Source organism: Onychomys torridus, chromosome 23 (genome assembly GCF_903995425.1).
Source record: "Onychomys torridus chromosome 23, mOncTor1.1, whole genome shotgun sequence".
NCBI classification, from domain to species: Eukaryota; Metazoa; Chordata; class Mammalia; order Rodentia; family Cricetidae; genus Onychomys; species Onychomys torridus.
The window spans coordinates 56914707-56984999 of NC_050465.1; the positions used below are offsets into that span (position 1 = coordinate 56914707).

A 70293-nucleotide genomic window follows, 5' to 3' on the forward strand; every position below is an offset into this window, starting at 1 on the left:
TGACCCAGACTGAGGGGGGGGAAGCTCAATGATGAAATATTTGCCTAGTATGTGTGCAAGGCCCAGGGTCCTATCCCCAACGCCAAAAACCAAAGCCCCTTCTGCTGCAAATCAGAATGGCAATTTGAAGAAAGGAGCTGACCCTGAAATCAGCCTTGAGAATGAGCTTTACTGGGAGAGCCTGGTGACCATGGGGCGGGGGCTTGACTTCTGCTTAAATCGAGAAAGCAATCAGAACATTTACAGCATCATTTCTGAGAGAGCCTTGGTGGGGAGAAGAGGTCTGCCTTTCCTTGAAAATCTTTGAAGAACTGCATTAGGAGAGATGGTTACCACAGTACAGCGTGATAGGGTGGGGGTGGGGGTGGGGGTGAAAGTGAAACTGTTACATCTCTGGAATTGAGGGGACTTCTGACTTCTCTAAGTTTCCAGAGGGTGATAGGAAGTTCCACAACATGTGGTTTAGCTTGGCCTAGCCTACCAAGGAGCCAGGCATTAGGTAGGACCGAAAACTTGCAGTTGCAAGGAGGAGCCCCCCCCCCCCCCAAGCCACAACATGCCTTCTTACCAGCTTTTTGTCCCAGATGGCTACAGGGGAGCCATGGCCTGATTTCAGGGGTTGGGGTGGACGGGCAGGGGATGGAGAGAGGGAAGAACAGAGAGAAAGGGAGGGAGGGAAGGAGAGAGAGAGAGAGAGAGAGGATGAGCTAGGTATGGGACCTAGTACCTTCTAGCTCTAAAATGCAAGGTATATATTTATTTATCTATGAATCATCTGTTTATCAGTGGCTATTTATTTGATACTTAACTCAGTCCTGAAATAATGTTAATAGGGAAGTGGGCTGCTCTTAATGAAATATAGGACATGGAGCTATCCTTGAATTTCAAATGGCTAGTAACTCTTTTCAGTTCAGGTATGCCCCATGCGGTGTGTGGGACAGACGCTTGGAAGAGTTGCTAAATCTGGCATTTAAACCTATTCACAATCAATCCTGCAAATTCTGTAGCCATATGACAGAAAGACAGAATAGACTTAATATCTCTCTGGATTTCCTTACAATAATGTCTGCTTCATTTGGGAAGTTTATAGACTGAATATTGCATTTTTGTGACACTTAAATTTATTTAGTGTGTGTATGTGGAGTTCAGAGGACAGCTTGAGGGACTCCATTCTCTACCTCCAGTATGTGGGTCCTGGGAATCAAACTCAAGTATTTATTTAGTCTTGGCAGAAAATACCTTTACCCACTGAGCCATCTCACAGGCCACATTGCATTTTGTTTGTTTGTTTGTTTGTTTTTGTTTTTCTAGACAAGGTTTCTCTGTTGCTTTGGAGCCTGTCCTGGACTAGCTCTGTAGACCAGGCTGGCCTCAAACTCACAGAGATCCACCTGCCTCTGCCTTCTGAGTGCTGAGATTACAGGCGTGCACCACCACCGCCCAGCAGATTTTTTTTAAAGAGATAACAACCTTTTATTTTTAATCACTGTGATTTTATAGCCAAGCATTTTACTAATGAAAAGCCAGTTAAATGTAAAAAAGCACAAAATAAATTACAATAATTTACTCATTCTATTTAATTGTTGTCTGGGTCAGGGTCTCAGATAGCCCAAGCTGACTTTGAACTGCCATGTAGCTGAGAATGACCTTGAACTCTTAGTCCTCCGGCCCTTATGTCCCAAGTGCTAGGATTATAAACATGAGCTCCCTCATCCTGCTGGATTCTGTACTTAATAATCTAGTTTCAAAAATTATTTTTTGCCGGATGGTGGTGGCACATGCCTTTGATCCCAGCATTTGGGAGGCAAAAGCAGGTGGATCTCTGAGTTCCGGGACAGCCAGAGCTACACAGAAAAACCCTATCTCGAAAAGCAAAAAAATAAAAAATAAATAAATAAAATAAAAATCTTCATTTTTGGCCTCCAGGTTTGTAAGAGAACCAGGTAGTGTTTCAAACCAGTTTGGGACTGTTGGAACCTCAGTTGAATCGTTTGCACGGTTTCCTAACTTTTTGCATTAGTTGCTGGGAGCTCAGTGTTAAACTGGAACTCAGCTGCCACAATTGTGCTCTTTCCTGCTTCCCTCCAGCCTTTTAACCTTTTTTGTTTGTTTGTTTGTTTGTTTGTTTGTTTTTTTGAGACAGGGTTTCCCTGTGTAGCTTTGCACCTTTCCTGGAACTCACTTGGTAGCCCAGGCTGGCCTCGAACTCGTGATCCTCCTGCCTCCACCTCCTTCAGCAAATCCTACCGGCGTGCACCATCACAACTGGCCCCTTTAACAATTTTAAGTAATAGATTTTCACCGTTACCTTGAGAACTTCAAAAGTATATAAGTGTTTTTCAAAAGTGGGCATGTTGGTGCACACCTGGAATCCCAGCACTTGGGGGGCTGAGATAAGAAGTTTGTGTTGAGTTTGAGGCCAGGCAGACCTGTGTAGCAAGACAGCATTTCAACACCTCCCCTCTCCCTGAAAAAAGGGTGACTATAGCAGGACCTCAATAGAGTGTGTTGTTGACAGAGCCAGTGGTAAGGAATAGTGATTGAGATCTGATTAGTTTGCTTTTTGACGACGTTTCATTCTAAACAACTATTTCAACATTAGGATGTTGGAGCTCGGAAGGAGAGCTCATTTGTAGTCCAATTCTGGATTTCTACACTGGGATTTCTAGGAGCAAGATCTATGGATTTATAGGAATCCTGGGTTCCATGATTAGGCTCCATGGATCCATATGTTCTCTGACTTGTATCAAAGGACAGTATATTGTTGTATTGTGGGTCAGCTGGGCCAGGAGAGTGAAGTGACTGTCATGTGGATTCACGACAGGCATGATAAAGGCACAGCCTTGGTCTTAACACATGAACTTACTCCAGTGGGGACAGGAAGGGCATGACAGGTGTTGGCTAGTTAGCAAGCTATTCATACTGGTAGCAGGAAATGGAGGCTGAGTATGGGGAAACCAAAGATCTAAGATTTGCCTTGAGGGTTGGGGATTTAGCTCGGTGGTAGAGCGCTCGTCTAGCAAGTGCAAGGCCCTGGGTTCGATCCTCAGCTTAAAAAAAAAAAAAAAAAGAAAGAAAGAAAGAAAGAAAAAAGAAAAAAAAATATTTGCCTCGAACACTGGCAACATTCCTCTTCCAGCTGTTGTAGAATTTCACACTTCACTGAGCATGTCACCCATTATTGTTTCAACTCTCACCATGAAGAGATATAACGAGGTGATATTGTCTTTGTCAAAGTCCTTTGTCTTTACAGATAAAAACAAAGGCACAGACACACAGAGGGAAAATCATATGAGGAAATAGGAAATTAAAAACAAATGAAAAATGGAGACACGATGGCTGTGTTTACTAAACAGGCCCCCCAGACCTTAGCACAACGGATGCCATGTTAGAGATACCATTCTCACCTCAAAACCTAGAATGCAGCCGGGGGGTGGTGGCATACGCCTGTAATCCCAGCACTCAGGAGGCAGAGGCAGGCGGATCTCTGTGAGTTTGAGGCCAGCCTGGTCTACAGAGCTAGTCCAGGACAGGCTCCAAAGCTACAGAGAAACCCTGTCTCAAAAAAAACAAAAACAAAAACAAAAACAAAAACAAAAACAAAAAAAAACCCCACCACCAACAACAAAAGAAAACCTAGGATGCAGGCTCCACACTTGCCAAAATGAGAACAAAGACCTAATCCATCAAGAACTGGTCCACAGTTCCAGGATCTAGGAAAGCCTCTAAATGTACTAACCTTGTTTTTTGGCTTCTGTAGTTCTGCTTCTGGCTTACTGCTCTTGCTAACCAAAGTGTGCCAACTGGGATGAGGTTTGTGCATAAAGGTAAAGAGCTATGGAGGATCCAGGCTGCATGATCTAGGCAAGTTCCCCATATAGCTGCCAGCCTGTGATAAAGACTTCTTTCCTTCCTTCCTTCCTTCCTTCCTTCCTTCCTTCCTTCCTTCCTTTTTTTTTTTTTTTTAAAGATTTATTTATTTACTAAGTATTGTTCTGTCTGCATGTATGCCTGCCAGAAGAGGGCACCAGATCTCATTATAGATGGTTGTGAGCCACCATGTGGTTGCTGGGAATTGAACTCAGGACCCCTGCAAGCACAGCCAGTGCTCTTAACCTCTGAGCCATCTCTTTTTTCAGTTTTTAGAGCATTCTCTGATGGACATACCTCAAAATATTCGCAGTAGATTCGAATATTTTCTCTATTAAGCCTTACTTAAATCATCAGCCTCTGTTATTAACAAAATAAGGTTTCAAGTGGCACAAAATATATGATTATTGTAAGAAAATTAAAACACATGCACAGAAATGTGGCTTCGAATGTTGAAATATGTATCCTACCCTACCTAACTTGTCGGTGGCTTGGTGGGACTTTTGGATTTCCCTGTACAGGAATTTCTTTTCTTCTCCCTCCCACATCATCTTCTTTCCCTATCAAAGAACCCACCCACCACTGTGTCTTCTTTTCCTTAAATATCAGGCTGTTTTCCCCGACTAACTGCATCCAGAGATCTACCTCTTTGTAATGAGCTATGTTTGAAAACAGAATCATAACAGCCTTCACACATACATTTTATGATAGAAGATTATATTCAATCATTGTAGGGGAAAAAGTGCTGGTGCTCAGAAATGGGGACGACTATGAAAGTATCTGACAGATGCAAGGGTTTTAGAGTCAGAATAACAAACTAGCTGAATGTAACCTTGAGAAAATTGTGGACCAGTTCTGGTTTAGTTTTCTTATCTATAAAATGAGGATAGCAGAGTTGGGTGCAATGGTGCACACCTTTAATCTCAATACTCCAGAGAAGGTTCTGTTAGTTCTAGGCCAGTCAGGGATACAGGATGAGATCCTGTCTTGAAAGAAAAAAGAAAGAAAGAAAGAAAGAAAGAAAGAAAGAAAGAAAGAAAGAAAGAAAGAAAGAAAGAAAGAAAGAAAGAAAGAAGGAAAGGAAGGAAGGAAGGAAGGAAGGAGGGAAGGAAAGAAAGAAAGAAAGAGGGAGGAGGGGACAAGCCGCCGGGCAGTGGTGGCAGGTGCCTTTAATCCCAGCAGAGCCTGGAGGATCTCTGTGAGTTCAAGGCCAACCTGGTCTACAGAGTGAGATCCAGGACAGGCACCAAAAGCTACAACAGAGAAACCCCGTCTTTAAAAAAAAAGAAAGAAAAAAAAAAAAGTAATAATAATCTTAAGATGGTGCAGGTCTGTAGAAATTTCCAGACAAGGCTGGGATGCAAGAGATCCTGTCTGTGCTTCATAGGTTGTAGTAAGGATTAATCGAGGTTCATCTTAATGATCATCACACTGACTGATGAAGGCTCTATCAACTCCTGTTTGGTCCACTCGGGCAGCGGCTGGGCCTAAAGTTACAAGGACAACGCTATTAGAAAGGGGTGTATCGGGAAAATGTTAATCAGTCTAGCTGTCCGAGATGTCCACCGGAGACACCACTGACACTAAATGCTCAGCATCACTGGCTGCCTTACGCCTGACTAAACATTTAAAGAGACCGGGACCTACAACTCCCAGGGTGCACCTTACTTTGCCCCGCCCATAACGTCACGCCTTCTCCAGTTCACCAACCCACCCCCTATGGGCAGGTTTTCGGACTCAAACTACAAACCCCAGAAGGCCCTACACCAAATGTGTTATCACTCCCCAGTTTATGACCGGGATCTGCGGCGGTATTGGCTGCTGGGAAGTGTAGTTCGACGGTGGCCGAGCCACTCGCGGGCCAAGATGGTCCGCCCTAAGATGGGTGAACTCCCGCCGCCTAAGTTTTAGTTCCTCTAACAGTCCGGCTAGAAGTGTAAACTGCCTAGGCAAAGCTTTGGAGACGCTCCTGGGCGAGGGCTCTTCTGCGAAGGTGCCTGGCTTTACGGGCCTCGCTAGGTAAGAAAGTGGGTTGGGAAGGAGGCAGCAGCGTTGGCGGCGGTCGAGACCAAATTGCGACTAGAGGTGGGAGCGGCGGGGAAGGAAAGAGCCAAGTGGAAACGCTATTGAGTCCAAGTAGGGCGGGGCGTCCCCTCTCATCAGGGGCCCCGGAGGTGTCCCAGAAAGGAAGTGAAGCCCAGGCTCCAGCAAAGAGGGACGTCTATGGGGTGGGGTGCATCTGTGGCTTGTGGCTTTATTAGTGGGACCTCTCATCCCCTGGGCTCACCTCCCCGACTAGGGTGGTCAATCAGCCTACCAGGCCTTGGCAGTTTGGTAGATCACCCTGCTTGAGCACCAGACTGAAGAGTTTTACCTGCTGCTGGCTGGCTGGAGTGTAACATCCCTGAGAGGAGATGTTTCGGGGTGTTGTGTTTAAAGGGAGTATCAGCAGGGAAGAAAATCTTAAACCCTCTAAAGTTTAGAGTCTAGACCCTTCCTTTGACGACCGACAGTGCTACTGGAGTATTTCCTGTGTTATAAATATTATAAATAAGGCATGCCAATTATATAAGGCCTAGACAGAACCCGGCCAGAGAATCTGGTGTTCTGGCCCCTGCTTCTAGAGTATTGTAAAAACTGTTCCAACCTATAGGAAAATGGCTAGGGTAAATTAAATCACAGTACAAAATAAAATGTATAGGATGGCCCTACTTTGTAATGACTATCTGTGTTTTCCAAGTATGTGGCAAGAAAACTTTAGAACTCTGCTCTGAATTAACATGGTAATGTGTGGCAGTTCAACTCGACCTTTTACATCTTTGTATCCAGATTTGGTACAGTGATCATTGCCCCCTTCTCCTCTTTATTTTTCCAAGAGTCTTGGTGTTACACTTTGGAAATCAGGCTCTCAGGCCACCTGCAGATTGATCAACAGAAATGCAGTGAGGATTGAATTAAATACAAGGGAGAATTTAGTGTTTAGTCTCTGTGAGGCTAATGCTCTTCTTCCTTCTTCCAGGTCGGAAACAGGCCATTTTAGCAAGTGTCACGCCATGGTATGTAGCTGGTTGGTCTATTTCTGTCTCATCCATTATCCTTTCTAGTGTAAAATGTAGTAGTCTTTATCCTTTCTAATGAAAGTTACATTTCACTGTAAAACTTTCTTGGGATCTGCTAACTCACTTTGACCAGGGAATGGGAAGGAGAAAAATACACCAGCTGAAATACATGAAATGCAATCAGTTTTGGATTTAGTTTGCTTTTTCATCAGGGTCCTTATTTTAGCATATGCTCTGTGTGTGTGTGTGTGTGTGTGTGTGTGTGTGTGTGTGTGTGTGTGCTTTCATTTTAATTATAAAAGAAAACTCAGTTTGTCCTTTGGCTTTAGCTTTTTCTTGTAGACAGGTATTTCCTGTCCGACCACCTGGTCATAAATACACAGAGGTTTATATGAATTATAAATGCTCAGCCAATAGCTCAGGCTTATTACTAACTAGCTCTTACATTTTAAGTTAACCCATATTCCTTATTTATGATCTGCCACATGGCAGTACCTTTATTGGCATGGCATATTCATCTCCTGTTCCCGCCTCCTGACTCCTCCCTTCTCCTTCCCATCATCCTTAGTTTGGTCGCCCTGCCTATACTTCCTGCCTGGCTACTGGCCAATCAGCATTTTGTTAAACCAATTCTAGTGACAAATCTTTATGGTGTTCAAGAGGATTGTTCCACAGCATTTTCTAATACATTTCCTGGGACAAAAGCTTGTTAAATCAAAATGGGAACATAGTGAACATAATTTTTATTTCAGTCTTTTTACCTTTCACAGCTTTTGCCAGCTTCCCAGTTAAAAGACGACATTCCTGCATAAGCCTATCGGTGTTAAAATGTCCTTGCCACTCACAGAGGAGCAGAAGAAAAAGATCGAAGAGAATCGACAAAAGGCTCTGGCCCGTCGAGCTGGGAAATTATCAGTACAGCCTCAGAGCACAGCTGCAGGCCCCACTGTTTCTGGCTCTTCCCAATCCCAGCAGGGTCCTTTCTTGAATCTTCCAGCAGGGCTTTCTAAGCCAGTGGGCCATGGTGTCCTTTTCAAGCAACAGAATCTCAACAATTCACTTCCTACTGATCAGAGACCTCATAGTTCCAACCATTTTCAGCCCAGCACACCAGAGCCGGCAAAGGGGATATGGAAGATCCAAGAAGAGAGGTCCACAGCGTGCTCAAACCCCGCCCCAAGTTCTCCAAACACCTGTAACCAACAGCTTTTGGGTTATAAGTCAGATCAGGGTCATCCCCAGGCTTCTTATCAGATCAAGTCGACACCCATTGCTACCACACCCCAGGAGCCTTTGGCTAAAGCACAGAGTGCCCAGGACACAGCAGCTTTCTCCTCTGGACCATTTCCCAGAGATCTTGAGTTAGAGGCCAAGACAGTGAAGCCCTCCACCTCTGGGCAGGGTGGTTCGGACACCTATTATTATGCCTTAGGGGGAAAAACACCTAGAACAGAAGGCAGACCCCCAAAGAAACTGCAAACCTCATCCCAAAAAATAAGCGGTCTGAAGGGAACGTGCATAAGGATGGGCGATCGTTTCCGGGTAAAGATCGGCTACAATGAAGAGCTCATTGCCCTGTTTAAGTCTCTGCCCAGCAGACGCTATGGTAATGAGGCTTTTTCTTTTTTCTATTTTTGGACTCTCTTCTAACAGTCTCTCATAAATATTAAGAGGGCACGTTGGCACATTATGTTTTTCTATTTTAGCTCACGTTTCCCTTTGTAATAAACATTGTCTCAAGCAGATGTCAAACTTAGCTAGTGTGTGGTCATAGTGAGAACTTGCTTTGCTGAGGAGCCAGCTCCTCTGCCAGGTGTGACGTATGTATGGTAACATTGAAGCCTAAAAAACGGTAGTTTGAAATCTGGAGATTTTTTTTTCCCCTTTCAGTTTTGAAAGTAATGAACTAGCTCAGTGATGTTGAGTAATGTGCTTGGGTTAGTTGACCTGATGGGAGAGCTGAGGGGTGGCTAGCTCTGCTGTTCCTCAGAGCCACTGCCCAAATCGTGGCCCAAGTACACGGCAATTCAGAGGAGTTGAGTTCTTGTCCTCACTGCCTCTCAGCACACTCAGTTAAATGCCTTCCCTGGGCCTGAGCTACTGTCTATATGAAACAGAGTTATTTGTTTGCTATTTGTCTCATGTAGAGATTTCTTTAAGTCTGTGAGAGCCTGCCAGTCAACAACTTTTAATTTGGCCTCCATCTGTTCAGGAAATCAACTCTCACAGTGTGTCAGGGAATCAATGAAGACGCAAAGTGATGAGCCTTCTGTTTATTTCAGATCCTGTTACAAAGACGTGGGACTTCAGCATGAGCGACTACAGAGCCCTGAGTGAGTGTGAAGTTGGCAGGGGCTGGCACCCAAGGGTTCTGTGCGAAGTTAGCAGGGGCTGGCACCCAAGGGTTCTGTGCGAAGTTAGCAGGGGCTGGCACCCAAGGGTTCTGTGCGAAGTTAGCAGGGGCTGGCACCCAAGGGTTCTGTGTGAAGTTAGCAGGGGCTGGCACCTAAGGGTTCTGTGGGAAGTTAGCAGGGGCTGGCACCTAAGGGTTCTGTGGGAAGTTAGCAGGGGCTGGCACCCAAGGGTTCTGTGCGAAGTTAGCAGGGGCTAGCACCTAAGGATTCTGTGCGAAGTTAGCAGGGGCTAGTACCTAAGGGTTCTGTGCACTGGGTCTTCTCAGTCCTACATGATCTCTGTTATCTCTCATAACAACCACTTTACAAATGGGGAAATGAAGTCTCTAATGAGTAACTAATGCAGAGAGACACACAGCTAATTAGTTATTCAACTGGAATTCAAACCAGGGTGCCTGTTCCCCCAGGGCTGTGCCAGCACCAGCAGTGACCGGCGACTGTGTCAGGCCTTGCTCCTGGGGAGATTGTTTAGCCTCTGACACTGGTTAGTGAACCCCAACATTCAGGAGCTCAGGCGGGTCCATCCTGATGGGTCCAGTCACCGTCAGCCCTGGGTGCACCACTGTCTTCTGAGCCTCTTACACCAATGTTTCTGTCCTGTTGTGGACTATTTGTTTAACTGGGCAAAGATGTGTTCCGTTTGTTTGTGTTGCAGGGTATTTCTTTAATTATGTGAAGGTGTGTGACATTTGTGTCTGCTGCCTTTGTTAACAATGTAAAGATGTGTTACATTTGTTTGTGCTGCATTTGTTTAACTATGTAAAGATGTGTTGCTGTTTCCCCTTGCCTGCCTAAGGCACCTGAACAGCCAATAGCTGGGCAGAAGAGGGATGGGTGGGGCTGGCGGGCAGAAACAAGTAGAGAATGAGGGAGAAGAGAGGCAGAACAAGGGAGAAAGAGACAGACTCCCAGTGTCAGAAGCCAGGCAGCCACCAGCCAGCCAGACATGGAGGAAGCAGAAAAGTAAGATATACAGAAGGAAAGAAAGGTAAAAAGCCCTGGGATAAATCATAGATAAAGAGAAACAGATTAAAACAAGAGCTAAGGTAAGGCCGGGCCTTCATAATAATAAGTCTCCGTGCCATGATTTGGGAGCTGGTTGGTGGCCCCAAAGAAAGCCTGATACACTGTCCCCTTGTCCTGATGCCTCTGTCAAAGAAATTGCTGGAACTCTTCTTGTTTCCCACTCTCTCCTCATTCTCAGCACCCATTCTCCTCTGCCCATTTCAGAAGCTGAGGATACATGCTCGGATCACTTCTCTGAGGATCTGGCATATGAGGTAGAATTCTTGGTGTTCACCAGGACATTTTCTGCAGAGTGATGGGCCAATTTCTGCAGACTTTTCTCTTTGTTTCCTTGGTCTTGTCTTTGTAAAACAGGTGACTAGGTGGTATCCTGCTCCTTGGTAGAGCTGCTGTGGACTGGACCTTAAAGAACAAAAATGTGTTTGCTCAGTTCTGAAGGGAAGGAATCTGAGGTCCGGGTGTGGGCAGGCCTGGTCCCTCCCGAGGCCTTTCTCCTGAATTTTTTGCGTGGTATGATTACTCTTTTGTACTGTTCCACCTTTTTTTTTTTTAAAGACTTATTTATTGTGTATACATTGTACTGCCTGCAGGCCAGAAGAGGGCGCCAGATCTCATTACAGATGGTTGTGAGCCACCATGTGGTTGCTGGGAATTGAACTCAGGACCTTTGGAAGAGCAGCCAGTGCTCTTAACCTCTAAGCCATCTCTCCAGCCCTGCGCCCCCCCCCCCTTTTTTTTAAATAAGAGTATTAGGCACAGAAGTCTCCATGTGGCTTTTTAGATGAAGTTGACTGGAGTATGTGCACCTTCTGGATGTCCTGACATCCCCTGCAGCAGCTTTGGATTTATAAATTGTGTTTCCGTTTTTTAAGTTTCACATAGGTTTATTATTTTTGTGTCTTTTTATAATTTTTCAGATTATACTTTTTTTTTTTTTTTTTTTTTTTTTTTTTTTTTTGGTTTTTCAAGACAGGGTTTCTCTGTGTAGCCCTGGCTGTCCTGGAACTCACTCTGTAGACCAGGCTGGCTTCAAACTTGGAGATCCACCTGCCTCTGCCTCCTGAGTGCTGGGGTTCAAGGTGTATACCACCCTCCTCCCCCAGCTTCTATTTTCTTTCTTTCTTTCTTTCTTTTCTTTTTTTTTTTTTTTTTTTAAGATTTATTTACTTATTATGTACAGAAGTGGGCACCAGATCTCATTACAGATGGTTGTGAGCCACCATGTGGGTGCTGGGAATTGAACTCAGGACTTCTGGAAGAGCAGTCAGTGCCCTTAACCTCTGAGCCATCTCTCCAGCCTTTCTATTTTCTTTTTTAAGTACTGAGGATTAAACTCAAAGCCTTAAACTAGTACGCAACCACTCTACCACTGACGTGCATCCTTGGCCCAGTTATTCTTGTTAGCATTCTCACATATCAATAAATATTGTCCCCAACAGTTACCGGTTTAAATGTGTCTATGGATTCTGCACACACACCCCTTTTTTTACCCCCCTATAATGCTGAGGATTGAACCCAGGACCTCAGATGAGCTAGGTCAGCACTTCAGTACTGAGCTATATTCCTAACCTGGATTTTGCTCTTTTAACCCTGCCCACACTCACCACACAAACACAGAGCCTATCAATGCCCAAAGAAGGAGAATTCACTAGGCCCACAGTCTCTGGCCCCCGCCACTATGGGCACTTGGATTCTGTTCATTCCCCACTTTTTTCTTTTGTTAAGTGAAACAGTGTTATACCTTTGTATGTAACTTGTACCCTGCCTTTCTCATAAACATTTTCATTTTAATGAAAGCTGGCAGTTCTGAGTGATGAATATATGGGTGTCATCATTATAATGGACCACTGTGAACCTCAAAATACTTTGTATTATTGAACATAGTAAATTTTGTACTTTGTCTTTTCCAAAACCTCTTACTGACAGAAAAAGTTAATGACTGCATAACGTTTTGTCGTGTGAATATGGCAGCACTGCCCAAGTCATTTTCTTGCTGTTTAATTTGCTCCCTGTATCCTGGTTTTGCATCCGTAAGGAAGCCCTGTGTGCACAAGTTTCTGTCTGTATTTCAGTCCCCAGAAGTAGAGTCACGATGATCACTTTTTTTTTTTTTTTTTTTTTTTTTGCCGGAGCTGAGGACCGAACCCAGGGCCTTGCAATTGCGAGGCAAGCGCTCTACCACTGAGCTAAATCCCCAACCCCTGATGATCACCTCTTAAAACTCATACTGTCTCACCAATTTTCCCAAAGCGTTTTTTTCTCACTAGTAATGTAAATGTCTTCCTGTGGTTTTTGTTGTTTTGCCTTGCATCGTTGATAAGTAAAACATGGTTTTCCATTCCTCTGTTATTTGTAAAGTTGAACATTCTGTTTTCTAGTCACTTTATCTCCTGCTTTCTAATTGGCTGCACCTCCAAGCTTTCATCTTGTGCTCTTCTTCTTGTAAGTTTTTGTAATGTCTTAGCAGTTTTGCCTTTCAAATAAGCATCAGTTTTTGGTTTTGTTTTGGACAGACCGCAAAGCGCATCAGTGATAGGTGATACAGTAATGTGGGAAGCCATGTCCTTGTGGCCTCAGTCCTGTGTCTCATCTCCTTGGTGTCTAAGCAGTTGGTAGAGTAGTTCTGCTTAGGGTCCCATGGGTGCTTTGTGGTATGTTAACCCCAGACATTCTCAGGCACAACTGAGATTACTTACAACAAGCTACGCCCTTCTGTTAATTTCTTATATCTATTTTTTTGTTTTTTGTTTTTAAGTTCCCAGTTTTAGGGAACAGAAGAATTGCTGCCCTGCCCTGCTCCCTGTCTTGCCTTTCCGAGTGCCATGGGTCAGGGGAAAGTCATCCAGTGTTATCCACCTAATTACTTCCATCCTCTGCTCCTCTTCACAGTGCAAGCAGCCGAGCGACTCTCCACAGTCTCCCTACAGCCTTTGGAAGAGGTTGAGGGCAGTGTCAGGGGACAGAGCAGCCTTCCCTCAGCTCCGTCCCTGGCCTTTGTCACAGGGAGGTGCATGCTCATCTCCCGGGCCCGCTTCGAGGTTGACATCGGCTATTCGGAGGAGGTGATCGCACTGTTTAAACAGATGGATTCCAGGAATTACGGCAAGTGGTTGATCTCAGAGAGATCTGTGATGGCGCCGTTTGTCTCCGTCTTTGATTGTCAAACTGACTTGGCTGATAGAGGTATAACTGTATCTAGAGGACAGGGATACCTCACTTGTCGCAGAGAGTCAACACGTAACGGCAGCTGCTTTATCGCTGAGCTTCCCAAAGAGAACATTCTCTTGTTTTCTTAATTGCCTGGCCAGGGTTGTCTTGACAAATGCAGGTGCTTTGCTGCCTGGACTTTAAAACTCATTTGTTGGGGCTAGAGAGATGGCTCAGTGCTTAAGAGTACTGCTGCTCTTCCAGAGGACCCAGGTTCAGTTCCCAGCACCCACATGGCAGATCACAACTGTAACTCCAGTTCCAGGGGACCTGACCCTCATACAGACATAGGTGAAGGCAAAACACCAATGCACATAAAATAAAAATAATTAAAACATTTTTAAAAGCCCATTTGTTTCTATTTTAGCCTTAGAAGAACAGAAAAACAGTAGTTGCCCTACAGCTGTAGCCCTAAGACAGTGGGGTCAGACTTGGGCATGCGCAGGAAACACCAGTTGCTAACACTGGGATCTCAGGTGGTGGTGGGTGTCTTTCTTTCTTTCTTTGTTTCGTGGTGTTTTTTTTTTTTGGTTTTTTTTGAGACAGGGTTTCTCTGTATAGCTTTGTTCCTTTCCTGGATCTCGTGCTGTAGCCCAGGCTGGCCTCAAACTCACAAAGATCCACCTCTCTGTGCCTCCTGAGTGCTTGGATTAAGGGCGTGAGCCACCACTGCCCAGCGGATGTCTTTCTAAGAAGTTCCCTGGTGGTGGCTGTGGTACCAACCTATAGGACCACTGGAGGTTCATGAAGTTGGAAAGCGAATGAGTGAGTGTGTGCCTCTTTCTCTCTCTTCTTTGCAGATGCCAAGACCAGGAAGTGGAGCTTTCTTCTGGAGGAGCACAATAAGCTGAGTGAGAAAGCCACCTCTCTGCTGTTTATCACGCTGTTAGCCGTTAGTCGTGGCCTTAGCTTTAAAATGGCTCTGAAGAGGTTTCTCCTCCCCACTGCCATAATCGGGGCACCTCCATGTGCTTGCGGGCAGAGTAGCTGAGTGAAAGAAGTGTCTAGCTCGCCTCGTTCAAGCCTGCTGGCACCAGCCGCTTAGTGAAAACCTTTCACACACGGGGCTGTTGATCCGTAAGGGCAAGGCGGTGCTGTTGAAATTCTCAGGGCCTGGAAGTCTTCCTGCCATCACAGACAGTTAAAATGAAGGATACAGACGTGGGAAGTCCGAGGAGTGCCAGGATCACATAGCTGGAACGGAAGTTACGTTAGACAGCCTCTCAGTTTACCTCCAGAACCGGGAGACCAAGAAGTAGATGGGGCTTGTGGTTTGAGGCTGCATCGTGGGTTGCCTTCTGTCCGATGCAGAAGTCTGGACCTAATGCAAAGAATCTGAGCAGGACTTAAGAGACTGGGTGAGAGCAGGGACGTGTGCATAGCTACCACCATGACCACAAAAGGGAGCTGCCTGGTTGGCCCACCCTTCTCTTCCTGTGCTCTTCTCGGATGGACGAGAATTCCAATGTGCCGGAGACGGGTGGCTGTGGTCAGAGCTCAGCCTGTTCTGGAACAGTGGTCTCCTCTAACTTAAAGCACTAGTTATTTTTTCAGTTGTATTTCCCCTTCCTGGTGCCCTGTGCACTTATTGGGCCTCCCAGATGGTGGGAGGAGCTGTGTGTTGGTGCCAGTCACAGCAGTGAGCTGGCCAGCCTTGGAAGTGAGGAGCCATTAGCTGCTGCTGCTGCTGCTGCTACTTCTGCTTCTCCTTCTTTTTTTTTTTTTTTTCAAGATAGGGTTTCTCTCTGTAGCTTTCGAGCCTGTCCTGGAACTCACTCTGCAGACCAGGCTGGCCTTGAACTCACAGAGATCCACCTGGCTCTGCCTCCTGAGTGCTGGGATTAAAGGCGTGCACTGCCACCGCCCGGCTGACTTGTCTTTCAGGCTAGGGCTTTGAGGAAGAGAGCAGAGCTGGGTTGCTTCCTGTGCCCCACATCTCCTGACTTACTGTGTAGTATTAGACATCAGGGAGATGGCTCACTATTTTGTGTCCCACTATCCTTTTATTAAGCAAGGGCATCTTTGGGCTGGAGATCATTGAGTGTTTGCCTAGCATACCTAAGGCCTGTGTTTGATCCAGTGTGTGTGGTGGTATGTGCCTATCATCCCGATACTCAGGAGGTGGAGGCAGGAGGATCAGAATTCAAGGTCATCCTTGGCTACCTAGCAAGCTTGAGGCCAGCCTGGGCTACATAAGGCCCTATCTGAAAAGGAATTTTTAAAAAAAATTTTTTTAAATTTTTTATTTTTTAAAATGCATATCTGTCTCCCTGGCAGACAAATACAAAGGAATAATAAATACAAAAGAAAAACTTTTTGTTCTTTGAGAAAGGTCTTGCTGTAAACTGCAAGGTTAAGTTGAATATGAGGTGGTGCTATTTCAGTATCCATAAAAACTGGTTGAAGCAGGAAGATGGCCAGTGCAGATCGGAAGTTCTCTGACTGCTGTTTGGAGCTTCTGATTCAAAGAGACTGTTGGCCTAACCTGAATTTTTGATGAGAGACAGGAATTAGTTCTTTCCTGTCCCTTCATTGCCTTTCTTGACCAAGAAGGACAAATACGTGAGCAATAAAATTCTCTGCCTTTTATGGACCGACAGCGCGGGATGCTTGGCATTAGCAGGTGGATGCAGTGCTGGGAAACCATGTGTCAAGGCTCAGCCTCCTACAGTGGCTTCTAATGTTTTGCAGGCTACAGAATTTAAAATATCTAATGAACTCAGTTCCTCGTGCAGAAAATCCGCACATCATGAGCACACTTCTAGAGTTTGTATTAGACATTAGTAATTCTCTAGGCCCGGAGTTGGTAATTCTAGATTTATAATTTTTGTTTGTTTTTTCCTGGTTACATTGTCTCAGTAAGGAAACCTTTGCTTGCCTTGCTGGGGACATTTTGAGGTCACAGAGGAATCAGTGGCGGCAGGGATGAGATTTAAACTCCTCCTGCATTTGTAACCGTTAAGACGTTCTGAAGCCACCTCTGAGCATTGAGAGGCCCGAGTAGGCGCTCCGGAGAGAGCCTGGTTCAGTTTCCATCTGTGCTGCAGACCTGGGGAGTTTGTACCTTCCTTCTTCCCTGCACATCCTCTGCCTCATGTGTGAAATCAGATTATTGACGCCAAGCTAGTTGAGCACACACATGAGATGCTAATTAAGAAATGGCGGTGAGGCCTGAGTGTGTCAAAGATGTGGTGAGAGTCATTTCCTCTAGGAAAGGGACTCTCAGAGGTTTCTCTTCTTTCCAAGTGACTGGACGCCTTCTGCCCACAGTAAAATTGGCATGAGGCCGTTTGTTTTTCTCTGGCTGTCACAGTCCAGAAGGGTTCTCCATGATCCCGTCTTGTCAGCTGCTGTTTGGAAACACTGGCATCTCTCAGCAGAGTGGCTTGCACGTCCTGCCAAGGAGCTTTTTGTGGAAATCACTTCTGTGTGACTCACGAAGCCAGACAGCACAGGCCTGTCGCTCACCAGCACCAATGAAAGGACAATAGGCAGCGGCAGGGAGGGTGGAGTGCTCAGAGGCACCCCGGGAGCTGCACTAGCGGCACAAGGCTAGTCCCTCGGAAACAGCTGCGGGAGACAGTGGCATCCGGCTCTCCCCCCCGTTGAGTGGTTGAAAGAATGGGGTGCTAACAGAGGCAGCTTCTCAGCAGCTCCCAGCTTTCCTTCTCCGGGTACCTGCGTTCCGAAGATGGCTAGAATTGTGAAAATGGTTTCTGCCGAGTACACTGAGTGCTCAGTCTCCCGAAGTTTGTATAAATCGGCACATTCAAATTTAATCTAAGCTGAAAAGGAGATTCCTACATCAGTATGGAACAGCCTACTTTATCTTAAAGCCATCGGCCTTACCTAATTTCTATTGTTAATTCTGTTCATGGAAACTTGCCAGAAACAACTGGGGTATGTGTTTGTGTGTGTATATACACAAATATATGTATGTATTGTGTTTGAGTGGGGAGGGATGTATATCTCCACGTGTCATAGTCTGTGGTACATGTGATCAGAGGACAAACTGTATGAGCCAGTCTCTTCTACCATGTGGGTTCCTGGGATTGACTATAGGTTTCTAGCTTTGGTGGCATTCACCTTAACCTGCTGAGCCATCTCACTAGCACCTGATAATTATATTTAGTAAAGGACAAAGATTGAATTAAAAACAAAACAAACCAAAAGATACTGAACAACTGAAGCTAGCAGCAGATGGCACAGCTGTCCAAGTTCACATCTGTGTTAGCCCTAGTAATCCACTGGGGGTTGAAGTCCAGAACTTCTGGAATACCCTGGAAGTATTAGGAAACAGTATCTTGAACAGAGGTGATCATGATTGCTTCTATGTTCAAGAGAACCATAATTTTACCAGTGGGGGGAAAAAAAGTTTTATCCAGGCGGTGGTGGCGCATGCCTTTAATCCCAACACTCAAGGCAGAGGCAGGCGGATGTGAGTTTGATCCCAGCCTGGTCTACAGAGCCGTGGCCTGTGTGTGGAAATCTGAAGGAAACCTCTGGAGCCCCATTTTCTGGCTTTGATACAGGGCCTCTTCATTGCTTTTCTGCTGCATACATGAAGGTAGCTGGTCCAGGAACTCAGGGAGATCCTCCTGTGTTTGCCTACTGTCTCCCTGGAGGAACCTGGGACTATAGACTCATGCTATGCGTCTGGCTTTTACACACACACACACACACACACTCACACTCACACTCACACTCCCGGCGACAGGTACTTCAGCTGCTTCACTGTAGAGATGACACCTGTAAAACCCTCTCAAGAGGAGATTGTTCTTTTCACACAAAACAAGACTCAAGTGTCTGTCTGTCTTGGTCTGTGGCTGTGTGTGCACTCTGCCTTTTGCTATCATTTGTTAGTAGCACTATGGTCCTATCAGTCTAACTTGGGAACCCCTAGTGGCTTCTCTCTGAAGAGCACAGTGTTCCTTCTGCTGTTGGCAGAAGGTGACTTAAGGGCTCTCTCTTCTCCCAACACTGAAGCCATCAGAACAAGGCTAAAATCGGTCTACTGAACACTTGCTTTTAAAGGACCTTTCTGGGTTGATTTTGAATGGCTATTTTAATAGGTATGAACCTTTGTGTATTTGAATGGAACTATAAAGAAAGAAAATTAATTACTCAAGACTGAAAAACATCACAAACATCTGACTGTTCTTTCTAGCATGGTATAGTCGGCCAAATCACTTTTGTGTTACTGATACCCTCTTAACCCTGCAGGTATTAAGGACTAGAGAGAGAACACTGGCTGTTGTCTGGTCCAGTGCTCGGCTAGCGGCATGTTCTGCAGTTAGCCCTCTTAAGGAAACAGCATGTAGCAGAATGCCTCTTGCTGAATTCTGTGTACTAAAGCCCTTTCTCTTTGTCCAAGTCTTTTGGACCTGTGCATTCTGGCTCATACACCTGTTTTATCTTTCCAGTTGCAAAGTCACGTGATCTCCGGCAAGTTCGGCTGGACCCTCTGCCCAAGACCGTGACCCTGGCATTTGCATCTCAGCTGGAGAAGACGTCTCTCAGCGCCATAGCAGACATCCCTGAAGCTGACCTTTCTGGAGTGGATGCCAAGCTTGTGTCTAATCTCATGCCCTTCCAGAGAGAGGGAGTTAGGTAGATTCCTGGTCTTCCTCTTGTTCTCTCTCGCTTGAATTTCATCACTTAGCTCAGGTGGGGGTCAAATGCCTCTTTTATGAAGCATCTAGATTAAACATTAAACAGCCAGGTCTGCTGTTCCCAAAGCTTTCTTGTTAGCATTGGTTCCCAGTCCCATGAGTTAACCAGGGCTTTGGATTGCAGGTGTACAGAAACCCAGTGCTCATCAGCTGAAGGAAAGAGATTTCTCCCTGAATTCTCTGCTTTAGCGCTGCTTTCTCCTTAGCTGGCACGCTGCTCAGCCAGGTGCTCTTTTCAGGGGCTGTGGCTGGTGTTCTGTAGTTTGGCAGCATAGACTAAGGCTGTTTCTGTGCTACAGAAAGGGAGGCTGCTTCTTGTGGCTGCAGAGAGGATGAGGAGGTACCCTGACAGGATGCCCACTGGCCCGTGTGCTGCTGGGCCTTGGTGTGCTGGCCTCTGGTCCCCAGAATGCTGCTCAGTTGTTGCATCTTGGGAAGCTTACCAGAAGGCCAAGGGCAGCTGGAAAGTGTTGTCGTGCCCAGAAGCCGATTAGAAGAGATTACTCTCTGTTTTCACCGTGTAAGAAGGAAAGAGAAGAGCTAGCCACCAGCTCGTACTAGGATTCTGAGCCAGCAATCAGTTTTCCACAAATCAGATGAGAGAGGACTGGAGTGTGGAGCGGGGCACCAGATGTCTGATGCGCAGACTCTTGGTAGTTTCTCGGTGATTCATCTGCAGCACGAGCAAGTCATTCACTGTTTCTGCTCTCACTGCCCCTCCCTTCTGTGGGATGATGGTTAGAACGGAAACTGTTCCTCGGTGTTGAGGAAGGTGCCAGGCACCGATCCTAAGTGCATTTTCACTCTTTCTTCCAACTGTGGGTCAGGTACTGCTTCCTCCGACCCCACTGGTGCACTTGGGGGTACATCAAGAGGCACAGCGACCGAGTAATAGAGTTGAGGTTCCAGGTTCAGGCCTGTCTGGCTCTACCCTCGTCTATAGACTGTCAGCACGGCCCAGTGCACTTAAGTGCCTGGAAGCGGTCAGCCTGTGACAAAGCCCTGTGCTAAAGCCAAGTTCTCCTCCTCTCCCCCTCTGTCCTTTCTGCCAGTGGTTTTAGTCACTGCTGGCTCCACTGTGCTCCGGAGCATGTAGAGTGAGCGTCGAGTCTCAGAATGCCGCACTGCTGACTCCACTGACTCACATTTTGTTCTGTCCTTCCTGGGCACGTTTCTCAAGAATGTGGAGGTTGCATCATGACCTCTCATGGTCCCCTGTGCTTGGTTCAGGTGGAGTTTTCTCACCGTGGCTTCACCCCTGACTCCTGCATCCTCTAGTTGCTGGTTGTCTCCCGCATCCTCCTCCAGCGTACTTATCATTCTGCATTTGCACTGTCTGGTTCTCTCTTGTCCTCCTATTCTGACTCCTAAAGGGCTCCTTTCTGGAAAGAGCCTTGCTGAGAGCACAGCACATTCTTGTCGGTGTTGCAGCCTACACAGGGGCCCTCGGCTCCGTGGGGTGGCAGGTTGATTAAGATGGACAGAATGGCCCCTGCACTGTGATACTCACCTACCCTGTGTGTTTGCAGCTTTGCCATATCAAAAAGAGGCCGCCTGCTGCTTGCTGATGACATGGGCCTGGGGAAGACCATCCAAGCCATCTGTATAGCAGCTTTTTACCGGAAGGAATGGCCGCTCCTGGTGGTCGTGCCTTCCTCTGTGCGCTTCACCTGGGAGCAGGTTAGATTTCTTTGCGTTGGAATCATTGGGAAGGGCTTCCATAGGGGTAGAACATCACAATTATAGTGTGAAGGCAAAGCCTGGGATCTTTAAAGGTCTAGATGTGGTCAAAGACCAGCAGAAAGATGAGTTGGTCCCTGAGAGTGGGGAGCTATGTTTTCCCCAGAGGGAGGCAAGTCAGGCAGTCACTAGCTTAGGGACCTATTGCCAATCCCTCAGCAGGTGCTGTACCTCTGCGCCCTTGTAAACAAGACCTTCTTTCTGCACTGCACCCAATTTCTGGACTGTCTTTACTTCCTTTGTCTCTCCAATTCTGTGACACAGCACTCCTCAGATAAATTAGGTCTCTAGGAGGTCAAGAGCTATGCACCTACCTCCTGAGGAGGCATCTTCCTGACTTCTCTGCTCAGTGTTTGGCTTGCTGTAGGATGGAGTCCATAGTATGTTTATGTTCCCCAGACACTCCGATAGATGGAGGCCTGATGTAAACATTGAATAATGAAATTTTTTAATTTAAGCAAATTCAGTGAAGGAAGACCTAGCTTACTTCTCAGGCTTCATGGCTTTATGCTGGGTGACCTCTTTCTAAGGTGTCAGAGTGCAAAGGATGCGCCTCAGCGTGCTGCTGGTGAGGTCTGGATCCTGCCACTACCTGTAGAGAGCTCCCATTATATATCTGTGTGTGTTCGATTTCCCTCAAAACATTCAGAGTCAAGTAGCTGCTTATAAACAGGACCAAGACTAGAGAATTGATGTCAGGACACAGCAGGCCCAAACAAGGCCGGGGCCACCTACATACTCAGGCTCCAATGTGGGGACACCCAGTGGCCTTCCTGCAGCCCAAGTTACCTGATTTATCCAGTGGTGGGCTGTAGAAGACAGCAGGTGGTTTTGAAGGAAACTGGCATAAATGTTTTCATCCTCCTTAGCAAAAACAGTTTGCCTTTAGTGTCCGAGGCTCTTGTAGGACCTTCATAAAATTCTTCGGATCATGTTCTTCCAAGCAGGAACTGCTGTGCTGACCATCTAGAGATCACAGAGAAGATATCATAAGCCTGTGAGGTGCTTGCTCACAGGACAGAGTCCTGTCAGTATTAGTGAAGGGGGAGGAGTGGACTGGAGGCAGGGAGAGATGACCAGGTTTGGCAGATGCAGGAGGATGTGGAGAGGGAGTGTGTCTTCAAGGAATGTTAAACTTGGTCCCCACTGAGAACGCGGTCGATGCATTGGCTGGGGTCGTCACTTTGTTTTGCTGTCCCCTGTCACCTGCAGGCCTTTCTTCGGTGGCTGCCGTCTCTGAGCCCGGAGAACATCAACGTGGTGGTGACCGGGAAGGGCCGCCTGACAGCTGGCTTGGTCAACATTGTTAGTTTTGATCTTCTTAGCAAGTTGGAAAGGCAGCTAAAAACCCCCTTCAAAGTCGTCATTATTGTAAGTTACGACTTGGCAGAGTTCTAAAGTATTTTATCTCTTAGACGCTCTGAAGGGCTCCTCAGATTTGGGAATTTGACCTCATTGATCCTCTCTGGCAATAGAGATCACTGCCTTTCTTTGGTAGGCAATGAGCTATTCCTTTCGTGCGGTAGCTCTTATGCCCGACTGTGTACCAGACTTTCCTGAGGAGCATTTAAAACAGCCCATCCCTCCTGCGTTATGAGGCCAGGGATGGAGACCATCATGTGTGCACCAGACCATTCTGGGTCCCAAGGCCTGAAGCCTTGTCTGCAAGGGTGTGTGTGCGCATTGGTACCACCTTGTAATGTCGTGGCTCAGACAGAGTTCGGAAGTCAATCATGTTCTTCCACTTAGTGTGAAGACACGTCACCATCCCTGCTAGAAGAAAAGCGGTTTTACTTGAGTTGTTTTTAACGACATCTGCACCTGCTTCCAAGTCTGACAGTGTTTCTTTCAGCAACTGGCTTTCCTTTTCGCTCTTCACACATTTTGTGAACACCTGGGCAGACTTGGTGCCCAGCCAGCTGTCAGCGTCGAATATGTGGGCATGGTTCCCAAATACAAACACGGTTGGAACCCAGAGCAGAGAAAAAGAAGACATGGCTGTGGACCGCAGGGGATAGTCAGTGTGGTCTGGAAATGAGAACCACCCTATGTTCTTAGTGTGTGCAAACAAGAACATATTTTATCAAAGCTATTTGAGTAATGAGTCTTCGGGGGAGTCATGTTGGTCTTGGCACAAATTCAAGTGTGGCTTTAAAAGAATTGCAGCGTTCTGGTGAAATGAAATATTAACAGAAATATTCCAGGATGGTCTGGGTGGCTCTAGGATGTAGGGACAGTGATGGCTGTCTTTCCTGACCGCGACCTCATATTAGCTGTTTCCTACATAACCACTGCTCTCCCCTGTGTTCCCAAGTGGTACTGCCTTTAACTCACTTGAGCGGACAGTACAGGCATCTCCATCCTTTTCGTTAGCTGCAGAGCTAGCATGGTAGAGAGCCGTTGACTGGAGCTTTGTGGCATGTGGCTTCCGAAATTCATGTGTTTCTGTTGCTGGCTCATCACTCAACCAGCCTTGAGATTCTGGACAAACTGCTAGCCACCAGGCTTGGTCTGTCCTCAGATGCAGCATTCAGCCCGCCATTTTCGGGCTTTACTGTAGTAAGGGATGAAGTGGCGGCTCTCTCCACACACATTGTAGAAGAGGCTTCTTCTCTTGAGCCGCTGTTTGTGGTTTGCTCTGGCGGTGATACCTTTTTGCCTATGCTTGAAAGGGCCAATTCCCTTTCATGCCTGGTACGTTTTCTGCAACTTTCTCTATAAATGGCTTTCTTGTGACTTTTATGAGGACTTATCCTGAATCAGGATCATGAATGTAGTAGCCCAGGCATCTGGGGGATGCTTTCTGGACATTTGAGAAGTCTCACACTGCCCATTGTGCTTTTGAGGCCCTTTTTGTTTACCATAGCTGAAATGGAGCAATTTGGGGGAACTTAATAGATTCAGGGGCAGAGGTAGGATTGCTAGTCGCCCCTGATACAGGGAATACTCATTAGGTAGTAGGACTGCTTTGTGGGCTGCTCTTGCAGTAGCTTATTTCACACATAGCAATCTGATATTCTGGGAGCTAGCATTATATCCACAATAGGAGTAGAGAAACTGGGTACCATAGCTCAGAGCTATTTGGCAAGCAATTGGAATATGCCAACCTAAAAACTTTGTTTTTAAAAAATATGAAAACTTTTTTTTTTTTTCTGGAGCTGAGGACCGAACCCAGGGCCTTGTGCTGGCTAGGCAAGTGCTCTACCACTGAGCTAAATCCCCAACCCAAAAATATGAAAACTTTTATGTTTGCTTATATACAGAATGTACAACTATAAATCTGTCAAATGCCATGTTTTCAACATAACAGTCCTAGAGGTCATGAGGACTGTCTGTGTATCAAGGACTGTCTCTATTTACTCCTGTGGCTGTTTCTTTCAGGATGAATCACACTTTCTCAAAAACATTAAGACTGCCCGCTGCCGAGCAGCTGTGCCTATCCTAAAGGTAAGTGTGGCCAAGAGAGACTTAGGGCCTTGATACAGCATTCTTTGCTCAGGCATGCAGGGCGTCCTGGCCAAACAGTTGGCAGCCCAGGCTGATGAGCTAGGGGTGGGACTCAGTGCTGACACTGGGCATCTCTTCCTGGGTTATGTGCTAGTTTACATCCTGCCAAGAACCCCGTCCACATGAAGTCCTATTGAGGGTCACAGACTCAGATGAGAAGAGACTCTGAGTCTTCCTTTGGCTTCCTGCCATTACACGAGGACCTGTAACAGCATGTCACCAAACAGCTCAGGAGAAACTACATCACGTGTAGTGGCAAAGCTGCCGGGGTGTGATATGTTATCTAAATGTAGAACCAGGCCAAGGCTGTGGGCATCAGAGAGAACCTCTGGCAAAGCTGAGGCCTAAACCTGGTTGATCTAGGTAAGCTGATTAATTCATTTCACATCGTCTGAGGCCTATGGTTAACTAGGTGGTCCACTGTGTACATCTTTTTTCCCACATGTTCTCAGATCTACACCTGTCCCTGAGCACGTGGGCTGGGGTGTGTTCTGGCTTCAGGGTGGGCAACAGTGGGCCGGTAGAGCAGGGTCAAGTCTTTCTCTGTCCACATTCTGATGAAGTCCCGACCCTTGTCTGTTCTGTGTCCAGCACCCCGCTCCTCAGGTCTTAGTTCTAGAGTCCCTAGTTCTGATAATTGGCTAAATGAGATGCCAGCTAAAAACCTGAGGTTTTTGTTTATGTTTTGCTTTTAAAATAAATTGATGATTACATTTATAAAAATTACAGTACAGTAACACAAATAAACAAAAACTTGTCTTCTCTCATCTTTGGACGCCTGGTCTTTGCTGTCCCTCAGAGATGGCCGTAGCTGTCAGATTCATGGTTTTCTTCTGTAGGAGCCTGATTCTAAATGTGTGCTTTCTTCTGTCCTGCAGCATATTCTCCAGCCCCTGGATTTTCATTGTTTCCTTTTCTTTCATTTTGAGACAGGGCATTGTGTAGCCCAGGCCGGCCATGAACTCCTGATCTTTGTGCTTCGGCCTCTCTATCGCAGAGATCACAGGTGTGTGCCACTGTCCCTAGCTCCTCCAACCTGTATAGCTTTGGAGCTGGCCTGCCTGGGGCGATGAGAGAGCAGGCATACCTACTGAAAAGCTGGTGTTGGGTGGGCTGTGCACTCTGACAGAGGCACACTAGCGGCCTGAAGACTCCGTGTGTTTATTCTGTACCACTGAATGAGGAAGCAGGTTTCTTATGCAGCTGGAGGAGGAGAGTGGCTAGCTCATCTCAGTGGGAAGTTTCTGCAGGGAGTATTCTCAGGTTGCAGTCATCTGGAGGAGGCAGCTATGGTTGATAGTTTCTGCATACATTGATTTTAGCTAACAGTCAATCCTCTTAACATCAGTACTTGGACAAGGGGATGGCTTTGTCATCTCCCTAACCTAAACCAGGGAAGGCTTTGCCATTCCCACGGGTGTGTGGTCCTAGGGTCCTGACATGGCCATGCTCATGTCAACAGGACACATTCACTCAGGGCTTCATCCATTCCCAACACCTAGTTTTATAACAACCACTGCTTTATACGTATTATTTTCCTCTGGATTGTGTGTCCTGAAAATCATTCCATGTCATTCCAAATGACTACCTCATCCTTACATACAGCCTTCTGTTGTATAAGTCCACCAAAATGTGTACCCTTTGTTCTCTTTGGATTTGTTGTATGGACTTGAAATAACACCGATTCTTTGCTTCAAACATCCCGGGCTAATACTTTACCTCTGTGCGTAGCTTATCTGCTTTGGCTAACTGCAGGGTGTTCGCCTTGGTGCATTAGATGCGCTAACTTGTCCTGCATTGGAGTATCCTGCAGGACTTCTGCCGCTCAGCTCTGAGGAAACGTCTCAGATGGCCAGCTGCCCTCACAGTGTCTGCTTAGGAACTGCTGTCTTCCTGACACCAGACAGAGTTCTTTTACATTGTCCACTGTGTTTTTCTCAGATGCCACTGTCTTTCCTTAGCCTGGGGAGTTGATGATGCAGTGTTTAACTTAGCATTGGGGGTTTATATCATTTTATACATTTTTCTCTTCCTAGGTTTGGGTTTCTCAGAGATAGACCAAACATAGCAACTATTTTCAGGTGGGCACAGATCCAAGGCCTTATAGATGACTGATCACAGTTTTGGGTCTGAACAGGGAGCAGGTTACGTCATTCCATAGCAGATGAGATGCTGTTCTGGTTTCTTCTCAAAGCCAATCTTTCTCTTTTCTGCAGTACACCCTCTGCTTTTCAGCCCCCACACCCTTGCCTTAGTCTTCCCTATCACTTCCGTCTGGGAAGTGTATGAGGGAACTAATGATTGACTCCTCCTGGGGTGAATCTGCCGCCTGACCTGGGAGCTGGTTTAGCCCAGGCTCTGTCCCCAGGCAAACACAGAGGCATTGGGAGCACATTCTAGATGGTGGGTAGATGTCTCCTATTAAAACTTTCTGTTTCCACCTTTTTTTTTTTGGGTGGGGGGGAGGCTCTTGCCACTTTCCTTAAAATAGGCTAAAGCCACAAACAGAGATGCTACAGGACACCATTCAAGATGCCCATTGTTTTAATGAGCCTGCGTTAAACTGTACAGGGCATGAGAGCCAGAGAAATTCCTGGCTCTGCCTTCAGAATGGGATTAGGCACTGGCCTGGCTGAGAAGGCCAAAGTGCATTTTGAGAATTGTGTGTATTATATATTTGGAGGCATCCTCTTTCTTCCTGTTACACCTTTATTTATTTTCATGAGCAGTGTATCCATTTGGAAACCTGCTTTTCTCCCTTTGGACATGTACTTCATGTGATTGCCTTGTATTTCTGCCATTAGCACAAGGTTACTGTGGCTGACAAGCAGTTTCTAGGCGCAGAGCTCCACAGTGGGTTCTCTCCCAAAGCTGAGGGGATTTCACCTCTCACAGTCGTGGCGACTTGGCATTTGTCATGGCACGGTCTCCTCTTGATCTCACACTTTCCCATCTCACTAATGTGTGATTTGTGTGCGATCTGCCTGGGTCAGGCCTGAGTCAGGGAAGTGAAGAACCTGGAGGCCCCTGGAGCTGGATCAGCTGGCTTTGTATTTCCCTCTAGCCCACTGCCGAGCAGGCTGCTGCAGACCCAGGCTGAGCTTGGTCAGTGGAACTTGGTCTGGGGCCCCCCATTTAAAGTTCTTAGTAATTACAAAATGAGCTTGAGTCTTGAAATACAGTAAAGTTAGTTAAAGACATTTTTCTTTAAAAGAAAAAAAATTAGTGAGTAATTGCCTGCTGCGTAAGTATGGATATCTGAGTTTAGATCCCTAGCTCTGAATTTTGAGCAAAGTCAGATCCTTAGAGCTCATTGGCCTGATGGCTTAGTTGAATGAATAAGAAACCCTGTATCAGAAAATAAAGTAAACAGTATGGCGTGGACCATTGGCCTCTGCACACGTTACCCATGTGCACCTCCATGACACACGCACACACCTACATGAATATGTACATACAGTCTATACAAAACATTTTAAGACATCAGCTAGAGCAGTGGTTCTCAACCTGTGGGTCGCAATCCCTTTGGGGTATATGTGTGTGGGGGGGGGCAAGTGACCCTTTCACAGGGGTCGCATATCAGATACCCTGCATTTCAGATATTTATGATTCATCCAGCAGCAAAGTAACAGTTATAAAGTAGCAACAAAAATAATTTTATGGTTGGGCGGGTCACCACAACATGAGGAACTGTATTAAAAAAGTGTCACAGCATCAGGAAGTTGGAGAACCACTGAACTGGAGGCTTCTACACAGGCTTTCTCTATCGTTACTCTTGGTATTAGCAGGGTCATTATGGTAAATTTAACGTGAATGTCAGAAACCTGTTCTGCAGGAAATTCAGGCCTATTGATCTCTTTGTTCCAGCACTGGGTCCCTTGTGCTTCCTCATGTTCCCTGAAACACTCGCTAGCTTTCCTCTGAGTTCTTCTCAGCATGTAGTGCACATTGATTGATTACCTACTTTGTGCCAGGCACAGAAAGTAAGTAGGAACAGCCCAGTCCTGATCTCAGGGTTCTCTAGGGGAACAGAACTTACAGTGTGTGTGTGTGAGAGAGAGAGAGGATGGGGTGTGTGCGGGGAGAGATTTATTAGAATGGCTTATAGGCTGTGTGGTCCAGCTATTCCAACACTGGTTGGCTGGAACCAACGGAAGTTCTAAGAATCCAGCAGTTCTGTCCACGAGGCTGGATGTCTGAGCTGGTCTTCAGTACACACCAGAATCCCGAAAAAGTAGGCTCTAATGCCAGTGAAGGAATGGACCTGCTAGAGAGTGAGAACAAGACGGCCAAGAGAGAGCAAGCTTCCATCATCCGTGTCTTTATTAAGGCTTCCAGCAGAAGGTGTGGCCCAGGTTAAAGGTGGATCTTCTCACCTCAAAGATCTGGATTAGAAGTGGGTCTTCCCACATCAAATGATTTAATTAAGATAAAATCCCTCACAGGTGTGACTGATCATTTGGGTTTTCGTTAATTCCAGATGTAGTCACATTGACAACCAAGAATAGCCATCACATCCCAACATGTGTTAAACATGTGCATTCGAACGACGGCCCCAGTCAAGATGGTTCAGGAGGTGTGTGTGCTGGGACAGCAGCTAGGAGGAAATGACATCTAATGCTCATTTCCAATGCTCACTTCCAATGCTCACATCCAATGCTCACATCCAATGCTCACTTCCAATGCTCACTTCTAATGCTCACTTTCTAATGCTCACATCCAATGCTCACCTCAGCAGCACATGTGGTCTCTTTCTCTGGCTGGAGCACCCTGATTTAGAGACCACACAGTTCTGGAGTGAGGCTTGTCTTTGGCATCTTTGATAAAGGCAAGATCTGAGATGTTTCAAAGTTGAGGACGGGCTGGAGAGAAGTCCTGGTGGTGAAGAGTGCTTGCTGTTCTTCCAGAATTGTGCTGTTTACAATCACCCCTGACTCCAGCTGCAAGGAATCTGATGACCTTGACACACACACACACACACACACACACACCCCAATTAAAAGGTACATGCTTAAAGCTGAGAGCCAGCAGTGAGAGCCAGGAAGTGAAAGATGAAGCTGCTGTGGCCTGGGGGATTTTGTTCCTGGGGTAGGATGTGGGCCATCCAGCTGCTAGCTCAGTGTGGCATTTTTGCTATTTTGTATTAAGGAATCTCTCATGGGGTAGCAGCCCCCATCATTTCCTCCTCACTGTGTTGAGAGCATCTCTGGCTGTTTTGTCTCTAGGTCGCCAAGAGAGTGATCCTCCTGTCGGGCACGCCAGCCCTGTCCCGGCCTGCAGAGCTCTACACACAGATCATTGCTGTCAAGCCAACATTCTTCCCTCAGTTTCACACCTTTGGACTTCGCTACTGTGACGCCAAGCGGGTATTCGTTCTCGTCTCCATAGCCCCCTAGTCTTTTACCTCTGTGTTGACACCTTTCTTTCCAATGTATGAACCAAGAAATGGGCCAGACAGAAAACCAGACAAAAATTTCATTATAGTTTGCCTCTGGTTTTGACCTTAGAGTGCTTTCAAAGGCGAGATGAAATCCGTCCTTCCAAGTTTTAACACATGTGGTGATTGCAGGTAGTGTTCTCTAGGAAAGGGTCCAGTAGTTACTGTAGGGATGTGTAGGGCTCTGAGCAGTGCTGACTGGGTCCACCTTGCAGCTCCTGTGCCAGGCTTGGAGCTGGGGCTGCAGAAGGAAAGTCTACACCAGAAGCAGACCCAGAAAAGGCACTGAGGCAGGTTAGGGGGAGGGGCCCAGGCAGAGCCAAGAAAGCGGCGGGTGAGGTAATAGGGTTTTTGGCCTGGGAGGAAGTCATCTCTCCAAAAAGACCATAGAGACTCTTGGAGCAGATGAAGTGGAGCAGGATTTCAAGCTGACTTGGGAGGGCTTCCCTGTGAGCCTGTGCTCCTCCTGAGTGGTGATTCCTAGGGGATAGTTGCCCCTGACCCACAAATCACCCCTCTGAAGATGACTCCAAACCTGCCGCCTGCACAGCTCAGTTCTCCAAGGATGGCAGAGAGAGAGTACCACAAACAGAAATGTAATGCAATCAGTATGACTGCTTGTAAGTCCTCACCCAGTCAGACCTTAGTAATTTGTCTATGATCAAATCACAAATATAGGGAGCCTCTATTTGCATCAAAGCCACTGATACTTTGGAGAAATGGCTGCAGTTACTCACAGACAATTGTGAGTGAAAATCCCTGCCATGTGAATTCACAATTGATTCCCAGATTTTTTTTTAATTACACTTTTATTTATTTATAAGATTTGTTTATTACATATACAGTGTTCTGCCTGCATGTATCCCTGCAGGCTGGAAGAGGGCACCAGATCTCATTACAGATAGCTGTGAGCCACCATGTGGGTGCTGGGATTTGAACTCAGAACCTCTGGAAGAGCAGTCAGTGCTCCTAACCTCTGAGCCATCTCTCCAGCCCTGATTCCCAGATTTTAAAACTCCTTTAAAAAAGATATTTTAAAACATTTCCATTTACTCACAAAGTACGTGTAATGTAAATTACAGTGCTTTGCAGAGTTAATGGCAGACTTTTGTTTGATTGTTGTGAAGGTGGCTTCTCAGTTGTTGAATGTGTTTAAAAGCCATGTATTTCATTAACACAGTCTGCAACCCACTTTCTCTATGATTGTTTCCAGAATAGACTGTTTATCCATTTCCTGTGTGTTTTTACTTCGGTCCTGTTTGCAAATGATCTGCTTTCTGAGTAGGATCCCTCTTCCACTAGCTGAATCTGTAGGTACCAACCATTGGAAGGACTAAAGGTGGGGTCATCCTTCTGACTCCATTTGTGCCTTCCTCTGTTGCCAGTGTCCGGCCATCCCTCCCCAGTCTCTGACACTGTGTGGCTCCGTCCTCAACTCCTTCCCGCTCTCTTTCCTCACTCACCTCAACAAACCATCGGTGTAGACAGTGTCTCGGTCTTCCTCATGTCCTTCATTCCTCCCAGCCCAGTGCATTGGACCTTGTTAGAATGTGATTTAAAATCTTTGGTATTATTCAGTGTTAACCTACAAGGTTAAGAGATAGGAGCATTAAACTTGGGGGCAAGATATCCAAATTACTTATGATATTCACATCTTTCCAAGATTGTCCCAAAGTATATCCCAGAGGGCAAGCTGTTTCCCCCTCCCCCTAGATTTATTCACTAAGAGTCCTCACTAGAGAAAGCACCCTGTACCAAGCTCATCTGATACCCAGAGGCTGTCTAGGGGCATTTACTAAGAACTTCCCGTGAATTTGCCCTTTTCTTTCTTTTTAATTAAAAAAACGGCACTAGCCGGGTGGTGGTGGCGCACGCCTGTAATCCCAGCACTCGGGAGGCAGAGGCAGGTGAATCTCTGTGAGTTCGAGGCCAGCCTGGTCTACAGAGCTAGTCCAGGACAGGCTCCAAAGCTACAGAGAAACCCTATCTCGAAAAACCAAAAAGCAAAACAAAACAAACAAACAAACAACAACAACAAAAAAGGCGCTAGACCAATCTCTCTCCGTCTTTGGCCATCTCTTTCTTCTCCCAGCTTAGCAGACACTTACCCTGTCTCCAGCATTGTGCTAGGTGGTTTGACTCCTCGAAAGTGAGCAAGCCCAGCTCCTCACCTCGGGTGGCTCATGGCCCCGGGGAAGGTGCGGCAGCAAAGCCACTGGGCTGTGACTCTGCAGAGCAGCAGAGGCCCTGTGCTCTCTGGTGTTTGGTTAGAAATCAGCCGTTTCTAGTGAGAGTACTGGGGAAGGAGAGGCTCTGACCGGTGCTTGGTTGATTGATATCTCATCAATGATTGTTGTGACGGGTTCAAACCCAAGGCCTGGCATATGCCAGGCAAATGCTCTACTGTCACTCATTATTCCCAGCCAGGGTTTTTATGTTAATTTCTAACACCTTCTGTAGCTTTAGGAGAGTGAGTAGAATCTGAACTCTGAGCCTGCCCGCTGCTCAAGGGAACCCTGAATTCCAAAATTTTGGTCTGATTTCAGCCAGACCAGCACAAACCTATCTTCTGGGCTCTTGGAACCCAAACATCAATCATTTAAGCTGATAGAAATGTTAGTTTCAAATTGTGGGCTGCCGTGACATGGGTTTTTAATTTGTCTCATGCCTGGCTTTTCCCACATCCTTTCTACCCTCATCTGTCAATTGGGGTTCATTCTGTCTTGTGAAGCCTCTTGAAGCGGTCGGAACACAATGGGGCGATAGGAAAACAGTGCTGTCTGGAGTTCAGGCTAACGGACATCCTCTCGTTCTCTTCAGCTCCCTTGGGGCTGGGACTACTCAGGCTCCTCCAACCTGGGCGAGCTGAAGCTGCTGCTGGAGGAGGCGGTCATGCTGAGGCGGCTCAAATCTGACGTCCTTTCCCAGCTTCCAGCCAAGCAGCGCAAGATGGTGGTGGTCAGCCCTGGTCGGATCAGCACCAGGGCCAAGGCGGCCCTGGATGCAGCGGCCAAGGAAATGACGGAGCTCAAAACTGTGAGTGGGGCTGTGAAATGGGAGCCTCCTCGGGGTCCTGAAAGCTGCTCTGTGCCATGGTCGAGTTCTCCCAATGTGGCTTTTCATTGTCTTTTACCCTGCCTGGGCAAGAAGAGCCAACCCATTTCACTCCTCACCTGACCACTCGTGTGTGTGTGTGTGCGTGCGTGCGTGCGTGCGTGCGTGCGTGCGTGCTCTCATACATGCATGCATGTATACCGATGTGGGGCTGGGCCACACATTTGGGTTGTCATGAGTTGCACTCTGTGTTTACAGAGAGTGAAATGAGGCTCACAGAGCTGAGGTTAGATACAGCATACAAGATGCCCTGCTGGTTGGCTCCTATTTCATACTCTTCTTCAGTGTTACACTGTAGGAAGTGCTGCTATGAAGAACTCTACACCAGCCTATCTGTCTTTTGGGAGAAAGCCTTGTGCTTTTCATTAGCAAGAAAATAAACAACGCTTGCTAATTTTTGACACATCACAGAGCTTCATCTGGACCCCGATAGTCCCCAGACCAAGGCAGTCAGCCACCGCTGCGATGTCAGCCTCTGAGAAGTGACAAAATGCACAGAACAACAAGAGGTGAACTGTGCAATGTTTCCAGTGTTATGGCTGGAGAAGCAAGGCTGGCCAGTGACTTGTAAGAAATTGGGTGGGGACCTGAAGAGATGGCTCAGAGGTTAAGAGCACTGGCTGCTCCTGCAGAGGTCCTGAGTTCAATTCCCAGCACCCACATGGTGGCTCACAACCATCTATAATGAGATCTGGTGCCCTCTTCTGTCCTGCAGGGATACATGCAGGCTAGAACATTGTATACATAATCAATAAATAAATATTAAAAAAAGAAAGAAAGAAAAGGAAAGAAAGAAAGAAAGAGAAAGAAAGAAAGAAAGAAAGAAAGAAAGAAAGAAAGAAAGAAAGAAAGAAATTGGGTGGGATAGAGGAAGCCCTGGCGAGTTGTCATAGCATATTTACTGTCTGCTCAATTACATGTGATGACATGTGATGACTTGAATACCCCCAAGAAAAGGAGGTGCTGTCCCTGTGGTAGTTCCTGATGTGGACATGATGGATCATGTTCTTTTTGTTGTGGTGGCTCGTGCTAGGGTTTTTCTTTAGAGACAAGGTCTTGCTCGTAGCCCAGGCTAGTCTCCAACTCACAATCCTCCTGCCTCTGACTCCTGCTGGCTGAGATTGTAGGTGTATGCCACCATGTGTAGTACACCATGTGTAATATTTTGGTAGCACAGAAGGTGCTGTCCTAAAAAGCAGTCTTGGTGGTCTTTTGCTGATCTCTACAAATAAAATTTAGTGAATAGAAACTTTATTTATAAATTTTAAATGTTTCCTTTCTCTCTCTTTCTCACTCTCTTTTTGCAAGGGGTTGGGGGACTGTGCTGTGGATTAAACCCAGAGCCTTGCTCATGCTAAATGTGTGCTATACCACTGAGCTCACCCCAGCCCATTACTTGCATTTGAGACAGTCTTACTATGTAGACCTGGCTAGCCTGGAACTCACAGAGATCAACCTGCTTGTACTTCCTAGGTGTGCCCTTATTGCCTGAGCAGTGAACAAGGGCAGCAAATATAATGTTAATGGGGAGACAGGCATGCATTATTTTTAGATTCAAAGATACCGTTTTGGCTTGGCTTTTGCTAGTATGGTGGTGTTTTGTTGTATGTGTGAATGGAGTAAGGCCATTAGTGTTTCTCCCTATTACCTGGTCTGCCTTTGGAGCTAGCTTGAGAACATCTGGTATAGAAACCAAGAAAACAGAAAGGAGAGAGGGGGGCGGGGGACAGTTAGTGAGCCTTTGAATTGAGGAAGAAAAGCACATTGACAGGCAGGGTAGCCAAGAGGGCGAAGACTAAAAGAAAGCACTTGGGGGGTGGGGTGGGTTATGCTTAGTTCAGCAGTTGTGTGAGCGGCTGCGCTGGTGTGTACTCTTTAAGTGTGCTGCATAACTCCACATAGTATTTCACATGGAGCCTGGAAGTTTGACTTCATATCAAACTAATAAAATGATATTTTATTAGTAGAATTAAAGATAAGTCATGACAATTAGGAATGTTGGGTATTTCCTAACTTTAAGCAGCGATACAAATCCCTTTCCTTTGCGGGGCTATCTGAATCCTTCCATAGGCAGGACAGGGTGCTGGAGGTCCATAAAGATAGTGTCACTTGCTGCCTGTGGGGACTGTCACCCTTGTCTTAGATACCCTAGAGTTCTCATCCGCTTTTGGAGCTTATGGAAGTGAAGTCTGAGCTCAGTAAATTCTTCCAACATCCAGCCCAGAGCCCAGAGCCCTTTGCAGTCCTCCCCTGCAGTCTGCTGCAGATCCGATGTTTAACTTCATCCAGGAAGCAGGAGCAGAGGCTGGCTGGTGGACAGGATGCCGAAGACAAAACCCCACAGCGGTGAACCCCGAGTCGATGAGGTTAAACAGAACCATGTCTTCATGGTTTTAGTCAAATAAGGAGACTCACGGCTCAGCAGAAGTACCCTTGTTAGCCTTACTTTCAGCCCAAGTACCTCTCAGCCTACATCATGGTCGCTCCGTCAGGCCCTGCTGGCTTGTCTGTCAAGGGCTGGTTCTTTGTTCTTTCACACCTCTCTGTCTACAAGACATTGTTATAACCTATTATAAAAGTGAAGGCCAAACAGCCAATTCTTAACACCTGTTATCATGAAAGCTTTTCTCGTTTTTCAGCTGGAAATGTTTCCTCAAAGGCTGAGGAAAGCTGGCTATAATGGCCTTTGTCTAAAGCTGGTTTCTGATCAGCAAAGAAGAAAATGAAACAGGTCCATGCAGAGTCCCGGTGACAGCATCCCTTCTCCCTTGTCATTTGGCAAGCCATTCAAATTTCCAGCATAGAAAAGAAATCTGAGAACCCCAGTGCATCTATTTTAATAAGAATCTAGGAGTCAAGGAACAAAGTATACATACACATTGTTTAAAAACCTCTTGCCCATAGCTAGAAAAGAAATGAGACCATTCATGGATAGTATGATTTCTGCTTGGTTTAGGAAAGTTTTTGTTTTCTTTTTAAAGATGAAATTATTGATTTCTCCCACATTAAAATGTACCAAGGCTGGGGATGTAGGTCAGGAGTACTTGCTTAGCATGTGCAGATCCCTGGGTTTGATCCCCAGTATTGCAAAAAGAGAAAAAGAAAAATACAGTAGACATCAGTAATAGATGTCTGCTGTGTAGAATAAAAGTAAACACTTAGAATAAGTGGCATTTATTGAGTACTTGTGACTTTCTGGGCATGTTGGCTACTGAACTCTTACCATCAGCTTCCAAGCCCAGATATTTGAGCTCCCTAGAAACACTACAATTTATACTTCTGCTATTTGGTAGAATATATATATATGTATTATATATACACACATATATACACTTTTAAAATATATTTTTTACATGCCTATACATGGGCATTTTATATGTCTGCATATAACCTGTATAAAATATATTTGTATATAATTAAATATAAATATATAATATATGTAATGAGCAATGTTTTATTTTTTTAATTTTATTAGACTTATTCCTATTTTTTTATGCATGAGTGTTTTGCCTATGTACCATGTGCCTTGATGCCTGAAGGGATCAGAATGTTGGATACACTGTAACTGGAGTCACAGTTGGTTGTGAGCCACCATGTGGGTGCTGGGAATCAAAGTGGGGTCTTCTGCATGAGCAGCAAGTGCTCTGAACTGCTGAGCCAGTGCTCCATCCTTGCCACCACCCCTTAGTATTTCATATGTATGGTGATTTGTCTACATTATGCTTTTGTACTACGTGTGAGCCTGGTGCCTGTTGTGTGGCTAGAAGAGGGTGTCAGATTCCTGTGAGCCACCATGTGAGTGCTGGGAATTGAACCCGGGCTGTATGGAAGAGAAGCCAGTGCTCTTAACTTCTGAGCCATCTCTCCAGCCTAATATATGTATTTTAAAAGAAGAATTGGCCAGGCGGTGGTGGCGCACACCTGTAATCCCAGCACTCGGGGGGAGACAGAGGCAGGTGGATCTCTGTGAGTTTGAGGCCAGCCTGGGCTACCAAGTGAGTTCTAGGACAGGCACCAAAACTACACAGAGAAACCCTGTCTCAAAAAACCTAAATAAATAAATAAATAAATAAATAATAAATAAATAAATAAATAAATAAATAAATAAATAGAGCGGAACTGGAGTCGTACAAACACTGGGTAATAGTTTTGAAACTACTCTAGGATAGAGTAGTCGCTAAGATAGAGAAAGCTCAGAGTATTTCCAGTTGGGTCAGCTAATTCCAGAGCACCAAGAGTGAGTTTTTAAATTCTCACCCTCTCTTCCCACAGACACAGCAGCAGAAAGAAGCCCTCATCGTCTTCTTCAACAGAACAGCAGAAGCTAAAATCCCCTGTGTCATGTAAGTGATCACCACTGGTCGGGCACCTTTTGTTAACTCGATGTTTAAAAGCAGTGATTGTAGGGTGGGACAGGAAGATGACCCAGTGAATATAGTACTTGCCTTGAGTTTGGGATAGAAATAAAGGCATTGAGTAGTGGGATAGATCCAATTAGGGTATAAAATAGGAAATAATTGCCACACAGAAAGTCTGGGGCCGCTGGGCCACGGTGGCGCATGCCTTTAATCCCAGCACTTGGGAGGCAGAGCCAGGCAGATCTCTGTGAGTTCAAGGCCAGCCTGGTCTACAGAGCAAGACAGGACAGGCACCAAAACTACACGGAGAAACCTTGTCTCGAAAAACCAAAAAACAAAACAAAACGAAAGAAAGCCCGGGGCCATGGCCCACATCTGTAGTCCAGCTGTGGGGAGACAAAGATGGACAGATGCTTGCAGCTTGCTGGCCAGCCAGCCTAGCTGATCTCCAGGTTCAGTAAGAGACCTTTTGACTGAGGTCACCAGGAAGATTAAGGAGGATGCCTGATGTTGCTCTCTGGCCTCTGTACATGCAGACACACACATGCACATCACTGCAGTTGGGACTTGAAGCAATCCTAACAATGTGCACTTTGCCTGATTTTTTTCATTGCTTGACATCATGTGCTGTTGGTGGGATGATGGCCCGAGTGACTCATTCACGGTGAAAGCGAATTTTCTGTGAGCCAAGTAGTGCCACACTGTCTGTGAGACCGAGACCTGTGTCTGAAGAGAGAAAGGAATCTGCTTGGTCCTTTCACTCACCCCCAGACCCCTGGTGAACCCGCCTGGCCCCGAAGTGCCCCTGCTGACCCATTTCTTACACGCTGCTGAGTGACAGTTGTCTGCCTCATCCCCACAAACCCAGGGTCTGGGAGGTGCATTTCTTCAGCCCACAACCACTCATTTCCCCTAGAATTTGAAACAAATTCTCATTTGTCGGTTGGTTGGTATTGGTTTTGTTTATTTTTTTGCTATGCTAGAGCTCAAACCCAGAGCCCTGTACAAAGTAGGCAAGCACACTCCATGGAATGCATCCCAAGCTCATCCAGCCATCTTGCTACCTCATAAACTTGGGCCATGCCTTGTCAAAATTCTGTCCAAAATGTGTGGTGCTTTATTGCTTCTAAACAATTTTTTACCTCAGTGTATCTCACACTCACTTAGAGCCTCTTTGTTGAATCTGGAGGGTGACTACTGGCCCAATTTTTTTTTTTTTTTTTTTTTTTTTTTTTGTTCGAAGCTGAGGATTGAACCCAGGGCCTTGCGCTTGCTAGGCAAGAGCTCTCTACCACTGAGCTAAATCCCCAGCTCCTGGCCCAATTTTTAAAGTGTAGGTACTGAGCAAATCTCATGTGTCTCTAGATCTTCCAGTCACACACGTCTGATGAGCAGAAATTAGACTGTAAATTGTAAAAACCCATTTTCCTCTGCTAGCTACTTCTCTTCCCCCTTTTGCTACTGTTCATTTTTTTTAATGGGCATCTTTCATTCAGTCAGACAGACAACAGTATTGTATGTAGTAGGTGAATGTGTCCACTCTGGTAATGAAAGAGAAACTTGAAGGGAGCAGAGCAGCTGAGTTGTGTCAGATGTGAAGGGAAAGGGCCATTAGAAAAACTGGGGCCCGAGGTTTTTATGAGGTTTTTATGGGGTTTTTTAATGTTATGGCAGTAAACTTCCACCTATATCATGGCAAGTTTTATGTCTCTCAGAATAATTAGATTCTATTAATACAATCATTACAAATTGAAGTCGAATTTGGTACTTTGGTCAGTTGTATTTTTATTTGAAAATAAGTCTTAGATGTTTACCGGACAGTCATTTACCTTTCCATACATGCCTATATCATAGGAAGCTACGGAGATCTGTCCTTCCCAAAGAAGGCCTTGACTACTCTGCCTCCACAAGCCTCCACATTCGCCTTCTGCAGTACTGTTGTCTCTTTCACTGAAAGATGCACATTAGATTTACAGTCTCATTTCTACTCATTAGACATGTATGACTGAGCGGTCTAGAGACTCACAGGAGATTTGTACAGGCTGGCCGAGGGCTCTTGTGCCCCAAGAAGAAAGCAATAGTTACCTGTGCAGATCACCCCTGCCTTTAAGACCCAAGGCTTGTAGGTAGAAATATGAAGTTAAGAAAAACCACAGTGGGGGCTGGAGAGATGGCTTATGATTAAGGGCACTAACTACTCTTGTAGAGGCCTTAGATTTGGTTCCTAGCACCTATGGGACTCCTCACAGTTATCTATAACTTTATGTTCAGGGGATCTGACTCCCTCTTCTGGCCTCTGTGGGCCCTACGCACACATGGTGAACATACATACATGTAGGCCAACACTCAAGCACATTAAATAAACAATTAAAAAACCACGCACTGGGTAGAAGAGAAAAGTAAATGAATGGGAAAAGACATCCATTAGCACTGATTAACTATGGGCTCGGTCATCTGTGGTCTCAGTAGAAGGGAAGTGGAGAGTCCCTCTTATGTGTCTTTTCTGTATCATTTCTTATTTCTCAACATTGAACTTTTGTGTCAAGAACTAACCTACTTTGGTTTGTACTGAAAACAGATTAAATTGGTAGTAGCAGCTAACATGAAAGCTGATGATTATCTTCGTAATCTACAGGACGTGAATCCCACATAGTAACATACCAGAGACATGTAGAGCTCTTGCTTACAGAGAATTCAGTTTATGTAGGATGACAGAGTATAAACTCTTTTTTTTTTTTTTTTTTGTATATGGAGCTGAGGATTGAACCCAGGGCCTTTCGCTTGCCAGGCAAGCGCTCTACCACTGAGCTAAATCCCCAACCCCCATATAAACTCTTTCTCCACATGTCAGGGGATGGTTTTCCTCCTTTGCGCTGTTCATAAAGGGGGAAGGTTGGCTCTCAGAAAAGGAGAGAATGGGCAGGAGCGGGCAGTGCCTTGTAGGTTCTTGAAATCACTTTTGGCTAACCAACTGCGATTCTGTGTTTACTCTACTTTGCTACCATTGTCAACTCTAGTGAATATATCCTGGACCTTTTGGAGAGTGGACGAGAGAAGTTTCTAGTGTTTGCACACCATAAGGTGGTTCTGGATGCAGTTGTTAAGGAGCTCGAGAGGAAGGTAAGCCCTCTCTGAAGTTCAGGGTGGGGTCTTGGTGTCTACTGTTCGTTCTGCACAGCATCGGGTCAGGACTAAGCTAAGAAGTGAGGCCGTGGTTTCTAGAAACATTGCAAAGGCCTTTTGAGGAGCTGTCACCTCGGGGAACCACAGATTCCCACACGTGGCATTCTGACACCCTCCCTGCTGTGAGCTCTCCCATTCTCTGCGTTCATAAAACAGCTAACCTGCAAGCAAGCGGCCGAGCCTCCACATGACTGTCCTCCTTCCTGTCATCCAGGGGCCTTGATTAGTTGCACCTGGCAGTGTCTAGCTTTTCAGAATCGTTTGATGGATCTTGATAAAGTGAGCAAAGCTGTCTGGAGGGAGTTCCGGAGGAGGCGTTTACACTCCTACTCACCTTGCTGTAGTTTAGGACCGTCCATTTTCTTTGTCTTCCTTCATCACCTGCACGTCCACAAGGTTTAAGGGATAGAGCACAAAACACAGCACCGTGGATCTGACCCAGACTGAAGGAGTTTCACTGTATTTCAACTCTTAGGGGGTTTTGCTTTATTTTTAAGATTTGTTTAATTTTTTAAAAAAAAATTTATTTATCTATTATGTGTGCAGTACTCTGCTTGCATGTGTCCCTGCAGGCCTGAAGAGGGCACCAGATGTCATTACAGATGGTTGTGAGCCACCATGTGGTTGCTAGGAATTGAACTCAGGACCTCTGGAAGAGCAGTCTAAACCTCTTAACCTCTGAGCCATGTCTCTAGCCCCAGATTTGGTTAATTTTTAATCATATATATATGTGTGTGGGCACCTGTGGAGGCTAAAGGCATCCCTGGAGCCACCTAGGGTGGGAGCTGAGAACTGAACTCTGCTCCTCTGCAAGAGTAGCAGCGTGCTCTTAACCACTATGCCATCCTTCCAGTCCCTTGTTTCTAAGTAATAAAATACTTGGACCCCAGCAAGTAATCTGATTTTGTTCTTCCCCTCCCCTCTCCAGAGGCCCTGGCTTGAATCTAGTGCATGTCTGTATTCATCAGGGTTCTCTGGAGTAACAGAATTTAGAGAATGAATCTCTCTATATATAGAAAGGGTGTGGGTGGGTGGAGAGAGAGAGAGAGAGAGAGCGAGCGAGCCATTGTTGGATTAGGGGTCCAGCTAATCCAGCAATGGCTGCCTATAAGTGGAAGGTCCAAGAATCCAGTAGTTGTTCAGTCCATGAGGATGGATGTCTCAGCTGGTCTTCAGTAGATGCCTGAATCCCAAAGAAGTAGGCTCTGATGCTGGTGAAGGAGTGAGGCTTGCTGTGGAGAGTGAAGGCAAGCAGGCAGAGAGCGCGCTTCCCTCCTCCAGGCCCTTATTTAGGCTGCCAGCAGAAGGTGTGGCCCAGGTTAGATCCAGATTAGAAGTGGGTCTTCCCACCTTAAATGATTTAATTAAGAAAAAATCCCTCACAGGTGTTCCTAGCCATTTGGGTTTTAGTTAATACCAGATGTAGTCAAGTTGACCACCAAGACTAGCCACCACAACGTCCTTCCCTCCGAAATCTGGTCTCTTTATATTTAAAGAATTAGCATCAGTAGTAGCACAGTGTCAGTATCGACCATCCCTGTGTCGCTCAGCATTGCTTCTGAGATTTCTCCATATGGTGACACACAGGTGTGTAGTGCATGCGCTGCTGCAGAGAAATGTGGGACTGCATGGCTCTCCGCCTTTTGCTGATGCTCACCGGGCTTTCTACATGTGTCTCTGTGTGTACAGTGTGTTGTATGCACCTATGTGTGGCCGAGTATGATCTTCCACAGTCATAGGATAGGCTCATCTTCAATTTAACTGGATTGCTGTCAAGACAGCTGCTCAGATGTATAATCCCGCTGAGGAACCCTTGCTGTCCCGTGTTCTCATACATACTTCGTACATACTCACATATCAGATGCTTACAGTTTACTCTTGCCAGTCCAGTAAAGGAACCCTGCTTTTGTTCTTGATTCTATCTGCGTCCCCCTGACTACCAGGAAAATACGTCTCCTTCCAGGTGTGGAGGGTCAATGGGGCTCAGTCTGTGAGGACTCTGTCTGCACTCATTTGGGGCTGCTTTTCTGTTGGATTGTCTTTTTCTTGTTCACTAAGAGAATTCCTTATAAATTCTGAATATTAGTCATCTATCAATTATCTTTTTTTTCACTTTATTAACTTTATTTTGAATAAAAGATTTAACTTTTTATCTTTTAGTTATATGTTGAGTTTATCCATGTTTTGTTTTGTGTGGGTTTTTGTTGTTGTTGTTTTATTTGTTTGGTTTTTGGTTTTTGGTTTTTCCAGACAGGGTTTCTGTGTGCAGCCCTGGCTGTCCTGGAACTTGCTCTGTAGACCAGGCTGACCTTGAACTCACAGAGATCCACTTGCCTCTGCCTTCCAAGTTCTGGGATCAAAGGCGTGCGCCACCACTGCCTAGCTATGACTTTTGCTTTTTTTGTGATTAATTTAAGAACTTTTTCACTAAATAAGGCTATAAATATTTTTCTCTTAGAGTTTTTATCTGGATCTTTAACCCTCTTGGGTTTGATCCTTGCATACAAAACTATTTAAGAGCAGGCTGAAATAGCTAAATCTGTAATCTCTGAAGGAGCCTCTTGAGTTTTCAGGAAACCCAAGACAATTCATTCCAAAACTATTAGAATGTATAACACTGTAGTACAGTACTTGGATTTCAAATAAGTATCCTAGAATAAGTTACTTTGTAAAATACACTGGCTAGGGCGGCAGAGCTGGCTCAGCTGTTAAAAGTGTTCTCCCCCTGAGCTACATTCCGAGTCCTAACCCCTCCTCCCCCGTTTCACTTTTTTAAAAATCTGTGCATTGTCTCACTGAGTTGACCAGACAGTCTTGACCCTGTGATCCATCTGTCTCAGCCTTCCAAACAGCTGGGTTACAGACCCGCACAACTGAGCACAACTCGATTGAATTGTGTTTTTAAAGGGAACCTTAGCTGTTATCCTAAAGGACATCTCAGAGAATAAGCAGACGTATGGAAGGCAACTCTGAACAAGGACAGCAGAACTGGAAGACTTGACCATGGACATCATCTGTCACAATATATAATGTGCACATCATTAACACTGAATGATGTAGTCCACCAGTTAGAAAACATATAACCAAGGAATCATTTAGTTTATTCAGTAAATAACTTGTGGGTAGCTGCCTGTGTACCAAGGAGAGCAAAGAGAGGAATGAGATGAATCTTTACCTTACTGTAAATTTTATAGTATAAAATTGTGGGTGTTGGGTCTCTCCTTCCATGTGTGGTCCTGGGATCAAAGTCAGCCTGTCAGACTCGGCAGCAAGCGACTTTACCTACTGAACCATCTAATCAGGAAAACCTGATTTAAGATACCTCTAAGTACAAAATAAGAGAAAACCGATGATGTAAGAGAATGTGCCAAGGAGGCTAGTAGCACATTGTATGACGTATAAAAATGGTAGTTACCTTCAAGCACAGCACTGGTTCCTAGTGGGAAGGCAAAAGAGGTAACAGCAGTGGCTGTTCAAGAAAATTCAGTTCCCCTAGTAACTGAGTTACTAAAACGGGAGGTATACTTTCTTTTAGTTTCTTGAGACAAGCTCTTGCTATGTAGTTCTGTGAGTTCGAAGTCAGCCTGGTCTACAGAGCTACTTCTAGGATAGCCGAGATTACACAGGGAAACCCTGTCTCAAAAAACCAAAAATAAATAAATAAATAAATAAATAAACAAACAAACAAATATTTTGAAAAGTTGGCATCCTGGTGGTAAATACTATTCTATACTTTTACAGACGGCATGAGAAACTCAGTACCATGTTCAGAAGGTCTGTCTGTATTGTTTCTTATGACGGTGTGTGATTATACAATTGTATCTACCAGTCCCGCCTTCCATTTTATAAAAGGAGAGACAGCCCTGAAGGCAGAGGGTTGAGTAGTGGAGTGCTTCTGTGTGTGGGCCTACCTAGACGAGCCGGCTCTACAGCCCCCAGTACCTCTGCAGCTCACCTTAAGTTTCCCGCTGTCACACAGCAGGTTCAGAACATCCGAATTGACGGCTCCACCCCTTCAGCAGACCGAGAGGATCTGTGCCAGCAATTCCAGCTGTCCAAAGGGCACGCTGTGGCAGTGCTGTCCATCACCGCCGCCAACATGGGCCTCACCTTCTCCTCGGCTGATCTGGTGGTGTTTGCTGAGCTGTTTTGGAACCCAGGGGTAAGGGGACCTCACTCGACTGGAATCCTCCTGGGTGTGCTCGGGACTGAGAAATACAAGGTCTATAAATGAATGGTAGAAGATATGTTCTTGGGCCTGGGGAGATAGCTCAGTGGTTGTAAGAACACTAGCTGCTCTTCTAGAGGACCTAGGTTCAAATCCCAGCACCCAAATGGTGGCTCACAATCATCTGTAACTCCAGTCCCAGGGTGTCTATTCTGGCCTCCATGTGTACCAGGTACACATGCAGTGCACATACGTGCAGGCAAAACATTCATGCACATAAAATAAATACATTTAAAAAAAGATGACATGCTCTGCAAGTGTTCCCGGCACTGAGTCCTGTCTGTCTCTGTTCACTCTCATGTTGTACTTGTTTATTCCTTTCAAGCACCGCAGGTCTGCGGGCCAGGTTTCAGGTCTTCACAGCAGCCTGTGCGATCATTGACTCTGTCTTACTGATGAGGAAGTCCTGGCAGGGACTCGAAAAGTCCTAGCCTTCCTCTCTCCTGTGAGAAAGCCCAAGTGGAGATCCAGGAATGTAGCACTGAACCTTTAGAGGCACTCACCCAGGCTGCCCTTGTCAACTGTCCCTGGGAGCTGTTTGCCTCTGGAGCTCAGGTAGCATGCCAGCAGCAGGTGCTTGCACAATGTCATTGTGTCCTTGACGTGACTGATAACTGATGGCTGCGATGGCAGATCTCAGACTCCTAAAATGACTTCTGTCTCAGAAAAAAAGTTGCTTTCCCTCTAACTTTCTGGTGTGTTGCTTTTACTGGCTGTATATCAGCCTCTGCTTTAGTGGTGAGTAGACTCCAAGGTTGAGGCCATCCATAAATCAGTGTTCTGGTGTTAGTTATTATGGGGCTTACCAGCATATGAACACATCCACCTCTGCTCATCATGCAGCACACCCTTTCTGGATGTGACATATCTAGATATTTGGAAGGTAACTTTAAAATTTTAGATATATTTTTATGTACATGATTATTTTGCTTACATGGATGTCACTGTACCATGTGCATGCCTGGTGCCCTTGGAGGTCAGAAAAGGGCATTACCTCCCCCTGGAACTGAGTTGTAGACGGCTATGAGCCACCTTGGCAGCCCCCGGAAGATAATTTTCCAGAGATAAGAAATGGAGTGGTCCATGTTCCTGTCCTTAGCCCCTCGGCACATAGACACCAGGTCCTGAGGTCTGAGTTCGTCTCAGTTTTTCAAGAGATAGGGAAATGCTTTATAGAGGAGGCTAAGTGGGCTTGACGACTCGGCGCCCCTCTCTGTGGTAGGGTGGCTTCCTAAGGCCTTTCCTTAACTGCTTTGTTCCCTGGGCACACAGGTGCTGATCCAGGCTGAGGACCGCGTGCACCGCATTGGGCAGACAAGCTCTGTGGGCATTCACTACCTGGTGGCAAGAGGCACAGCGGATGACTACCTTTGGTATGCCTGGGGACCTGGGGGAGCGGCTGAACTGAGTGACTCAGGGTGTGCTGTCTTGGCTCCTTCAGTGCTTAGACTGTTGCTGAGACCAACTGGGGATGCGTCCTGCTTCCCATGACCATGTTTCCCTTCATCACTAGCATTCTTGGAGACGGGCAAGGAATAGGAAAAAATAGTAAGAATAAAGGAGGCGACTCTTCCCACTGGTGCAAGAGGGAGAGGAACCCAGACTTTAGGTGGAATTTAGTGTAGGAAACACTCTGTTCCCAGCTAAGACTTCTGACTTGTTAGGATGGGGACAGTGGTTTTTTCCCTTTTGTGTAAGTGATATCATGGTCACCTCTTTCAAGGGTAGACATGAAGAACATGGTTTATTCTGAACCATGTAGTGCTTCATGGCAGGGCTGCAGTCCGTTTGTTTGTTTGTTGTTTGTGGTGTGGAGGATTGAGCGCAAGGCCTCACATAGACTAAGCAAGAGCATTAGCACCCAGTCCTTCTTTAGTTTTCATTTTGAGACAGGGTCTTACTAAGTTGCCCAAGCTGGCCTTCAAGTCCCTCTATAGCCCAGGAAAGTCTTGAACTTTGATCTTTAAAGTCTCAGACTTTGTTTTTGTTTTTTTTTGTTGTTTTGTTTTTTCCAGTTTTTCAAGACAGGGTTTCTCTATGTAACTGGCCTGGCTGGTCTGGAACTCACAGAGATCTGCCTGGTTCTGCCTCCTGAGTGCTGGGACTCAGATTCTTGTGGTGCTGAAATTACAGGTCTGTTCCACCAGGCCTCATGGGTCACATTTCAACCCTTGGAGTTTGTGTCTGCCATCTAAGTAAAAATTCCCCAGGTTTCTCAGTTCCTTTCCCTCTTCCTGATGTGAAGTTCCTCAGTGATTCCTTTAGTGCCCACTCTCCGTGTCTGTGTCCAGCCCTGTGACTGAGGGGCCTGACCTCTACAGTGCACTACATCAGTCTGAAAGTGGATTTGGTCACTGGGCAGTTGCTGAGAGCAAACTCAGATTATTACTGTAATAAGGCAGGATTTATTTCCTAGACATCTCGTGCTAGAGAGAATGTTGAACCTGGTATTACGAACACACATTGGACTGCCTCCAGTTGAGAAGGTATTTCAGGAAGGGCTGAGAGATGCAAAAAACTGTGATACAGTTCCATCACAGTCCTGTAAGAGTGGAGGGGTCCATTTCATCAGTCTTCAGATCCCGGGTAGTTGTTTTCATTACATCTCATTTCTCCCCCCCAGGCCTCTGATTCAAGAGAAGATTAAAGTTCTGGGGGAAGCCGGGCTTTCCGAGACCAATTTCTCAGACATGACAGAAGCTACTGATTACCTCTACAAGGTAACGCCAGCACACGACTCCTCATCACTGTATAAAGCCAGGCAGTGGGCTGGCTGCTGAGCTCTCAGGTCCAGCTGGGGGAGGTGTCAGTCACTTCTGTGTTGGGGCCCAGGGTTGGGGTCCAGCCTCAACCTATGGAAGGGTCCATGGAAGGGGGTTGGCAGTGAGGAATTCAGAAATAATAGGAAGAAATATAGATGGAGATGGAGAAAAAGACAGAGACACAGGATAGCTTCGGGAGGGCCTGGGTCAATACCCATCAGCCTCGAGTTTATTTCTAATGGGATTTTTTATACTAGCAAGGGGAGAGGCAAGAGACCGCCCCCCTTCAAGATCAAAGCACAGTGTACAACCAAGTGTAGACCCTTCAAAACACCTGGTAATCATGCCCCATGGTTAAGCATCTTGTGATCAGGCCTTGAAGTATGAGACACCTGGCCTAAACTCTGACTCTCTGACCTTGAATCAAACCACAAGTTAGGATGTTTGTGGGTCCCACACTTCTGGGGTGTCCTTCATCCCTGGAGCCGGAAAGGAAGGGCGGGTTTATAGTCATTCTGTTCATCTATATGGGCAGTGGTGGCGCACGCCTTTAAACTCAGCACTCAGGGGGCAGAGCCAGGCAGATCTCTGTGAGTTCAAGGCCAGCCTGGTCTACAGAGTGAGTTCCAGGAAAGGCGCAAAACTGCACAGGGAAACCCTGTCTCAGAAAAAAAAAAAGAAAAGAAAAAAAAATCATCTATGTGCCTCGCTTATGAGGCAGTGCTGGAGGTAACTCCCGCTGCTTCCCATGTGCCCTAAAGACTCCACATCCAAGGCTGAGCTGCTGTCTCGTTCATCAGGCCATGAGAAAAATAGGGAACACTCCTCATGGCAACATTACGTTGTCTCCTAAGTATGACAGCAATACCAGCTGTACAGCAGGGCCTCCACAAAGCTGTCACAGCATAGTCATGCAGCATGTGAAATCAGCCCATGATGGAAGTCTTTCCACCTCCACCCACTAGTCCTTCTGTAGCATCAGCTCTTCTAAAGAGGCCAGAGAGCACCCTCCCGTGACTGGGGTACTCTGTCAGAGGTGCCAAAAGAAGGCTTCTTGGCTCTGGAGAGGATGAAGCCATCATGCCTTGCTGCGTCCTACATGTCTTGGTCCTGGAAACCTAACTGGGGCGACTAGGGAATGGAGAAAGGACAGATACACAGACCACATACAGAATAGCTTGATCAGGTGGGCCGTGCCAGAACCTCATAGTGTTTATTGTGTACAGCCTGAGAAAGGGGGTTAGCTGGTATCGGTAGGGCTTCTGTGAGGAGCAGTCCCAGATTACACTCATCCTGGAGGAGGACGTGCAGCTGGTAGTTTCTGCACACACTGGTCATTCCTTTGTAAGTACTTGAACTTGCACATGCTGTTTGGAGGAAGCTCTGCCATCCCTCTGAGACTCCCCTGTGTGGAGGAGGCTTTGCCATTTCCATGGGTCCCTGACGTAGCCAATACTGTCAAGCATGTGGCTAAGACTTAAAAGTCGGAGGTTCTGATCACTCATTTATTGGAGTAACTGGCTTCTGAGATAGGCGCTCTGTCTCCCAGGCAGATCTCGAACTCCAGGTCCTTCTGTCTCGACATTCTGAGAGCAAGTCGATTATCAGCCTGAGATAGCACATTCAACAGACCATATTTTTGAATGTTGATGATAACTTACCCTTTTAGACAAAAACAGCAACTAAGACACACCAGTAAAACAGCCTTGCCTTTAAGCTGTGAAAGCGCTCTGATTCATCTGGTGGTAATTGTACTAAGTTAATAATAACTTTTGAAAAGAGAGAAGCTTTTTGAGGGGTCTTTCATGACAGGGTCTCCTGTGTAGCCCTGGTTATCCCAGAACTCATTCTTGTAGTTAGAGTGTTTCCTGCCTGGCCCAGTCAGGACAAATCTCTCTTACCCGCCAGTCCCACAGTCGCTCAGACCCAACCAAGAAAGTACACAGAAACTTACAGTGTTTAGAAACTGTATGGCCGTGGCAGGCTGTTTGTTATCTACTTCTTCTATCTTAAATTAACCCATTTCTGTTAGTCTATACTTCGCCACATGGCTTGTGGCTTACCAGTGTCTTTACATGTTACTTCTCATGGCGGCGGCGCCTTCTACTTCCCAGAATTCTCTTCTCTCTTGTCCCGCCTATACTTCCTGTCTGGCCACTGGCCAATCAGAACTTTATTTACACAGAGTAATATCCACAGCACACTCTGTAGACCAGGCTGGCCTTAAACTCAAGAGATCCACCTGCCTCTGCCTCCCAAGTGCTGGGATTAAAGGCGTGCGCCACCACTGCCTGACTTAGAGGCTACTTCTAAGGGATTCTCATCAAATCTTTTTCTCATCCTGGCCTTTCCCTCAGAAACTTTGAATCCGTTAAAAACTGTCTGCCTAAAGTACAGTGCAGAGTGATGTAAATGAGATTTATCAGTATTTCTTTTGATTAAAACTCCATCAGCTTACCTATTTTTACTAGGATGGGGCCAAGAATTTCACTAACAGCTGGAAAAAGAAAGCACTACCTCCTCCATGGAGACAGAAGCAAAGGAGCGTATGTCAGTATGACGGCCTTCCTCCCCAGAGGGGACAAGAGACGAGTCTCATCTTGGAACCTGCTTCCAGTTAATTACATGTGTTCCCATTTGTGAACAGTGTTGTCAGCCTCATAGTCAAATGGGCATGAGCAGGTATTTCTGCTGCTCTGGCCTGCCTTGCATAACAATGTTTCCTTTCCTTGCACTTCTTCTCAAAGGCGCAGATGAGCATATCCTTTGGGAGAGCGTGTAGTGCATGCTAATGTCAGCCCTAATGTCTTTACTATTACTTCCTGTTCTGAAAGGCTGGGACCCTGGGGCACAGGTAAATGGAATAGTCTGGAGTTCTTACATGTCATGCTGCCCTGATCAGTTTTCAAGGAAGTTCATCAGTGCTGAGGAATTCTGTTAAGAAATATTGACCTGGGGCTGGAGAGATGGCTCAGTGGTTAAGAACACCAACTGCTCTTCCAGAGGTCCTGAGTTCAATTCCCAGCACCCACATGGTGGCTCACAACCATCTGTAATGAGATCTGGCACCCTCTTCTGTATACATAATAAATAAATAAATCTTAAAAAAAAAAGGAAAAGAAAGAAAAAAAGAAATATTGACCTAATGGTAGTTCATGCCTTCAATCCCAGCACTCAGGAGGCAGAGGCAGGCAGATCTCTGTGAGTTCGAGGCCAGCCTGGTCTACAGAGTGAGTTCCAGGAAAGGTGCAAAGCTACACAGAGAAACCCTGTCTCAAAAAACAAACAAACAAACAAACAAAGAGAAATAGTGACCTGATTGTAGAGAGCCAGAAAGCCAGGGAAGTAATTCAGACTTGAGGGAGGACACAGGAGAGCCCATGACATAGCAAAGGGGGTCTGTTAAAGGATTGCATGGGAGTACCATCGGGTTGATACAGACGGCAAGAAGCCGAGGCAGAAATGCAGTTGAGCTGTTGAAGTCTTTGTGTATACCAAGAGCTGTGGCTCAAGTGATGAGTAACTGGAGGGCTGGAGAGAGGGCTCAGCGGTTAAGAGTGCTTACTGCTCTTCCAGAGGTCCAGAGCTTGGTTCCCAGCATCACACTGGATAGCTCAGAACTGCCTATAACTCCAGCTTCAGGAGATCTGATGCCTGCCTTTGGCCTCCTTAGGTACCCACAGATGTGGCATGTGCACACACATACACATACACATACATTTTTTTAAGTGACTTGATAGAAAAAGTAATGGCAGGAATAAACCTGTGGAGCCAGACTTGAGGCATAGTGGCCATTTCAAGCAGAGCGGTTATGAAAATGTTGGTAGATTTGTAAAGTAGGAAGAGAAGCTATATTGGGGATATGGGAATTAGCCGAGAGTATATTATTACAGTTATTCAATACTCTGTCCGTCCCTGTCCATGGGCCATGGCACACAGGTGGAGGTCAGAGACAATTCACAAGAATTGGCTCTCGCCTTCTGTCATATGCAGTTGCCGTCAGCAGGCCTAGCCACAAGCAGTTTACACACTGAGCCATCCCCCCGGCTCAGCATTTGATTTAAACAGTTATTTATGGCTCTGTGGATTTCCACAGTGATGTTAAAAATGTGCTCCTGGACCATGAGATGGTCAGCATTGAGAGTTTAGGCTCAGGAGAGCTGTCACGTGTCGTGGCTGTCACTGCTGGGCCTGGCTTCAACATTGCCAATAGTGGACAGACACAGGTGGCGTGCATTTTGATCATCTGTAACTTTAACATCAGACACAAGGGCAGGTCTCCTTTCTGAAAATGAGGTATCATGTGTCATGGGAGACAAATTACAGTTTCATTCACTTCCATTTAGAAAGACCAGGGCTTAGGAAGAGGCAAGATTCCTGGATATATATACTGTAATATTGAAGTGTGAATATGGAAAATCAGAACGGAAAGGAAAAAATGTTCCCAACATAAATCTTACTGCGAGAGCAGCTTCTCTGCACCCACCTTTTCGTTTCTCTCCAGCCAGAGGGCAGCAGAGAAGACATGGGGGAGGTGGGCATCTCTTCTGGTCACTGGCTTACTGCCGCAGTGGGATGAGCACCTGTAGTTCCCTGGTTAAACAGAACGCACCACCTCTCACCTCAGCGTGGCCGTGAGGGTCAGCGTTAGGACTAGCTTCTTCCTTTTACATTTCATTCTTTCTAATAAAGGACCCGAAGCAGAAGACTATCTATGACGTGTTCCAGCAGTCCTTTGAAGAAGACGGAAATGACATGGAACTTCTGGAGGCAGCAGAGTCCTTTGACCCAGGAAGTACTTCAGGAACCTCTGGAAGTAGTTCCCAGGATCTGGGAGACTTCTTGGATGAAAGCTCCTTGACAGACAGTCCACCAAAGAAAAGGAGATTTGAATTTTTTGATAACTGGGACAGCTTTACCTTTTAAAAGGGTCACAGAAAAAAAAAATGAAGCATTCAAAAATCATGGGATTCATTGAAATAAAGTATTTTGTTTAAAAGCCTGTATTCCTTTTGTCGGCAGTGGAAGAGCCCAAGGCCAGTAGGTACCAGCATTTCCCTTCCTGTGTTCCGAGATGGCCTGCTTGAAGGCTTAATTACCTTTAGCTTTTCTGAGTTAGGAAAGGAAACAGTGGCTTATAGTGTTGTGAGGTAGTCACGAGAGAAGACTGGGCATGGCCAGTAGAAAGTCTTTATTGGCCAGGCTGCCACTACACTGGGTGTTCTCAGTGCAGTCCGAGTCTTCCTGAGGATGAGCTTTTAAGCACAAAAGCCATGTTCTGGGTTGATACACTTCAGTCAACAAGAGCAGTTAGCCAGAAGCAGAACTATAGAAGCTAAACACCAAGACTGGTACATTTAGAGGCTTTCCCAGAACTCTGGACTGATGGATTAGGCCTTTGTTTTAGTTTTGGCAGGTGGTATTACCTACATGCTGTGTTTTACAGCCTGAATGGCATTTCCATCATGGAGTCAGTTGTGCTAAAGTCTGAGGGCTCTGTTACAATAGTAGTCATAATTTACAGTCTTGAATAATGAAGTGCTTCCTATTACAACCCCCTTTATCTAGTTTAAAATTCAACAATTGGAGAGGTGGCTCAGGGATTAAGAGCACTGGCTGTTTTTTCAGAGGTCCTGAGTTCAATTCCCAGCACCCATATGGTGGCTCACAATCATCTATAATAGGATTTGGTCTCCTGGCATGTAGATACACATGCTGAGCACTCAAACATAAAATATGAATAAAATTTTTTTTAAAAATTCAACTACAAATATTTATTAAGCACCTCATATAGTACCAGGCACTGTTCAAGATAGAAACTTGCTAAACCAAAGAAAAAGCACATGCCCTTGTGGGGTTCATCCAACACAAGTAACAGTGATAGTCATCTTTCCTAATACATTATATTTATAGACACTGAAATGTAAATTTTGATTTTCCTGTCATAAACTTATTTATTTGATTTTTAAAACCATCGTTAAGTGTGAAAGACATTCTGAGGTCACTAACATAGAGAAATGGGTGGTGTAGATACTGAGCATGCTCTGTAGTTTGCCAGCCTCTGAGCAACAGAACCCAATAGTAATAAAATACAAACCACATACTATGATTTTAACTTTTCTAGCAGATTTAGATTTAGAAGCAAAATCAATGTATTTCTCCTAATACAATCAACATATTAACATAAGAACTTGTGGTTTTTGAGACAGGATTTCATGTATCCCAAGCCTGTCTCAAACTTGCTATGTAGCCAAGGATAACCTTGAACTTCTGATCCTTCTGTTTCCACCTCCCTGATGCTGGTAGTGGGCCCCCTCCCTACCCATTAATGGAGACAGCAATCACTGTCTTAGGAAAAAGTCTGGAATGAGTTAAAGACCAGGAAAGGAAGGGTTGGTTGGTTTGGTTTTGAGAAAACTGGGAAAGGAACATTTCTTTGTCACCCACTTCTGTACCCATCTGTAGTCTGCTGTGTGTGTTTGGTCTTGTGTGCTTTAAGAAACCTCAGGGATCCCTGCCCTGTGACCTGAGGCTGTCTCCAGGGGCATGAGACCCCATAGGAAAACAAAAAACACAGGTTGAGACTGCTCCTTAATTTGCAAAATGGATCCATCACGTCTGATCATCCATTGACCCTTCCACTTCCCACCAAGTCAGTCCAGGAGTATCACCATTAAGTGGCTTGGAAGGGGTCAATTGGAACAGTCTAAAATACCTATTTCGATTTTGTTTTCAGATCTCAGCATCTCAGTGAGGGAACTAACCTCAGTGAATGGCACAGCAAAGCCTCTGAGTCAGGCACTGGGGCACTGGGGCAGCCACCGGCTGTCACTTGCTTTTACAGCATTCTCTGCCCATGTTTCCCTTCTCCCATTCAGTGGATTTTATTATCAGCCACTTTTTTGTATTTAAGATTTTTTTTTCATTTTACATAGCAACCACTGTTCCCCTCCTCCGCTTCTCCTGCTGCCCCTCACCTCCCACCCACCCCCATTTACTCCTCATAGAGGTTAAGACCTCCTCTAGGTAGTCAACACAGGCTGGCATACCAAGTTGGGGTAGGACTAAGCCCCTCCCCACTGCATCAAAGCTGAGTAAGGCATCCCACCACAGGGAATGGGCTTTAAAAAGCCAGATCATGTACCCAGGATAAATCCTGGTCCCATTGCCAGGGGCCCCACAAACAGATCAAGCCACACAACTGTCCCCCACATTCAGATGGCCTAGTTTGGCCCCATGCAGGCTCCCCAGCTGTCAGTCCTGAGTCCGCCAGTGAGCTCCCACTAGCTCGGGTCAGGTGTCCCTGTGATTTTCCCCATCAAGGTCTTGACTTCCCTTGCTCCTATAATCCCTCCTCCCTCTCTGCAACTGAACTCCAGGAGCTTGGCCCAGTGCTTGGCTGTGGGTCTGTGCATCTGCTTCCATCAGTCACTGGATGAAGGTTCTATGATGACAATTAGGGTAGTCACCAATCTGACTACAGTTCAGGCCCCCTCTCCACCATTGCTAGGCGTCTTAGCTGGGGACATCCTTGTGGGGTCCTGGGGCTTTCCCTAGCACCAGGTTCCTCCCTAACCCCATAATGTCTCAGCCACTTTTCAACACTTTCATTCTGAGGGTGAAATATAGGAAAAGTTTTTAAAACAATTTGGAGCTTAACTGAGATAAGCACTTGGGCAGGCATGAGCCCAGTGTTATACTCTCCAGAAGCATTGTTACTTTCAATGTTTAGCTTCATCCACCTGGAGTGAGACAGGTCAAGGTTAATTTTTCCTGGATGACTGTTATTCTCAGCACCACATATTAAAAGACTGCCCTTTCAGCTGTGACTCTGGGGGGACATTTATTCACTACTATATATTTGATATAAAATTACTCTAGAAATACACATTGTAAGTAAAAAAAAAATGAAAGTCTTACATTCCCCCTCACCCCATGCTACTGCTTCTTAGAGGTAATAACTAATGTAATTTGAGGTGGAGGCATTTGTAATTTATTTCGTATATACCTAAAACTTGCTTTTAAAAACTGTGCCAAATTTGTCATACCAAAGTGGTCCATTTCCTATGATGCACTTGTCCACTGTTTCAGTTGGTCTACCCTATCTCTCTTTAGGAGTGACCCGTCATCCTGCCAGATCCTTTGGCCCTTTAACAAAAACTAGCTGATTTTTAAATGAATTTAAGAAGCTATAAAAGGAAGGTAAGAATGTATGTGTGTGACTCTGTTTTGGACACATTGATTCTCAGTGTCCAGAATTAGCCTGATGGTCCCCTGGACAGTCCTGTGACTCTGGGATAAGTCCTTTATAGCTCTGTCATGAGATGAACTTGTGCTTCAAATTTCTTTAAAGAAAGAATAAAATGTTGCATATGCCCCAAGAGAACCGTTTGGCCCCAGCAGCTGAAAGGATACCTCTCTGGAAGTGACTTTGAGTTATTATTTTAGAGGTGAAAGATGTGCTTGGAATGCTTCCGAAGAACGATGTGATTGATTCAGAAAAGATCTTTACGGAGACTTGTATGGGAGCATGATGTGGTGAACATCTATAACTCATGGGCCTCTAATGGGATGGGAATTTGCCCATAAATAAGACAAATTGAGACTTTATGAGAGGCACAATTTTCTGCAGTCACTTAGAGCTGGTTTTATGGGAGAGCTATTTGTATGTATATCCTCGAGCTTGCTATTTAGAGAGGATTGTTTGGTGTGATGAAATCGCTCTGAGCACGAACGACTTCCTCCTATTATGAAGTGTCTCGTTTTCAGCTTCTCTGTCGCGTTCTTCCTCAGGCTCTGTCTCTTCTCATCCCCTCCTTGACCCCACCAGGCCCGAGGCCATGCCAGGGGAGGCAGTGAATTTGCTGGATGGTGATCCAGGTTAAGAATAGAGCCAGGGTAAACAGTTCACTCAGCAAGACCTAGACTGCCTCAGTACCTACCCACTGGACACCAGTTATGCCTGGCTAGGAAGCCCAGACTGGACAGGAAGGTCATTACAAATACTTGTTGCCGCACACTGACGCCATCAAACATCGGTCCCGTTTGTTTGCACTAACACACATAAGTTTGGTTGTGCAGCTTCTGTAAGCAGCCAGTTCACATGGAGAGTTTCCCCGGTCCCCTTCTGGAAAGAAGTGGCTGCTCCTGTAGCCTCCGCTATTCTAACATCGGAAGGGACGTTGAGCCTGTCATGGAACAGAGATGCGTTGAGGACATTCCTACCCCTGTATAAGCTTCAGATCCAGTCACTGTGACTCCGGTTGTCTTATTGTGCCCAGGCTAAAGAAATTAAAGAGTCTAGAAGACAGATCCTGAAGCAAGGCAGAGAGAAGACAGGATTGAAAGGCACTGAGAGATCTAAGACCCAGGCAGCAGCATCTCCATAGTACAATCACCACCACAGAGAACTAATGGCTACTGGACACTTGAAGCTGATTTTGTCTCCCCCTTACACAGTGTGCAGTATTCTGTACAGCAGAGAAAGCAAACCAATGACTTGAGTTTTCAAAGGCAGCAGGACAGTAGGAGGTCTAGATGTTGCTTACTGGCTACGTAACTTCAGACAAATCATGTGATCTCTCTGAACCTCTAGAACACCACACTGCCCCCCCCCCATCCACCCAGTTCTAGAGTGAGTGGATCCCCCTTGGAAGGCAAGGAAATCCTGACTTGCAAAAATATAAACCTATCACATGATATGTAAAAGAACAAGTCCCAATCAGCAAATATTCTTACCCTTGGCATGCCAGGCTTTGTTAGGTTACTGGGATGCAAAGACCAACACAGCTCTGCCCTTGTTATGGTGCCCTTGAGTGGTGGCTTCAATAAACTTTGTTTGGGATTTATAGAAAACTGAGGGAGTAGTCCAGATATTTTTGTATATCTTTTCACCCAATATATCAATGAACCTATACTGATAGTTTGATTAATTTAATTCCATGGTTTACTCAGTTATTATGTCACCTTAGGCTTCTCTTGGCATTGACAGATTCTCAAGATTTCTGAGTTTTTGATGCTTTTTTTGGGAGGGGGTTCGAGACAGGGTTTCTCTGTGTAGCTTTGTGCCATTCCTGGAACTCACTTGGTAGCCCAGGCTGGCCTCAAACTCACAGAGATCTACCTGGCTCTGCCTCCGGAGTGCTAGGATTAAAGGCGTGCGCCACCACCGCCCGGCGTTTTTGATGCTTCTTGACAATTTTGAGAAAGTATCAGTAAAACATTTTAGGAGCCTCTCTATTAGAATGTCTGATGTTTTTCTCACGGTTAGAACGGACCTATTAGGCTGTAGAGATAATTTAGTAGATAAAGCACTTTCAAGTTTGATGACATGAGTTGGGGTCTCCAGAACCCACATAAATGCAGGGTGGACATGGTAGACCACCTGTAATTCCAGAACTAGGCAGGCAAAGACAAGAGGTCCCTGAGATGAGCAGGCTACCAGAATACCTGGGTTTACAAGCTCTGTGGTCAACTGGGAGACCCTGCCCTAATGAATCAAGTGGAGAATGATCAAGGCAGACTCCTGATGTCCTTCAGGCTTTCAAATGCATGCTCACACACATGTGAACATGCATATAAACACATGCACACCATACCCCTGTGTATATCTCCAGAAGTATGATGGGTTATGAATTTGAGGGTTTGGAAGACCATCACATATGGCCAGTGGAGGAAGCCTTGAGTGAATGTGTAAGGAGTGGATAAGTCCTGAGTGGGTGTGTACTATTGACCCATGGGAACTGACAAAGCCTTCCTCAGGTCAGGATCAGAGAGCCGGCAAAGCCTTCATCTGGTCTCTGTGGGAATATTGACAAAGTGTAAAGAGGGTATCCACTACAGCTCCCCACCCCCTGGATGTTTACAACCTGAGACTGCTTCCCTGCAGAGACCCCTCACACTGACTAGCTAACCTTTTCTTCCCTGGCTGTACATAGTCTGAGGTGCTGGGTTGTTGCATAATTGGTCCCGCTCTATCAGGGTAAGCATGGCCTTGATCCCAGCTTCTCTGTATGTGCGTCTGTGTGTGCGTCCTTTATTTTCTTGTCACCCAAGTCAGGTTTCCAGAACCAAGCTGTGCTAGACACGGCGATCACAAAGGTAAAGTACCGCATCACAGCAAGAACACACACCACCAGTATGACATCACTGCTAATGTTGACCGGGATCATCTGGTCCAAGGAGGTGCTTGGGAGGCCTCTCTACTGTAAAGTCCTTCCTTCAGCCTTGCCATCATCCTTGGAAGAGAGTTCTGTACACCTCATACTCAAAGACTGGCAGTTGTGTTCCTGCTTAACGGGTGGCAGAGTGTCCACATAAATGACTTAAAACTGCTCCAAAGGAGGTGTTTCTCTTCTTATCATGGACTTACTCAACTATTTCTAGGCATTTCATGGGTATTCATTTTATTCTTTGGGTTGTAAATCAACACTATTTTATGAAAGCCTGTAACCATGTCTGCTGGCAGCTTTTTCAGTTGGCTCCTTTCTGACTCCCTTCATTGTTACAGGATTTCCTGGGTTTGAACATGTGTTCTTCTTTTCTGGCTCCGGGCTCATCTTACACGGCTCCTGCCATAGTACTAGAGTCTTACTTCTCCAGGGAACTCTGGTTTTGCTCTTTGTTTTTCCCTGTTGGGGGAAGTTATTAGAAACCCAAGATCTGAGTGGTTGGTGTCCTTATTGCCACTGGGGTTGCTAGAGTTAATTTTAAAATGTTGAGACAGGATCTGAAGTAACCCAGGCTGGTTCTTGAACCCGCTACATAGCTGAAGATGACCTTGAACTACTTCTCCTGCCTCTGCTTCTCAAGGGATGGAATGACAGGTATGTGCCACCACATCTACCTTTGCTGGGTCTATTTTTTTTTTAAATAAGATCTTTATTGACAGATAATTCACATAGTATACAATTTTCCTTTTTTAAAAATATAAGATCTTTATTGACAGATAATTCACATAGTATACAATTTTCCTGTTTGCACAATTTGATAGACTTTAGTCAAGAGTATCCTCATAGGCCCATGACACCATCACCACCTCCTGTTTTAGAACATTGCTGTCTTCAATTTCTTTCCTTTTTTTTGAATGCCAAATGCAGTTTATTGAAGGCTTACAGCACAATGGGAGAACCCCGGAGGGCAGAAGTTCAATCAATGTTTTACGATCTTGCATCTAAGCTGTTAACACACAATATGCAGGATACACAGACAAGGGACTTCCCTCAAGCACTCAGGAGGGTGGAATCTCACAGGGAATTAGCATAGGGAAGAAGAGATCAAGGTCAAGGTCAGCAAGCAATGCAACAGTTACCCAAAATGGGGGCCAGGAACCTACAGGTTCCTGGCTTTTACTAAAAAATGAGCTTCTGACTTAGGTTGTGTGGGATGTCAGCAGGTCACCTTACCCGTCATGGAGACACCTGTGCTGGGACTATTTTTAAGTGGTAATTTCTTCAGACTATGAAAGAAGTGCATGCTCATGATAGAAATATTAAGAAATATACATAGAAAAAAATTCATTTAACTAGTTCCACAGCCCACTATCCTAAAAGTAGACTCTCTGCTTTCTCTCCTCCTTGAATTTGCACAACCAGAGCTCAAGTAATGCATAGGGAGGAGAAAAACAGAACTGCTTTTGTTCCATAAGGCAGTGATGGTATAAACTACACAGTCAGCCACTGTCTCAACGGCATTCAACATCTGGAAGCTCTCCCTGGAACCACAAAAGCTAAGAAGTACATGGGACCTTAGGGGTTATCTGGCCCAGACCCTCGCTGTAAATACATTGGCTGCTGGGAAGTTGAGAGGTGGTACTTTATCTAAGGACTGTGGCTCACCCACAGTCATACCATAAATTAGTTACAGAATCTGGCCTGTACCCTGCCTGATTTATGTTTTCTTTCCTCAGTGTTACTATGATGTGGGTTAGTGCCTGCTAACATTTAAGAGATCTTTGGGATCGGTCAGCCCAAGACTGTGTTCTAGTTCCATCACTACACTGCTGTGAGACACCGGGCAAGGTTCTTAACTTCTGAGCCTTCAATTCTTCATCCAGACAGTGATATTTACAGCTGTATGGTGTTTGCTCTGCTCCAGACACTGCGATGAACACTTTGAATGTGTTCTGCTCATTGACTTTTCACAACTTTATTAAGCAGGTATTATACTTATGCAGATTTTGTAGTTGAGAAGCCAACATAGAGAGAGGAAAGAACTTGTCAACAGCCTTGTAACTGGAAACTAGAAAAGCCTGATTCTCCAATTACAGAGCCTGTGTTCCTAAACAACACATGAAATTTTGTTTTTTGTTTTTTTTTTGAGACAGGGTTTCTCTGTGTAGCCTTGGCTGTCTTGTAACTCGCTCTGTAGACCAGGTTAGCCTCAAACTCACAGAGATCTGCCTGCCTCTGCCTCCCAAATGCTGGGATTAAAGGCGTGTGCCACCCCCTGGCTGAAGTTTGTTATCTTAATAATGCAGATTAAAACTGTTCCAACTGCCAATGATCACAGTGAAGATGAAATGGAACATACACTTAGACGGTTCCCATGACACATCACCTTTCAAATAGTGCCATCTGGCATCATTATTACTGTCTGCTGCTCTTGAGTTCCTGAGACCCTCTCAGCACAGTACTCAGATCCTGAAGGACTCAGTGTTTGATTCAGCCACTTCTCCAAGAAAGTGAAGATATGAAATGCGTGCCTGCAGGCTGTTGTGAAGAAACAAAAACACACAAGAAATCACTTGAGGTAGTTAATATTTAGTTGTATGAAATGGAGCTATTTATTCAGAGTTCTGACTGGGAGTATGGTCAGGTAATGCTACCCTGCCTAGCAGCATTCTCATGGATTCTGTCTTATACTCTTATATTGTAATAGTTAGCTGAGCTTCGTTTCTCCCGGCCATCCCTTCAAAAAAGGCAGTGAAAAAATTTAAAATGTGTTCTACATGAAGAAGTAATACCATTTGTTTACTTGCTTCCTGTCCTGAATGAGAAAGCGGACCCTTGCTCATGACCCTCGACCATCGGAGAAAACTAGGAGGAAGATGGTGGTCACAGAGGAAGAGGTTGGGATTTAAGGTTTCAGGCTTGGACTAGAAACCTGCCTTCGGGGCCAGAGGAATGGTTTCTGAAATGAATAGGAAGAAAGCCCTAGGTAGAACCAAAGGACCAAACCAAAGGCAAAACTGGAGTGGCTGTTAACTAGTCCCAGCTTTGCAATTACACTTTTCTTTCTTTTAAATAATTTCTATTTTATTTTATGTGTAATGTTCTGTGTACCAGTTCGTGTCTGGTGCCCAGAAAGGCCAGAAGAGGGCGTCGGATCCTCTGGAACTGAAGTTACAGGCGATTGTGAGCAGCCATGTGGGGCTGAGAATCCAACCCTGGCGCTCTGGAGGTCAGCCAGTGCTCCTAACCGATGAGCCATGTTTCCAACCCAACCACATTTTTCTTGGAAGAATTCCAGACTCTAGGGCACTGGTTCTCAACCTTCCTAATGCTGCGACCCTTTAATACAGTTTCTCATGTGCTGACACCAACCATAAAATTATTTTTGTTGCTACTTGATAACTAATTTTGCTACTGTTAGGAGTCGTAAAATATCTGTGTTTTCCAATGATCTTAGGCGACTCCAGTGAAAGGATCAGTCGACCCGCTCCCACGGGGTCTCGACCCACAGGTTGAGAACCGCTGCTCTAGGGTCTTGCGCTCAAGTGGACCCTCTTCCTTACCTTACCCCCAGAGCTCTGAGCAGCAACATTTCATAACTCCTAATTGTGACGACTGACTGTCTCCCTGCTGAACTGCCACTTGGCCTGGGAGCCGGTCCTAGGCTTTTGCTATGGTTAGCATCTGGCTCAGGGTCTGACGATTTTCCAAAGTTAACAGTGGGGTAAGCAAGGAGACTCAGCCACAACGTTGTGATTGAAACACTTAAAAAGTAAGTCACCTAAAACCCGTCTCCTCGCGAACAGAACGGAAGAAAAACAAATCACACCGGTTTTGTATAACTTTGGTGTACGTGCAAGCTAAGAAGGGTGCTCCTCTAGGTTGTGGACAACAGACGGGACACCAGCGTATCTAGACATTCCCTAAGGCACCACCAGCCAGGAGACAGCGACTAAACCTCCGGAACACCGAGTTCAGTGCCTAGAGGGGCCGCCGACGTCACTTCCGCTCACGGTCTAAAACCGCGCCTGCGCACTGCGTCTCTTCCTCTCCGGCTTGGGCTTCGGTTCCGGCGACATGGTGAGTGTCGGCGTTCCTGCTTTGGAAGTCGCTATCCGTCTGCATCTGCCGTTCTGTCCGGTTTTCCGCCTTCACCCGCTTCGGGCAGCCTGTGTTGTCCCGTGTCCCGTCGGCTGTCGGGGTCCTGGCGGCGTCTGGAGCCCCGGAGGTGGCCGGTGGCGGCTCGGCGGGGCTTGGCCCGGCTCCGCGGTTAATGCGCCGCTCCGGAGCCCCGCTCGCCCCGCTCGCCCCGCGGACGCTGGCCTTGCGGGTTGAGCTTGGGAAACATTAGGCCCCAGCTGAATTGGCGCGCAGCGGTGTGCGTGCGTGCACGGACTCGCTTCCCATCGCTAAATGTCGCTGTCATGTCCTCTGTCCGCAGGCTAAACGCACCAAGAAGGTCGGGATCGTCGGGAAATACGGGACCCGCTATGGTGCCTCCCTCCGGAAAATGGTGAAGAAAATTGAAATCAGCCAGCACGCCAAGTACACCTGCTCCTTCTGTGGCAAGGTGAGTTGGCCGCGGGAGGGGACCAAAGGTGGTTTGTAAGCGGTGGGCCAGTCTAAGATAAACGGGGATTTGGGGTTAATTTTTGCGAAGCATTCCTGGTTTTGTGAACTCCCTGAGGACATGAAGGATAACTGGTTTTGGGGAGGGAAAGGGCAGAATCCATAACGACTCTATTTGTGGGAAATGAGTGTACTGTTAAAGCTTCTATACCAACCCCCAAGAGTTGGGTCTGCATCTAATATCCCGCTTGGATGATTATAATTTAACTGCTTACCAGGTAGATAAATTGCCTTTTTTACCTAGTCTAGGCTAGGTAAAAAATCTGGAATCTTGATAGATTTATGTTTTTACATATTTCATATCAAAACTTTTAAAAAATATTTGTAGACCAAGATGAAGAGACGAGCCGTTGGCATCTGGCACTGTGGTTCCTGCATGAAAACAGTGGCTGGTGGGGCGTGGACCTACAAGTGAGTGTAATTCTTTTGTCTGTGGGGAAGTTTATGGATTGCACAGCCCCATCCATATTCCAGGTCTAACACATATTGGGCTAGTTTTAATCTTTATGACTGGAAAAGTAAATATGCTTTAAGGTTTCTTAAAAACTAGAGTTTTCTTTCAGTTAAAATCGAGATAGAAAACTATTTGAAATGAAAGTTGGGATTTGATTCTTCTATTACTCCAAATTGTACAGTTACTGGGGTCTTTTGAAAATTATGGTCTCTGTGTAGCCCTGGCTGTCCTGGAACTTACTCTGTAGACCAGGCTGGCCTCTGCCTCCCCAGTGCTGGAATTAAAGGTGACAGGTTATGTCTATAAAATGTTTTTTAAATGAGGCTAGTTCGTTTGGGTTTGTATAGAAAAATTTGGGCGGCCACGCCCTTGTCATATGAAACAAGCTGTAGTGCTGTGACAGGGCTGGATGGTGTTGCTAAGGTGAACCCTCCTTTCTGTCATCATTTGCTTTGTCCTTAGAGCTTAGCATCTGAGAATTAAAGGCACCTTGGTGCTGTTTGCTGGCCCTGAGGTCCTTAGGTTCTGAGTAGCATGGTCCTGTGCTCCCTGTACACTGTTCCTGTGGTGTGTAGCTAGTTGCTGAGAAATCAAGTGTATGGTTTCAGTTTTTACTGAAGTCTTGGTGTTGAAATGATAGTGTGGATGTATTTAAGCACCTTGAGTTTTAGGATAGCAGAAGGAAGGATGGAAGCCAGAGTGCTCTCCCTACAGGTGACTATTCATATGTACAACCTGTGGTCTAGCTGTTTGACTTTGGGGCATGCGTCCTGAATCTTTGGTCATCCCGCCTTTGCTGTCCTATTCAAAGGAAAGTACCTTAAGATACTTTTTATTTATCTCATGGAGTCTGGGTCAGCTTCTTTTAAATGTTAGGGAAATCAGAAGAACCTTAGAATTCTGCCATCATGCCAGTGTGACTTCCTTAGCAGTGGTCTTTAGGTCTTGGGATTTGTGTGGCATGGTATTGGGGAAGGAGACCATAGAATTCTTACCAGGAGAAGGTCAGACTTGAGGATTGCAGGGGAACCCTGAGAGGCAGGTTGACTTAGGATTCCTGTGTTAACATCCTTAATTGTGTTGGAACCTTTCTTAACAGCACGACTTCTGCCGTCACAGTGAAGTCTGCCATCAGAAGACTGAAGGAACTGAAAGACCAGTAGAAGCATACCGTTTGAGACCTGCCTGCTCTCTAATAAATGGGTTAATTTACGTAACGCTTTTTCCTTGTTTGTGATTAATTATAACATTTTGGCGTATGCTACGTTTTTGTTTTCTTTTCAGTTTAAAAGGAGGTTTTTGCTGTTAGGAGACACTATGTGATCTGGATGGCTTTGAATGCTTGATCCTCCTCCATCTCCTAAGTGCAAGAGTATACTGTTTCATCTGGCTCAAGGTGCTGCCGAAGTTGTACCGCATACTAGACAGTTTTGTGCAAAGCCCGCTCCTTTGGGAGTCTGATTTGACTACACATCAGCAGCAAACTGAAACAACTAGAATTTGGCGGATTTTCAGTTCATGCAAAGGATTCATAGGATTGAATTGTGATGTACATACTTAGAGGAAACAAGTGCATAGGTAAGGAACAAAAGTGAGGGTCCCCTGGCAAATCCTAATAGGATTTAATTTACTTAGGATTAGTTGTATGGTTAGCCTTTCTTAAACGGCCAGATTTACCGGTTTTGCTTCTATCGGCCATGTCCAAACTACTCTGGACTACTTGGGGGCCTCTAAACTGAGGCGGCAGTTCTCAACCTGTGGGCCGCAACTCCTTTGGGTTTGCAGATCAGATCATTCACTACATTATGATTCATAACAGTAGCAGAATTATAGTTATGACGTAGCAACAAAATAATTGTTGTTGGGGGTCACCACTTTAAAAGAAACAAAGGGCCGTAGCACCAGGAAGGTCGGGAACCACTGATCTAAGGTTTCTACTGTCTCCTGCTACCTATACTCCGGTCCTGCCCAGGCACAGTATCAGTAACAGCTTCGAATTTCAAGTTACCCCACTCACTGGAGTGTCCCCAGTTAGTGTAATTGTCTCCACTTGAGGAATGAGCAGTTGTTTCATTGAGCTTGAGCCTAAGCAGTTCACCTTTGACACACATTCTCTTTATGTGGATATACGTGTGTATATCATACATGAGAAATTATATGGGTTTTAAGACTTTATTTCTATGCATGTGTATCTTCCACCACTGTGTACCTAGTTCCTGAAGAGGACACCAGATCCCCTGGAATGAGTTGTGTGCTGCCATGTGGGTGCTGGGAATCAAACCTGGGTCCTCTGGAAGACTACCCAATGCTCCTAACTGTAGAGCCGTTTCTCTAGCCCCAAGAAACGTTAATTTGTCAGGGAGGAAGCTGGGTTTGAATTTGGGTCTTGGCTGCATATTTTAGTTGCTTTTGTGACAGTTGAGCATATAACATACAGTGGCTAGTGATACTAATTAAAGGTTGAAGTGTTTGGTGGCTAAGGAAGTAGAAGCCACAAGTTAGCGAATGGAAGAGAAGAGGTAAGGCTGGAAGTTAGATTCCTGCTTTCTCAGTTACATTAGGTTGCCCTTTACCCCTTCCTGTGCTAGTTTTTACTAGTTTTTTACTAGTTTTAATCACTGGGTTTTCTGAGCCTTTGGCCATTTAACTGAATTATCAGAGCTTGCTTTCCACTCTTTTTTCTTTCCTTTTTTTTTTTTTTTTTAATTTTTATTTTTTGGTGGTTCTGTGTGTGACAGCCCTGGCTGTCCTATAACTCACTTTGTAAACCAGGCTGGCCTTGAACTCAGATCTGCCTGCCTCTACCTCCTGAGTGCTGAGATTAAAGTCGTGTGCCACCACCGCCCGGCCTTGCAGGGAAATTTTATGTGGCTCTGGGTGTGAAACATTTGAAGTTTTACCGTTTACAAAGAGTAGAAGGAAACGAGATGTTTGTTTCACATAAAGAATTAAATCTTGGGTCAGATGAGACAGCAGGTTGCTTGCTGTCAAGCCTGCAACCTTGAGCTTGATCCCTGAGACCCACGTGGTAGGTTAGACTTGACAATTTCTAGAAGTTATACTCCTTCCGTGTACATACCTGCACACACGAACACATGAGTAAGTAAATCTTGGTTGGATGTTTGATATATCCGTGTAGATGTAGAACACCTTTCAGAAGTGGTATTTTGTGATCTAATTGGCATTGCTGAGAAAAATAAAAAAATGACAGAAGTAGGCCCATTTGGGAAATGGCCCTAAATACAACCCAAAGTTCATCTTTTTTTTTTTTTAAATGGAACTTAAGGCAACTACTCAACAGTTTTTTGTTGGTTTGTTTGTTTTTTCCAGAGAGGGTATCTGTGTTTTGGTGCCTGTCCTGGATCTCGCTCTGTAGACCTTGAACAGAGATCCACCTTCCTCTGCCTCCAGAGTGCTGGGATTAAGGGCGGGCGCCACCGCCACCCGGCTACTCAACAGTTTTTAAGTTCAAACATTCTAGTATGTATAATGAGCCCAAAGAGGAGTTAATTTGGTAGATGTTAAGGAATGTTAGAAAATTAGTAAATCTCTTGTTTTCTGTGGTTAAAACATCTTTCTGTGAAGAGCAGAACACTATGAACAGTGAACACTGAAATTCTTAACAGCCACCTTGAATCTGAGGTGTGCGGTACAGGGCTGTGTGGCGAATCGCATCAGTGTAGAGTATGTGTTTGGGAGCTAGGCTGCAGTGAGGTGGAAGTGTTATACAGCCTAGCAGGCACTACCAGAGACACCTTGGGATCATTACACTTTAAGACTTCAATTTCTGTGATTTTACCACTCAAGACTTGTGAACTTTTCATGACTCCCCTATTCAGTTCTGAAACGCTATGTGGGGTAAGCTTGCAGACCATCTCATACGCTTACAAAGCATGTCTCGGGTTGAATAGTGTAGTCAGGGATTTGTACTGAGCTTTGGTTTAAGGGATTATAAGCGTTGAGAAGGGATTTTGAAACAAATTAAGATGGAAAATAATACAACAGCTATTTTGACATGTGTTGGAACCAAAGTTAAGTAGTTTATTGCTGTAACTGTCTCCTGGGAAACGTCATTTTGTTACTCTGGAAGTAAAAGTACGTCAAAGGTCATGGTGTTAGCCCCACAGCTAACCATGTAGGTGAGGGCCCCTGAGAGTGAGTGAGTCAAGACTTGATAGTGTGGATGGTGGAGACCTACAGGTCTGTTTAGTGGGTAAAAGGAATTCCAATCAAAATTTACTTTTTCCCCCCTGAACTGCAAAAGTGCTTTTAAATGTAATTTGGGAACAAAATCAGAGTATAAGTAAGTACGGCATAGTAGGCAAGATTTCTCTAGGTAGGAGTTGGGATTAATCTATGTGAGATTAATTATTAATTGCTGGCTATGTGAGCTGTCCTTGGATAAGTTAGTCCTTTTCTGGAGTTCACTTTTCTCACCTATAAGAGTATGGATAGTTGACCTTCCAAATAGAGGAAACCTTAAATTTGGATCTAGAACATTGACTGATGCTAAGTTCTAGAGAGTCTGGATTTTGGGAAAGAACTAATACTCAGTTAATACCCACTGAGGGGCTGGAGAGATGGCTCAGATGGTTGAGAGCACAGGCTATTCATCCAGAGGATCTTTTTCACTCCCCAGCACACTACCTTCTGCAATTCTAATAACAGGGGCCCAAAGCCCTCTGGGTCTCTAGGCCCATGAGGTTCACAGACAGGCATTAGGCCAAACAGCATTAGCATTGGTGGGAATGACAAAATGGCCCAACAGGGAAGGCACTTCCTTGTCCCCAAGTGTGACTATATCTAAGTTCAACCTCCAAGACGCTCGTTGTGGAAGGAAAAGCGCACCTGCAAGTTGTCCTCTGGCCTACACACACACACACACACACACACACACACACACACACACACACACGTGTAAGAAACACGGGAGGGAGGGGAGTAGTGGTCGGGGGCAAAGGAGGGCATTAGGAAGGGAACTGACGGGAGCAGTGGATGGTGTGTGTGGGGGGGGAAGACTGAGGAGGAAGTCAGTGCATCTTTTGTGCAAGGGGTAAACAATAGCTAGTCTAAAGGTGGGGGCTTCCAAGTTAAGCACCTCTTCATATTCCACCTCGGTGCTGTCAATTGGCAAGTTCAACTTAGCGGAGTTTTGGAGGAAATGGCATTCTGCATATATACAGCCAACAGGGATCTGAACACCTAAGCATTTGAAAAGTTGATTGTTTGCTCCTGGCCCTTCATATAATGAACACAGCATTAAGTGTGCATCAAAAATGCTGTGTGAATACTGCTGCTCCTTGACCTATAAAGTTGTCAAATCAGGTGATTAATATATCGGCATTCCACTGTAAAGTAGACATGTTACACAGAATTGGACCAGGGACCTTTTGTGAGGTCACTGGACTATAAACAGACCATCTGATAATGCTAATAAATGAACAGGTAAGGCACAAAACCAAGGAAGTATGTCTCTTGTGTGGAGTCTAGAAACTGCCAGTAAACTACCATGGCAAGCTTAGATTCCTATGCAATGTGTATGTAAGTCCGCTCGTCCTGCCGGCTTTTCCCTTTGGGATGTTTTCCTCTAGGGAGTTCTTTGACAGCTAAGGGAAGAGCAAAGCACTCTGTAGTCTGCATGGTTGGCATCAGCTGAAAGTGGACAGAGAGCGCTGAAAGAGGAGAAAGAGTCCCTCGGTGGGCTGGGGCAGGATTTCAGGTCGTGTCCAGTGCATTGTAAAGGGACACCTTGAAGTAGAGTTGTATATTGACAGTGGCTGCTGAGAAGAATGGAAGACTGGATTTAGGAATGAAGGCAAGGCTGTTGAAGGGATGTAGGAATGCCCAAGAGTAAGTTGCTGCCAGGCCATTGCTTTCATTAAAGGACTGAGAATGTCAGCTGTTGTCCCCACCACCACCTTGGTGCTTGTTCTAAGGACCCGGGAACAAAACAATCATGTTAGCATAGATTGAGACTCCAGTGTGGCAAACATTTCTGGGGTTATTGTCTGGCCGAGTGATTGTATTGGATGTCTTTTATTATGCAAAGACGGCAGTATGCCATCTTACTGGTAGATGTGGAGGCAGGTATGTAATTCAGTATTTAAGTGGTCAGCATGTGTAGTTGGAGTTTTTCTGCCTGACCCAGAGTCAGGACAAATCTCTCTTACCCGCCAGTCCCACAGTCGCTCAGACCCAACCAAGAAAGCACACAGAAACTTATATTGCTTACAAACTGTATGGCTGTGGCAGGCTGCTTGTTATCTACCTTTTCTATCTTAAATTAACCCATTTCTGTTCATCTATACTTTGCCACGTGGCTTGTGGCTTACCGGTGTCTTTATATGTTGCTTCTCATGGCGGTGGCTGGCAGTGTCTCCCCCCAGCCTTCTACTTCCCAGAATCCTCTTCTCTCTTGTCCTGCCTATACTTCCTGCCTGGCCACTGGCCAAACAGCATTTT

General features: G+C 45.7%; 2 protein-coding genes and 1 non-coding gene across 5 annotated transcripts; 2 read left to right on the forward strand and 1 right to left on the reverse strand.

Annotated features, from left to right (window-relative positions):
* The first annotated feature begins 5712 nt into the window (after positions 1-5712).
* Smarcal1 (SWI/SNF related, matrix associated, actin dependent regulator of chromatin, subfamily a like 1) lies at positions 5713-52575 on the forward strand. Of its 3 annotated transcripts, none has more exons than XM_036173323.1 (18): positions 5713-5889; positions 6890-6926; positions 7700-8535; positions 9212-9262; positions 13259-13471; positions 14377-14427; positions 19000-19186; positions 20778-20928; positions 22201-22359; positions 24370-24435; positions 29721-29861; positions 32753-32968; positions 37319-37389; positions 40422-40524; positions 44567-44749; positions 46088-46188; positions 47439-47535; positions 52270-52575. In XM_036173323.1, the coding sequence occupies exons 3-18, from the start codon at positions 7758-7760 to the stop codon at positions 52501-52503; spliced, it is 2802 nt and encodes a 933-aa protein (XP_036029216.1). In that variant the 5' UTR covers positions 5713-5889; positions 6890-6926; positions 7700-7757; the 3' UTR covers positions 52504-52575. The 3 variants fall into 3 exon arrangements, with proteins under 3 accessions (XP_036029216.1, XP_036029217.1, XP_036029219.1); XM_036173324.1 differs by having other exon boundaries at positions 44570-44749; XM_036173326.1 differs by lacking the exon at positions 52270-52575 and adding an exon at positions 50049-50557.
* Trnaa-ggc lies at positions 40151-40232 on the reverse strand. The gene has a single exon. It is a non-coding gene; the product is annotated as a tRNA-Ala (tRNA).
* A 10168-nt stretch (positions 52576-62743) lies between the features above and the next one.
* Rpl37a (ribosomal protein L37a) lies at positions 62744-65048 on the forward strand. Its single transcript, XM_036173396.1, has 4 exons — positions 62744-62828; positions 63190-63318; positions 63706-63788; positions 64931-65048. The coding sequence occupies exons 1-4, from the start codon at positions 62826-62828 to the stop codon at positions 64992-64994; spliced, it is 279 nt and encodes a 92-aa protein (XP_036029289.1). The 5' UTR covers positions 62744-62825; the 3' UTR covers positions 64995-65048.
* Positions 65049-70293: the final 5245 nt, after the last annotated feature.

What these genes read in the sequence shown, in the direction of transcription:
- Smarcal1 (XM_036173323.1), top strand. Translation starts at nt 7,758, where the DNA reads ATGTCCTTGCCACTCACAGAGGAGCAGAAGAAAAAGATCGAAGAGAAT. An exon ending in CAGCTGTGCCTATCCTAAAG is followed by an intron (nt 24,436 to 29,720) that starts GTAAGTGTGGCC and finishes TTTTGTCTCTAG; the next exon opens with GTCGCCAAGAGAGTGATCCT. An exon ending in CTACTGATTACCTCTACAAG is followed by an intron (nt 47,536 to 52,269) that starts GTAACGCCAGCA and finishes TTTCTAATAAAG; the next exon opens with GACCCGAAGCAGAAGACTAT.
- Rpl37a (XM_036173396.1), top strand. An exon ending in CCTGCTCCTTCTGTGGCAAG is followed by an intron (nt 63,319 to 63,705) that starts GTGAGTTGGCCG and finishes AAATATTTGTAG; the next exon opens with ACCAAGATGAAGAGACGAGC. An exon ending in GGTGGGGCGTGGACCTACAA is followed by an intron (nt 63,789 to 64,930) that starts GTGAGTGTAATT and finishes CTTTCTTAACAG; the next exon opens with CACGACTTCTGCCGTCACAG.